We start from the raw sequence: 72,089 nt of genomic DNA on the forward strand, positions 1-72,089 counted from the left end.
AGGTAAGTATTTAGTTTTAAATAGGAATAATTTATTAAAGTATAGTGTAGTGTTAGGTGTAATTGTAACTTAGGTTAGTTTTTAGTTTACAGGTACATTTCTCTTTATTTTAGCTAGGTAGCTATTAAATAGTTAATAACTATTTAATAGCTATTGTACCTAATTAAAATAAATTGAAAGTTACCTGTAAAATAAAAATAAATCCTAAGATAGCTACAATATAATTATTATTTATATTGTAGCTATATTAGGGTTTATTTTAAAAGTAAGTATTTAGTTTTAAATAGGATTAACTTAGTTAATAAGAGAAATATTATTTAGATTTATTTAATTAATATTTAAGTTAGGGGGGCGTTAGGGTTAGAGTTAGACTTAGGTTTAGGGGTTAATAATTTTATTACAGTGGCGGCGGTGTAGTGGGGGGCAGGATAGGGGTTAATAAATTTATTATAGGTGGCGACGGTGTAGGGGGGGCAGGATAGGGGTTAATAAATTTATTATAGGTGGCGACAGTGTAGGGGGGGCAGGATAGGGGTTAATAAATTTAATATAGGTTGCGGCGGGTTCAGGGAGCGGCGGTTTAGGGGTTAAACTATTTATTTAGTTGCAGCGAGGTGCGGGATCAGCAGGATAGGGGTTAATAATTTTATTATAGAGGGCGACGGTATGGGGGGGGCAGGATAGGGGTTACTAGGTATAATGTAGGTGGCAGCGGTGTCCGGGAGCGGCGGTTTAGGGGTTAATACATTTATCACAGTTGCAGCAGGGTCTAGGAGCGGCGGTTTAGGGGTTAATACATTTATAAGAGATGCGGCAGGGACTAGGAGTGGCGATTTAGGGGTTAGTAACTTTATTTAGTTGCGGGGGGCTCCGGTATAGGGATAGAACAGTGCAGTTTAGTGTGAGTGCTTAGTGACAGGCTAGCAATAAAGCTGGGAAAAAGCCGAAGAGCAGCGAGATCGGATGAGTGATAACTCTCACAGTCCGCTGCTCATCACCCCGTACTTGGTGCGCGGCTTTTTGACAGCTTTATTTGATAACTTAGGCGAACGTATTCAGGTCCGCGGCGGCGAAGGTAGGCGAGCTTAGGCGGGCGTATTGGGCCGGCAAAGGCAGGAAAAGTAGACACGTTGATAACTACCCCCCACAGTCGTGATGTTGTCCGAATGAAATCGGATGAATTTGTCCGAAGCCAACTGAGGCCAAGCCTGGAGCGCATTGAATATTGCTCTCAACTCCAGAATATTGATTGGAAGTAGAGACTCCGACCGAGTCCACGCACCCTGAGCCTTCAGACAATTCTAGACTGCACCCCATCCTAGTAGACTGGCGTCCGTTGTCACTATCACCCATGAGGGTCTGCGGAAGCACATCCCTTGGGACAGATGATCCGACGACAACCACCAAAGAAGAGAGTCCCTTGTCTCCTGATCCAAATCTATCTGAGGAGACAAATTTGCATAATCGCCATTCCACTGTCTGAGCATGCTCAGTTGTAGAGGTCTGAGATGAAAACGAGCAAACGGAATGATGTCCATTGCCACCACCATCAATACAATTACCTCCATGCACTGAGCAACTGATGGCCGAGGATTGGACTGAAGGGATCGGCATGTATTCAGAATCTTTAACTTTCTGACTTCTGTCAAAAAGGTTTTCATGGACACAGAGTCTATTAGAGTTCCCAGGAAAGGAACCCTTGTCTGTGGAATTAGTTAACTCTTTTCTAGATTCACCTTCCACCCGTGAGTCCTTAGAAAGGATAGAACAATGTTGGTATGAGACTTTGTCAGCTGATAAGATGATGCCTGGATCAGTATGTCGTCCAGATAAGGCGCCACTGCAATGCCCCGCGGCCTGAGAACCGCCAACAGAGACCCTAGAACCTTCTTAAAGATTCTGGGTGCTGTGGCCAGCCCGAAAGGAAGAGTCACAAACTGAAAATGTTTGTCCAGAAAGGCAAACCTCAGGAGCTGATGATGATCTCTGTGGATAGGAATGTGGAGATATGCATCCTTTAAGTCCAAGGTAGTCATATATTGACCCTCCTGGATCAATGGAAGAATTGTCCAAATAGTCTCCATCTTGAAGGATGGAACTCTGAGAAACTTGTTTAGACTCTTGAGATCTAAAATGGGTTGGAACATTCCCTCTTTTTTGGGAACTACAAAAAGATTTGAGTAAATCCCCTGCCCCTGTTCCTGTATTGGAACAGGACAAATTACTCCCATAGTGGAGAGGTCTTTTACACAACGTAAGAACGCCTCTCTTTTTATCTGATCTACAGACAATCGTGAAAAAAGAAATCTTCCCCTTGGGAAGGAATTTTTGAACTTCAACTGATACCCTTGAGACACAATTTCTAGTGTCCATGGATCCTGAACGTCTCTTATCCAAGCCTGGACAAAGAGAGAAAGTCTGCTTCCTACTAGATCCGGTCCCGGATCGGGGGCCGCTCCTTCATGTTGACTTGGGAGCAGCAGCGGGCTTCTTGGGTTGTTTACCCTTGTTCCAAGCCTGGTTGGGTCTCCAGGTGGGCTTGGCTTGTGCACAATTTCCTTCCTGCTTAGTGGAAGAGGAAGGGGGGATGCCCTTGAAATTATGAAAGGAACGAAAATTACTCTGCCGTCCCCTTTGCTTAGATGATTTGTCTTGTAGGAGCAGATGACCCTTACCTCCCGTGATGTCAGAAATGATCTCCTTCAAGTCAGGCCCGAATAGGACCTTTCCCTTGTAAGGAATAGCCAAGAGCTTAGCTTTCGAGGACACATCCACAGACCAAGATTTTAACCATAAGGCTCTCTGTGCTAATATGGAGAATCCTGAATTCTTAGCCGCCAATTTGGTGATCTGAAAGGCTGCATCCGTAATAAAAGAATTAATTCTATCCTGTATTTCCTCTAAGGAAGTCTCAGTCCTAAGAGACTCTTCTAGAGCATCAAACCAAAAGGCAGCTGCAGTTGTGACTGTTACAATGCAGGCTGTCGGCTGTAACAGGAACCCCTGGTGAACATAAAGTTTTTTGAGAAGACCCTCTAACTTCTTATCCATGGGGTCTTTGAAAGCACAGCTGTCCTCGATAGGGATAATTGTACGCTTAGCCAGGGTAGAGATAGCTCCCTCCACCTTAGGGATCGATTGCCAAGAATCCCGAACGGCATCAGCTATAGGGTACATCTTCTTAAACATAGGGGAAGGAGAGAACGGGATACCCGGTCTTTCCCATTCCCTAGCAATAATTTACAATATTCTCTTCAGAACCGGAAAAACGTCAGAATATGAACAAACCTCCAAATATCTGTCCATCTTACTCAATTTCTCTGGAGGGACCACAATAGAGTCACAGTAGTCCAGTCATGAAAACCTCCCGTAATAACAGACGGAGGTGTTCAAGTTTAAATCTGAAAGACATTACTTCCGAATCTGTCTGAGGAAAGGCGCTCCCTGAATCAGACAGTTCCCCCTCAGACAGGGCCTCCCTACCCCCCAATTCAGAGCCCTGGGAGGGTACATCGGAGATAGCCATCAGAGCATCAGAAGTCGCAGGGACCCCATGGGCCTCTGTCCTGCTGCGTTTACCTTGAAAAACTGGTAACTTAGATAAAACTTCTGAAAGAGTGGATGACATAACTGCAGCCATATCTTGCAGAGTAAATGAAGCAGATGCAGTGGAAGAACCCGGCGTTGCTTGAGCGGGCGTTAAAGGCTGTGACGCTTGGGGAGAAAGTTGCGGCATACCCTGAATTTCCTCAGGCTGAAAACATTCCTTAGAAATATCTTTTTAAAAAAAAATCTTTTCTTTACACTGTAAAGCTCTCTCAATACATGAGGGACAAAGTGTAACTGGGGGTTCCACAATGGCATATAAACACATAGGACATGTGCTTTGTTCAATGTCCTCCATGATATACAGAAAAAAACAATAGCAAGCTTGGACGTTTTAATGATAAAATATTGCTAATCCAAATTAAGGTACTGTGTCTTTAATAGCCACCCTCTGTATTAACGTTCTCTTTTGTATAAATAACTAGACAGAGCTAGGCTTCCTCTTTCATATAGCTACTCTCCCTGTGTCATAGCATTAAGAGAAATTAACACACTGGAAAACTCGTATAGACTTTTGTATAAGAAAAAAACAACCACAGTCACCCTGCCACAGCTCCGCTGCGGCTCTTACCTGCCTCCACACTCTCAACACTAATATCTCTTGTCCGGTGCACCTAAGATCGCTTGCAATGAATGTGACAAGCGGACTTAGGAGCCGTGAGTAAAGTGCTGTCAGCCGGAACCCAGTATAGAAGAAACTGCGTGAAAGCGTGCCAACACCAAGCCCCGCCCATCGTGGGCGAAAACCTAACACCCGGTGAAACACAAACAAGTACCGCCATTTACCGGAGACTATGAAAAGCATATAAAGAAAAAATCCTTCCTTTCCAACTCCCGCATGTCTGAAAAAAAGAGACAATATGTCGGTTCTCATTCTTTGTGACCTTAGTGAGAATCTGCATACTGACATAGGGAAGCCTATAAACCCATAGCCCCTGATATAAAAGGGTAGAGTACAATCAGTTCTGAGATATGCTGCAGAGCCCCAGAAATAAAAGTCTGCACTTACCTCCATGCTGAGGAACAGCATGAGAACTCACAGTGTCAAGAGGTCCACTCTTCCTCCTGAGGTCCTGTGCAGACAGATGGGCCTTAGTTAAACTTCTCTAAGACCATCACAGAAGAGCAGCACAAATATGGGAGGCACAGTGAGGGTAAAACCTCAGAAGTTCCCATAACCATAAGGTTATAATCTCCAGAAGCTGCTCTATAGAACAATAGTACACTTTGGCACCATTTAAAAATAATAAACTCTTGATTGAAGAATCTAAACTAACACCTCACTCTACCTTTTCCTATAACTAACACAGGCAAATAGAATGACTGGGTTGGGGGGGAAGGGAGGAGCTATTTATACAGCTCAGCTGGGCGAAAATCTAACACCCGGTGAAACACAAACAAGTACCGCCATTTACCGGAGACTATGAAAAACATAAAAAGAAAAAATCCTTCCTTTCCAACTCCTGCAATACCCCAGCGTCAGGTTCAATAAAATAAACAGAGAGTTGCCCAATATAAATTGTATGCCACCATAATATCCCAGCATTTCTAACCCATATTTGTTTAATTTAGAAAAAGTTAGAATGTCTGGAAAAAAGAGACAATATGTCGGTTCTCATTCTTTGTGACCTTAGTGAGAATCTGCATACTGACATAGGGAAGACTATAAACCCATAGCCCCTGATATAAAAGGGTAGAGTACAGTCAGTTCTGAGATATGCTGCAGAGCCCCAGAAATAAAAGACTGCATTTACCTCCATGCTGAGGAACAGCATGAGAACTCACAGTGTCAAGAGGTCCACTCTTCCTCCTGAGGTCCTGTGCAGACAGAAGGGCCTTAGTTAAACTTCTCTAAGACCATCACAGAAGAGCAGCACAAATATGGGAGGCGCAGTGAGGGTAAAACCTCACCAGTTCCCATAACCATAAGGTTATAATCTCCAGAAGCTGCTCTATAGAAAAATAGTACACTTTGGCACCATTTAAAAAACTCTTGATTGAAGAATCTAAACTAACACCTCACTTTACCTCTTCCTATCACTAACACAGGCAAAGAGAATGACTGGGATGGGGGGGGGGGTAAGGGAGGAGCTATTCATACAGCTCTGCTGTGGAGCTCTTTGCCTCCTCCTGCTGACCAGGAGGCGGTATCCCATAAGTAAGGATGACATCCGTGGACTCGTCATATCTTGTAAAAGAAAAAGGTTTACCCTCAGAAACATTTCATGCAGCTACCTTCTCAGCAGCTCCCATTAGGGTATTCACCCACCTCCTTGGCAAAGAAATTGATAAAACTGGGCCCAGAAAGCTTGCAATGCCTGCAGACTCTACCTGTGAAAATATCGGCCAGCCATTGATCCAGTGAGGGAGAGAGAAAAGGCACCAAAGGGGGCAAAGCTTAACTCCGGAACAAAATACAGGCCAAAGCTTATAAGTAAAAACACAAAACAAAAAACACTCCTTACATTGAAAATAAGGGAACCCAAGCCACAAAGGGGTAATAGGGTAATGAAATAAGAGGGATTTTGAGACTATATTCCGGAAATTCTGGTGTTAGACACATAGGTAAAGAGTTATAGGTAAAGGCTGTGAACCCCACTATGTGGTACCTATAAAAGCAGAGTACTAAGGATAGTTCCTGGACTGTATTTAGTCTCTGAGTCACTTACCTGAACTGCAGCACCCCTCCACTGTTTCTTACCAGCTTGCTAAGGCCTTTCTCCCTCACAGAATGCTGGTCCAGTAGAGAGCCCATCCAGTGCAAGTAAATATACTGCAGAGGATACTTGTGGATATACCTACAACCCCTCAGGTGGAGGCTAAAGGACAGGGTCACCATGATGCCTGAAAGCAATTATGGCAGAGAGCTTTATCATTGAGGGTACTGACATGCCATAACTGAGGTATTTCTTTACCTCTGCTTCACTCAGAATCTTGGAAAAATTAATTTGAAGTTTTAGCTGAGCAAAGACGGAAGAGGGGGGTCTGGTTCTCAAGTCAGGTCTGAGCTTCCAATAAATGATTAGAGAGAAAATAATAAAATCTTGCTTTCAGAGCACCTCTCTCAACCTCTGTCCTCAGAGGCCAAGAACAGGGAGTAGGGAGAGGAGGTGGGAGAGATTAAAGCTCTTGTAAAGGGTTCTTGACCTAGTGACAGGAAACATATCCCACAGGTTATGGACACCTATAGAGTCTCATCATCTTACAAAAGAAACATTTCTAACATTACCAGATTTTTTCTAAGCTACATACGTTTCATAAAGAGATGCAAACTGCAAAAGACCAATTATATGATGGTTTGCACTTATGTGGGTGTAATGCAAAAAGTTACTTACTAATAACTAAGTAATTCTTGTTGTCATTATAATCTTTATTCCAGTCTCTATGAAATTATATAGGCCCTCTATTATGCATCTTAATTCTAGGAAATCGAGATTTCCAATATTTAGATTGGTTAAGCATACTGATAATGTCCTGAAGTAAAAAATGATCATCAAATATTCTTGCATAGGTTTTAATTCTAATATTTTGCCAATTACTCAGTAAATATTGTAAAGCTGTTCTTTTTATTGATTTCAAAGCCAATCAATTAAACTGTAACTACCCATATGATTTGCAAAGGGGTCATTGGATCGCTAAATAAGGCCAATAAAAAAAAATAAAGTCAAATAAATTTTAAGATCACAAGCACACCAATATACTTTAGTGGTCAAAATCAACTCCAGAATGACCTGTTTCACTTGCATCAACTAAACATTTGATTAAGTCAGTCTATTTGTATACAGAACCCATGTAATGCTTGAATACTGCATGAAATATTGAAGTTACTACTATAACTGGGTACCAGCCAAGACACGTGATGCATAACACATTCCCAGACATATCTGTATTCAGTATCCACTCATCAAGACTGAAAAATGCCACCATCCTTCAATAGTCTGCATGACGATATGCAAACTTTAACAGTGCAACTTGAGACGTTTTGCCCTCTTTGCATTACACAAAAAAATGTAACACAGAATTAAAATATTTGGAGTCATAAAATATCTAAATTCACTGAGTTTCACCTCCCAAGTTGTACACAGCAACTTTCAATATATAGCTTCTCAAGCAAAAGGAACGCAAGATATAGAAAACAAATTAGCATCCCCCCCCCCCCAAAGAAAAAGCATGTATTTTAATCTTATTAAGATAGTGGTTTATTTTTTTATAGTTCTCGGAAAGAGATACTGATCTTTTCATTATCATAAATGCTGAAATCAGCATTTGTTTTGAAGGAAGTTGATATTTGGAAATGGTTAGATTTCTAGTGCTGGCTCTGATTGTTATTCTGTGCTACCCTATGAGTTCCAAGGTCATGGGGAGATCCACCTGCCTTCTGAGTAAAATGAATTCACTTGGCCATGGTGCATGTATAATTTAACATCCTCCTCTCCAGTCCCCTCATGCATTTCTCAAAATATATTTATTACAATAACAAATTGGTTCAAACCTATGAATTATGGATGTAGAACTTAGACTTGTCAATGAAATGTGTACATAAACATACAGAAAATAAGGAAGCAAGCCGCTGGATGCACACTGTATGCCAAAAACTTTGCTTCCTGTCAAAATTATTTGATTGTCTCAATTTACTGTTTAAAAGGGAAAAAAAGAATGTATCTGAATCAAATGAATCAGCCAATGTCACTTAGCATACGGCATAAAGGGTCCTGTTCTGTGTACTGCTTACAAGGACATGTATGGAAAGCAGAAGCACAAAACATTGTTATAAACACATTGCAATACTAACAGGCTCAACCCAAAAAAACAATGGTTTAAAATGATGTGTTATGTCAATCATTGGTTCTGCTTGGATAAATAATATCATTCTTACTAATATTGCACTTTCTTTTATTCAGTGTAGCCAAATAATTTTATTACTGGCATAAATTGTATTTTTTATTAAAAATGTTTTTTTAGACGTTATAGATAACATAATATAAAATTCTGTTTAGGGGAAAAAATGACATATCTGCTCATGTATGTATTTATTTTTTACTATCAAAAAAAGCACTTGAAAATGAAGGAGAACTGCTACATTGAAGTGTGACTTTTCCTACCTGTTGGGTGGATTATTTTCCAGGAGTAGAATAAGGACATTCTCCACTTATTGTATAAAACACTAAGGCCTAGATTTAGAGTTTGGCAGTAGCCGTCAAAACCAGCGTTAGAGGCTCCTAACGCTGGTTTTAGGCTACCGCCGGTATTTGGAGTCAGTCAGGAAAGGGTCTAACGCTCACTTTTCAGCCGCGACTTTTCCATACCGCAGATCCCCTTGCGTCAATTGCGTATCCTATCTTTTCAATGGGATCTTTCTAACTCCGGTATTTAGAGTCGTGGCTGAAGTGAGCTTTAGAAATCTAACGACAAAACTCTAGCCGCAGAAAAAAGTCAGTAGTTAAGAGCTTTCTGGGCTAACGCCGGTTTATAAAGCTCCTAACTACTGTACTCTAAAGTACACTAACACCCATAAACTACCTATGTACCCCTAAACCGAAGTCCCCCCACATCGCCGCCACTCGATTAAATTTTTTTAACCCCTAATCTGCCGACCGCCACCTACGTTATACTTATGTACCCCTAATCTGCTGCCCCTAACACCGCCGACCCCTATATTATATTTATTAACCCCTAACCTGCCCCCCACAATGTCGCCGCCAGCTACCTACAATAATTAACCCCTAATCTGCCGACCGCAAAGCGCCGCTACTTACGTTATCCTTATGTACCCCTAATCTGCTGCCCCTAACATCGCCGACCCCTATATTATATTTATTAACCCCTAACCTGCCCCCCTCAACGTCGCCTCCACCTGCCTACACTTATTAAACCCTAATCTGCCGAGCGGATCTCACCGCTACTATAATAAAGTTATTAACCCCTAATCCGCCTCACTCCCGCCTCAATAACCCTATAATAAATAGTATTAACCCCTAATCTGTCCTCCCTAACATCGCCAACACCTAACTTCAAGTATTAACCCCTAATCTGCCGATCGGAGCTCACCGCTACTCCAATAAATTTTTTAACCCCTAAAGCTAATTTTAACCCTAACACCCCAGTAAGTTAAATATAATTTTATTCTAACGAAATAAATTAACTCTTATTAAATAAATTATTCCTATTTAAAGCTAAATACTTACCTGTAAAATAACCCTAATATAGCTACAACATAAATTATAATTATATTATAGCTATTTTAGGATTAATATTTATTTTACAGGCAACTTTGTATTTATTTTAACCAGGTACAATAGCTATTAAATAGTTAAGAACTATTTAATAGCTAAAATACTTAAAATAATTACAAAATTACCTGTAAAATAAATCCTAACCTAAGTTACAATTAAACCTAACACTACACTATCAATAAATAAATTAAATAAAATACCTACAATTATCTACAATTAAACCTAACACTACACTATCAATAAATTAATTAAATACAATACCTACAATTATCTACAATTAAACCTAACACTACACTATCAATAAATTATTTAAATAAAATATCTACAAATAACTACAATGAAATAAACTAACTAAAGTACAAAAAATAAAAAAGAACTAAGTTACAAAAAATAAAAAAATATTTACAAACATTAGAAAAATATTACAACAATTTTAAACTAATTACACCTACTCTAAGCCCCCTAATAAAATAACAAAGCCCCCCAAAATAAAAAATGCCCTACCCTATTCTAAATTAAAAAAGTTCAAAGCTCTTTTACCTTACCAGCCCTGAACAGGGCCCTTTGCGGGGCATGCCCCAAGAAATTCAGCTCTTTTGCCTGCAAAAAAACACATACAATACCCCCCCCAACATTACAACCCACCACCCACATACCCCTAATCTAACCCAAACCCCCCTTAAATAAACCTAACACTAAGCCCCTGAAGATCTTCCTACCTTATCTTCACCATACCAGGTTCACCGATCGGTCCTCGGAAGTGTTGATCCAAGCCCAAGCGGAGGGCTGAAGAGTGACGTCCATCCTCGGGCTGAAGTCTGGATCCAAGCGGCGGCTGAAGAAATCCATCATCGGGCTGAAGTCGGAAGTCCATCATCGGGATGAAGTCTTCTAGCAAGCCGCATCTTCAATCTTCTTTCTTCTGGAGCGGAGCCATCTTCTTTCCAACCAACGCGGAACATCCTCTTCAACCGACGCCTACTCGCCGAATGATGGTTCCTTTAAATGACGTCATCCAAGATGGCGTCCCTCGAATTCCGATTGGCTGATAGGATTCTATCAGCCAATCGGAATTAAGGTAGGAATATTCTGATTGGCTGATGGAATCAACCAATCAGAATCAAATTCAATCCGATTGGCTGATCCAAACAGCCAATCAGATTGAGCTTGCATTCTATTGGCTGTTCCGATCAGCCAATAGAATGCGAGCTCAATCTGATTGGCTGATTGGATCAGCCAATCGGATTGAACTTGATTCTGATTGGTTGATTCCATCAGCCAATCAGAATATTCCTACCTTAATTCCGATTGGCTGATAGAATCCTATCAGCCAATCGGAATTTGAGGGACGCCATCTTGGATGATGTCATTTAAAGGAACCGTCATTTGGCGAGTAGGCGTCAGTTGAAGAGGATGTTCCGCGTCGGTTGGAAAGAAGATGGCTCCGCTCCGCTCCAGAAGAAAGAAGATTGAAGATGCGGCTTGATAGAAGACTTCATCCCGATGATGGACTTCCGACTTCAGCCCGATGATGGATTTCTTCAGCCGCCGCTTGGATCCAGACTTCAGCCCGAGGATGGACGTCACTCTTCAGCCCCCCGCTTGGGCTTGGATCAACACTTCCGAGGACCGATCGGTGAACCTGGTATGGTGAAGATAAGGTAGGAAGATCTTCAGGGGCTTAGTGTTAGGTTTATTTAAGGGGGGTTTGGGTTAGATTAGGGGTATGTGGGTGGTGGGTTGTAATGTTGGGGGGGTATTGTATGTGTTTATTTGCAGGCAAAAGAGCTGAATTTCTTGGGGCATGCCCCGCAAAGGGCCCTGTTCAGGGCTGGTAAGGTAAAAGAGCTTTGAACTTTTTTAATTTAGAATAGGGTAGGGCATTTTTTATTTTGGGGGGCTTTGTTATTTTATTAGGGGGCTTAGAGTAGGTGTAATTAGTTTAAAATTGTTGTAATATTTTTCTAATGTTTGTAAATATTTTTTTATTTTTTGTAACTTAGTTCTTTTTTATTTTTTGTACTTTAGTTAGTTTATTTCATTGTAGTTATTTGTAGATATTTTATTTAAATAATTTATTGATAGTGTAGTTTTAGGTTTAATTGTAGATAATTGTAGGTATTGTACTTAATTAATTTATTGATAGTGTAGTGTTAGGTTTAATTGTAGAAAATTGTAGGTAGTTTATTTAATTTATTAATTGATAGTGTAGTGTTAGGTTTAATTGTAACTTAGGTTAGGATTTATTTTACAGGTAATTTTGTAATTATTTTAAGTATTTTAGCTATTAAATAGTTCTTAACTATTTAATAGCTATTGTACCTGGTTAAAATAAATACAAAGTTACCTGTAAAATAAATATAAATCCTAAAATAGCTATAATATAATTATAATTTATATTGTAGCTATATTAGGATTTATTTTACAGGTAAGTATTTAGCTTTAAATAGGAATAAGTTATTTAATAAGAGTTAATTTATTTTGTTAGATAAAAATTATATTTAACTTAGGGGGGTGTTAGGGTTAGACTTAGCTTTAGGGGTTAATACATTTATTAGAATAGTGGTGAGCTCCAGTCGGCAGATTAGGGGTTAATGTTTGAAGTTAGGTGTCGGCGATGTTAGGGAGGGCAGATTAGGGGTTAATACTATTTATTATAGGGTTAGTGAGGCAGATTAGGGGTTAATAACTTTATTATAATAGCGGTGCGGTCCGCACGGCAGATTAGGGGTTAATAAGTGTAGGCAGGTGGAGGCGACGTTGTTGGGGGCAGATTAGGGGTTAATAAAAATAATATAGTGGTCGGCGGTGTTAGGGGCAGCAGATTAGGGGTACATAGGGATAATGTAAGTAGCGGCGGTTTACGGAGCGGCAGATTAGGGGTTAAAAAAAAATATGCAGGGGTCAGCGATAGCGGGGGCGGCAGAATAGGGGTTAATAAGTGTAAGGTTAGGGGTGTTTAGACTCGGGGTACATGTTAGAGTGTTAGGTGCAGACGTAGGAAGTGTTTCCCCATAGACAACAATGGGGCTGCGTTAGGAGCTGAACGCTGCTTTTTTGCAGGTGTTAGGTTTTTTTTCAGCTTAAACAGCCCCATTGTTTTCTATGGGGGAATGGTGCACGAGCACGTTTTTTAAGCTGGCCGCGTCCGTAAGCACCGCTGGTATCGAGAGTTGAAGTTGCGTTAAATATGCTCTACGCTCCTTTCTTGGAGCCTAACGCAGCCATTCTGTGAACTCTCAATACCAGCGGTATTTAAAAGGTGCGGCCAGAAAAAAGCCAGTGTTAGCTACGCACCCCTTTGGCCGCAGAACTCTAAATCTAGGCGTAATTTCACAGTTAATATATTTTATTTTTGGTTTTACAAACTAAGGGCTCGTTTCCATTGAGCAGTAAAAAATCGAGCTATAAGCTACAGAAGTTGACGATAGCTAAAAGTATTTTATTGCTCCGTTTTGGTACCAGGTTTCCATTGAAATATTTTGTGCAGTGTGTGCAGTCGCTATTTTCGTGTAGGTGTAAGTTAAAGTTGTGTTAACTCTTTCATTCGATGTTGGTTTTCTTGAAAATCGAGCCATAACAATTTAGTTGCTATGGTAACCCGACCTTACATTATAAAATGTACATCTATCGTCTGCGCTCCCACTTCTAAAGAGAAACAAAAACAAAGATACACTTGTTTTTAATATATATTTTTTACCTATATGCAAATACTATTTTTATTATAATTACATTTTCTACTTTATATGTAATATTTATTGATGCCCTAGGCATGGGTCTAGTTTGACTTTTGCAGATATGTGCTTGCATATATTCTTATATGTAAATACATATTGATATTTCCATAAAAACATAAGTGCAACTATTCCTATAAATATTACATATTACAATTGTGTTCTACATTGAAACACTTGCATTATTTGCATTAAGTTTGCAAAATTCAATGGGAACTAGGCCTTAAAAAGCTAATATTTCCTCTTTTACACCTAGTTGAGCTGGGAGTAATTTCAGTGCAATTTCAATGTATCAACAGCCTTCAACAGGGTATTAATGGTTTGCGCTTTCATTAGAAACCTGCTATAAATTAGTGCTTAACGGCTTTAAATACTTTTTATGGGACGCGAAAATATTTTATGCAGCTGGGGTATAACGTGCCATCGTAACTAGTCGTTACATGAAATTGCTTCCGACAGCATATTTATCGGTTTGCAACCTTGCGCAAACGAAATTACGACTCAATGGAAAGTAGCCCTAATTCTGGCATATTAAACAACCTCATTTCAAAATATGCATATATTCATCTTACTGTACAGCTTATTCCCTGTGATACAGTGCACTAAACAAAACAAAAAAAAAGACTTTTAACTAAACTAAACTAAAAAAAATGTTATTCAATAGCAAATAAATGTTTACAGCAAGAACATAGAGCAACGCTTTATGTGGAGAAAAGGTTCAAGAACTTTGTCAAAACAAGATTTTTATATGTGCATTTGATTGTTGCAAAGCAGCAATGGCACAGTCAGTATACTGTATGTGACCCTCGCTTGGTTCCATTGAGAGTGTGTTTGTAAAATTGGGAGGGTAGGCAGGATGTTCTAATGACTGAAAATATCAGTGTAGCAGAATCCCGTAGGAGAGAACAAAATGGGATGTATGAGAAAAGCTACTCTGTGATTTTTCAGTTTAAACATGTATTTGTATGCAGCAGAAAACAGTTAAAGAAAACAGGCAAAACATTACCATTTCCATTTATTCTGACAGCTACAGAGAGATTACATTTTCAAATAGCCGGATGATTTTGATTTGGAAAAAAAAATCAGTTAAATATTATGTGTATAATGTTCTTTTTCTTGTACGCCCATTTTCTCATGTAAAATGAGTGTCTCTGTAAAATGAGCTGTAATAAACAAGCATTTTTTTAAAAGATTCATTGTAAATATTTTTAATATTAAGCTTTTAATCCATTTTTAAATGTTGAAAATGTAAGTAATGACTTATATGAAAATTAATTATATATTAAAATAAAGTAGCTATTGATATGTAAAACAATATTTTGCTTTATTTTAAAAGAGCCGCATCTGTCAAAAATTATGGCTAATTAGGCTTGCAGATGACTAATTACAATATAATTACATTACAATATTATTATACACATATCACAGGTAATCACATTTGAAACAAAAAAAGCATGCCATTTTAAATTCTTCTATACAACGAATGTAAGGGAAAATAATTAAGATCATTTTAATTATTCTATTAAATCATTTGCATTTCAAAAGAAATGTATTGAATATTATATCATTCTGAAACAAATTAAAATTAATTTTAGTCTGACATTAAAAATTGAGCACATATATGTGTAAAATCCATTAAAAATATTTTAAGGTTTTAATACGTACTCAGTTTTGTGAACAAAAGTGATTTCAATAACGAAAAATAAATGTCCCTAATACTTAGATTTATTAGTATAGACAAATGGAACACATGGAAATAAAAATCAGCTGTATTTGTTTAATTAACTAACAATATAACCTACTATAAATATAGCCCTATGTTTATACCATAGGAACTGTAATAGGAACTGCACCTCACATGCCAAGTTTGTGACTCTGAGATCTCTGTCCCACAGCACTGGTCAATAAATAACTAGGAAGCAATTGTGTTTCTTTGAGTTAGATGAAAAGCCAGCTTCTTGCATGCTCTAGGCTTCTTCAATCCAAAGACTAACAAATTGATTTGAAAATAAAATAAAAGATTAATCATTGGACTTACTCACAAAACAAGACAGGCAAATTAACAGCCAAAAGACAATGTTTTTATATTTTTATAAAAAAAAATTGTTTAAAGAAACAATCCGAAGCTTATATTAGTCAAATATTTATTTTACCCAGTGTTAAAGTGATTATTTCACTAGGTTTTGTTTGCTGCAAATGGATTTATCATAGTAGAGGATAGTGAAGTGTAATAAAGCCTAATAGAATATTGCAGAAATGAAACACTAGAATGTATCATTTTTATTTAGAATTATAAACAATGCTTTGTATAAATTCACTTCTAAAATATTCTACTTGAGCATTACTATAATGTACTAAAAAAAACGAAATCTGTATCAAGATCTAAATATTAATAAAACAATGCGACCTAAGTACTACAATAGTGAAATTGTATGTACCACAATGAATACTAGAAATTGGGCATTATTTAATTAGAACAGGTGGCATGGAAATCAAGTTAGTTGGACCTGTATTGGTATAGAACCATAACTAAAACAGATTTATATGTATAGTATTTTATTTTAAATTTACATGTACGCTTAATTACACCTACAGTAATTCAAATTTTAATTCCAAAAAGATTTTAAAAAATAGGAGCTTTCCACTAATTGTATGTCCTTATTACATCAGTTTTTTTAGGAAGCATTACAGGGAAAAGATCCATGGCCAGAATCTTTGAATACCTTTGGCAATTTACATTATTATCATCTTAATAAGACTTATGGCTCAAATGCAAAATTTGTTACTTTAAGTTCAAGAAAAGTAGCAACTACTAAAATTATTTCAATTGTCTAAACTGCTGAAAAACAAAACTCATACATAAATACATATTGTTTAAAAAATTAATTCTAAAATATATTAATCTCAAAATGTTATGCTGCAATTCTTGTATCTTATTTTTATATAAATTACCTTAATCTATATTATTTATGACAACCTCTAAATATATGTTACCAGTGATGGAAAACTATCACAAATAACACAAAGGGATGTGATCCCTGCAAAGGGCTGGCTACTACCATTAACCATTAAGGGTTAATGCTGGTGGACATGGTGTGCAGTTGTTTTGTTATGTACAATGTAGGATATGCATTTTGTAGGAGGGGAATGGGACATCCTTTGCTGCTCTGCAGAATAGTAAGGGGGGGGCACAGGGAAGACGGCATTTGGCTCACAATGATTTATATTTAATACATATATAATATGAAATCAGGCTTTAGTTGCCTATCTGCTTTCTATAAAACATGTTTTAATTAACAAACTACTTTCAATGTGACACTAACATAATATCTAGTAATACCAAAAAAACATATTAACTATCAACAGCCTGTACTACAAAACCATACAATTTGCATGTAATTTACCATTTACAACCATGTGAACTAGCTAAATGTACAAACAACCTAGATTCATTGTACAATATAACTACAGCTTAAAACGGATTATATTTAAAAAGTGTATTAAATAATTGTCTATACCCCTTAATTAATCCTTGCAAACTGAAGACAAACTGGAATATATTTTATAGGTCTGTACTGTTAAAAGTGAGACATATAAAATACACAGTATTTAAATACATCTTTCCTTATAACAGTATGCCAGATATATTTGCTTGCATGTACACACCACCCATGTTTACATCAGTCATTCATATGATATTCATGCACAAAACTGCACACTGAGAACAGACAGACAAAATATATTGCTGGTTCCTCTTTAGTGTACTCATGATAAAAAACGACTAATGTGTTAAACCCGTTCTTCCTGCAGACGGGTTGAAAAGCAGTGACCAAAGGCAGAAGGAAGCAGGTGGCATCATATCATAATCTACACAATATCCTATAGAAGAGACACAGCTGAAAACGAATTACAAGAATGTTTCACCACTGGGAATGCCACATGCAAGAACTGGTTTTAATATTAACAAATATACTAGGTGCATACAGAATTAAATTACATTAAACTGATGAAGGTTCTTCAAGATTCCAATATTGAAGATGCGTAGCTTTAAAAAAAAAAAACCTGCATGAGTTTTCAGTATTATGGCTGATTTATGTTTATTACTAAGAATATTTAATTACTATATGTATTCACTACAGGACTACAAGCATCTACTTATTGTATTCAATGGTAAGAGACCTATTTTCAAGTTCACTCCCCAGATCCCTAGTTATTACTTGAGAGAGTTCTGCACAGCTGAGCCATGACCACTGTTATAGGAGATAAGATTTTAGACTGCCCTGACCGTATCAACCCACAGCCCCCTTCAGCTAGAATGGAATTTTAATGAAGATATTTCATCCCAGCCAACAATAATGCTACAAATAGATGTGATTTTCCAATCTAAAGTATAATGTTTTCAGTTAGCCTCAATGAAGTTAAAAATGGCCTAGAAAGTCGTAATAATGAAATACAGCATATTAAACCAGATTAGACCTTAAGAAGTGGGGTCCCTCTGTATTTTTTTTTTTTGTTGTTGTATCTGGGGATCTTTTGAACATTTATATGTGAATGATTCTAAATGTAATTTTTATCTTTGTTGATAAATATTACAACTACAGAGATAACACATGGGAAAAATACTGAGGATAATAGTACCTTTTTTTCAAGAACTGTCTGTATTTTATTCTACCACTTGTTAAAAATGTATGAACAAGTATCAAAAGCAAGAGAGAAAATTCAAAGCCTATTGCTAAATCTGCACAGGTAGCTTGTTCGCAATGGGAGCGCATGTAATAATAACTAATTATAGTCACATAACATATAGCCACTTCTTACACACCATTAAAGTGTACATCCCCCTAAATAGCCTAAATCCGCAATCTAAACCACTACCACTTGTACAGCAGGTGACTGAATACCACTTGATTATTTACTTTAACAATTTCTTCCATCAATGTTCATCATATTTATATTTTAAATATGCAATCATTATTTGGCTCCTAGGAAAAGGTTAGTAACTTATAAATAAATGAATGATGATAATTGTGATACAATTCCAAATCCCAGAAGAAATCATTGTGGCCTTTGTTAAAGTTCCCTTATAATTAAATCAAAGTAAAATCTATATTTCAAAGTCTATTAAAAAAAGCAAATAAAATTAGTGTTGGCCCAGCCTCCCAAACACAGATTTCTATTTTTTTTTAGTAAATATTCTGAATATGATCTAATCTATCTAATAAGATAGAGCAAGCTGCAAAATAATTTCATCTGATAACTGTTGGCCCATTTTCTTTTTCTTTAACACAGTAAAGGTTATGCTTAAAAAAATGTAGATGTGATTTTGTTTCTTTTATCTAAAAGTGGACATTTTGAAAACAAATTACAGGTTGTTTTTATGTATACATGTACTTAATAGAGCAACATTTTCTTCCTACACTTAAAGGTGTATGTCCCTCTCCTCCCATAGATGGCTCGTTTCCATTCAGTCGTTAAAAATAGAGCCGTAAGCTACTGTTGCAGACAGATAAAAGTAGTTTAAGGCTCAATTTTAGTTCCAGGTTTTCATTGAAATATTTCGTGCAGTGTGTGCAGTTGCTTGTTTCGTGTAGGTGTAAGTTAACGTTGTGTCAATGCTTATATCAAATTCGAATTTCTAGAAAATCACGCCATAACAAGTTTGTTCCTATGGTAACCCAACCTTACACTATAAAATTTACGTTTAACGCCTGCGCTCCTTATCTGTGATCATCTCTAGATAGAAACAAAAACAAAGATACATTGAATTCATTAAACAAATTAAATTAAATATGTTTTATTTAATGAAACAACATTTATTGATATATGTTATATTTAGTGCTGCCCTAGACATAGAGGCTGATTTACCAAATGTCTGTCGGACCTGATCCGACAGTGCGGATCAGGTCCGACAGACATCGCTGAATACGGAGAGCAATACGCTCTCCGTATTCAGCATTAAGTCTTCAGACCGCTGCTCCATAACTTGTGTTTCTGGCGAGTCTGAAGACTCACTAGAAACACGGGCCCTCAAGCTCCGGATGGAGGTTGATAAATAGGCCTCATAGGCTTAGTTGGAAGTATTGAGATATGTGCTACTTTATATTTTTAAATATAAATACATATTGATATTTAAACATAACTCCAACTAGTCCTACACCTGGGTCAGCATGGTAACAAATAACATAACATTTATAAAGTGAAACACTTTAATATCTTAATGGAAAAGAGGCCACAGAAACCCTTTTCTCCCTCTTTTACACCTAGATGAGTATGCCGAAAAGTTAGACATGGGTTCAGTGGAAACCTGTTGTAATTATTTTCTATGGGGTTTCCGGAAATTGTGTAAAATGCTCCATCGGAAACTGTCAATAAGCGTAACAGCTTCCAAAAGCATTTATTTTGTTTTGAGACCTTGCACAAAACCATTTACGGCTCAATGGAAATTAGATCAGAGATGGTGGAGTTGTCCTTCCCAGCCACTCAACATTACAGAAAGTACAAAGCTGGTGTATTACTTTCAATTTGAATTCAAGAATCATTTATGTAAGATTTTTTTCAGACAAATTTAGCACATATGCTTAGCCGTTTTTATCTAACAAAACTGAATAAAGATGTTTAATTAATACATAGGGGCTTTGTATTTTAGAAGACTTGGTTGTTTAACTACAGTAAAAAACAACAACCCAAGAATGTTATAAAATTCAGTAAAATATGTCATCTATACTCATTATTTATTTTCCTGCATTTTACATCTGAGATTAATACTTTTAATAATAATCTGCTCAGAGAGGCAATGAGTTCTTTTTAGTACTTATGTTATACATAATAATCCTTCCTGTTATGTGACCCAGCAACATGCTACCCAATTATTGCCTAGGTCAGTGCAGGAGTTAATTTACATCGTTACCAGCCACAGCAAAGGAAACAAGCTTTTACAATGCAGTGCTTAATTTCTGATGCTCTCATAAAAAAAATGAATGACTCTTTAACTAATGATATACACTTTATACCGGCTTTCCTAGATGTGTGAGGTTAAAGAGCTTATGGGTAGTGGCTTACGTTTTTTTGTGTGGTGGCGTTGGAGTGGTGTAGGAAGGGTGGGGTCATGGGGACAGTTAGTGCATTTGAGTTGACTGGTTGTGGGAGTGGCTCAGACAGTCCTTAAAAACAAGGGCAAAAAAAGGCTGCAAGCTGCTCAAGCCTTGGCAATCCTGCAGAATGAGGGATGGTTGGGCGGAATGTTAACTTCTAAAAAAAGAAGTGGTTGTCCACATATAAATAATGGCCTTTGGCATATGTAACTTTGAAGTGCACACAGGGGCTTCCATGAGCCTCTACTCAAATAAATGCACACTAATACATGCCAGGTGATCACTATTCCCACATGATCATCTGGCTATTAAAACCTATATAGGGGCTTTATTTTAAAGAGTGGCTTGTGGGCTCTAAAACCAGGAGTCATGTGAGTCTTAAAGCCTGTTAGAACGGAAGTGCCTAAAAACTCCCAGCCTGCAAACGGTAAGGGTAAGTGTAGTTTTTTTGTTTTTTTTTAAATATGTGCTTAACATTATTCCCCCAAGACACTCATTCTTTGAAAGAGCAGGCGATTGTGGGCCTTAAGATTTTTTTAGGACTTAAAGGGACACTAAACCCAAAATGTTTCTTTCATGATTCAGGTAGAGAATACAATTTTAAACAACATTCCAATTTACTTCTATTATATATTTTGCTTCATTCTTTAGATCTCCTTTGTTGGAGAAATAGCAATGCACATGTGTGAGCCAATCACACGAGGCATCTATGACCAGCACCCAATCAGCAGCTACTGAGCATATCTAGATATGATTTTCTGCAAAGAATATCAAGAGAATGAAGCAAATTAGATAATAGAAGTAAATTACAAAGTTATTTAAAATGGCGTGCTCTATCTGAATCATGAATGAAAAAATTTGGGTTTTATGTCCCTTTAAGAATGTTAAGGTTGAGAGGCTTAAATATTTACCCCTATCCTTAAAGGGACAGTCTACTTGAAAAGTTTTATAGCTCAACTGGAGCTTTCTTTTAAGTATATTAGATTTGAATAGGTTGAACTCGATGGACTTCGGTCTTTTTTCAACCTCATGTACTATGTTACTATGTTTAAAAAGATAGATAATCCCTTTATTACCCATTCCCCAGTTTTGCATAACCAACACGGTTATATTAATACACTTTTTACCTCTGTGATTACCTTATATACTGTATAAGCATCTTCAGATTGCTCCCTTATCTCAGGTCTTTTGACAGACATGCATTTTAGCCAATCAGTGCAGACCCTTAAATAACTCCACGGGATTGAGCACAATGTTATCTATATGGCACATGTGAGCTATCAGTGTCGAACTGTGAAAAACTGTCAAAATGCACTGAGATTAGAGGCGGCCTCAAAAGCTTAGAAATCAGTTTATGAGCCTACCTAGGTTTAGTTTTAAACAGAATACCAAGAGAACAAAGCAAATTTGATGATAAAAGAAAATTGGAAAGTTGTTTAAAATTTCATGCCCTATCTGAATCATGAAAGTTTAATTTTGACTTGACTGACACTTTAAGTCCTGTGCAGTTGCCTGGCACTTTTGAATTTCCAGGAAGTGATGATATCACTGGCATCCGAAGCCACTTCACTGCCAGGAATGGGGGTAGGTGCAAGGGATAAGTTCTGAATGAGCCACCCCCCCTGGAATGATGACACATTGTTTTCATGCACACTTAATACAATGTGTAGATGATGACCAGGTGTCCTCATATGCGGTAAAAAGAAAATTATAATTAATTTAAACAGGAATGAATAATGATTCGCTGGAATGAGAAAACAAAGGGAATGGAAAAATATTTATTTATTATGGGTTCTATTTCAGGGTTCAAGGCAACTGGTACAACTCTAATCGTCCACATATATCTAAAAATATTTGATATTTAAGATTTAAAAAAAACAAAACTAAGATGTAATCTAGGTCAGGATTGGAAGTTTAAAAGTAGCAGGTTAAAGAGTATTTTGCACTTAGGGATGCAAATCACTTTTATGTTATGTTGCTATAGAAGAACGTGTCAACCAAGCGTAAACATTTTCTAAACAATGGCCTAGCTTCAATAAAACATTTTGTGAAACTTATATCTTATATTGTGGAATTCATAAAGATGTGTACCTGTCCCTCATCAGTTTAGCAAGTGGCAAGATCAGCTCCATTTAAATCAATGTAGCTGCTTCTTTCTTACCTGGCTCATAGAAAGACTTCCACTGTCAAGAATACAATGATCACAAAAAACATTTTAAAAACCTTATAAAACATAAAAAAATAAAAACAAAAACACCCTCTATAAAACGTTTACATATGCACAAATGTAAACCTGAAAAAGATTCAAGAAAAATAAAACAAACGGAAACAAGACCAAGTCATTAGCTTTGACATAGTGAGACAGAACCACTAGAATAGACACTTCACTAGGGTAAATTGCGTCTTTTTAAAGGGACACTAAACGATGGAAAAAAGTTAGCATAAAGCTCTATATCCATATTTGTTTTTTATATTTGTAATTGGTTTGCGTGTCATATTATTACTGTTTTCTCGATATTCTGCTTAAAAAAATTATTGATTTCCAAACCCACCGTTATAAGATCAATTTTGAAGAACAAATCATTTTCGATAACCTGAGTTATCAAGATGTCCGACTTTGTCTGTACTGCGCATACGCAATCTTTCTTACACGTCATCCTATACGTCAAGTAGCTTGATTTGGGTAAGTGAGGAATCGAAGCGGCAATCTGCGCATGCGCGAATGCCCGTATTGTATTGCGCATGCGCCGGGTGACGGTAAGATGCGATAATGATTTGGGTAAGTGAGGAATCAAAGCTGCTATCTGCGCATGCGCGAATGCCCGTATTGTATTGCGCATGCGCCGGGTGACAGTAAGATGCGATAATGATATGCAGGAAATCGCAGTGTGATTGGAGACTGATTTTTGCATTGAACGCACTATACACAGGGGTTTGGCTTTGATGACGTCTTTTCCAAAATGTAATATAACATTTTATTCTGCTTCTAACACTCGTTTTAATGTCAAAGTGGGTACGTTTTGATAGTTGAGGTCTGTAGATATGTTTGTGATAATTTATTAATAATGAAAAATTCAAAGTTTTGGAATCCTTTAAATCCTGCTTGATGAGTTGCATTTTAGATAAAAAAAATAACCCCGACCAAGCCTCGAGAATGCCACTTTTTTGTGAGATTGCTGAGAAAAATTCTGTTCTATCCAGACTACGTTAACAGAACAAAAGAGACATCTAAATATTTAGCAACATACATTTACAGAACTCACTTTGTTTACAAATTTGTTGTGGTTGTAATTATCGCATATAATTTTATATATATATATATATATATATATATATATATATACACACACAGTATATATATCACATCACATAGTACTAGATGGGCCTTCAATAAAGTATATGTAATTTAGTCAGTTAAGAATTATAAGAGTCTACATCAATCCACCTCAATCAACTTGTAAAAACAATATTTTGATTTGAACAAATTCACGGAGGTGAGATCCATCACTAATGAATGCAGGGTCACTCCAGGTCTGAGCTGAGGAAGCTGCGAGAATGAGCTTAAATATTTACTTCTCCACATATAACTAAACCACCAAGGACTCACACTATTTGGAATGAAAATGTGAAAATAGACAAATAAATTGTGAATGTCTCAAATAAAAATATTATATTCACAGTTCTCTTTAAAATTAACCTTATGGTTATTTGAAGGAGAAGTTATAATTATTGTGCTGACGGCTGTATTTACTGTGAAAGCATTAACATGTAATCAACGTCAAACTGACTTGTACAGTGTTTGGGCAGAGGCCTGAAGCAACAGAATGTATGAATTGCATTTTTAAAGCATAGCAAAAGTGTTAAAAATAAATATTTAAAGTAAAGTAATTCAGGCAAACAAAAAATACATTAAAAATGTGACTCAAAGAGCTATATTATGGAAAAAGAAGATGAAATATTTAATACAATCTAAAGAGATATGATGAACTAATTAATTTGTTAGCAGACCTACCAATGGCAACAAACCAATAATTAAGAGATAAACAAGTAATTGAACAGCAGTACTTAACTGGAGTTTAATAACATGCCCCCATTTTCCCTATAAAATGTCTTGTTCCCAGGTGCATCACTTGGACTCTCATCTTCCAGGCAGGAGTCTCTGTTCTTATTTTTTTGAGTTCTCGGGTGACAACATTAGGCACAGGATATGTATCTCTTACATTAAATGGACCAAGTAAAGCACCAAGGTCAGCACTGTAGACCTTTCAGCTTCTTCATCCATCACATATAGATATGTTCACTCAAAATGAGATACTTAGGGGGCAAATGTACAGGAATATTTGGTTTTGCAGGGATGTATCAAACAATATTTTTGTATCAAATGTCCAAAAAAGTATTTATAATTCATACATTTCCTGATTGTAAAGTGCTTGTTTGTGTTCAGGGTCTTTGTATACTATGATATAGATATTTGTAAACACTTGACATCATGACATTCTTGGTAAAGAAATACAGATGTCCTTCTTGAAAGGGCATATGGTTGAGTAGTTATTAAATTCTCAATTTCATACCTTTGTTCCACATTTGAAAATAACAAAAGCCATGACTGGGAAAAAACAACAATTCACTTTGATTAAAAAAAAAGAAAGAAAAAGGGACATTAAAAGAACGTAGAACGTATCTACATTTTAGTTAATAGCCACAACAGAATAATAAGGTATAAATTAAGGGAGGTCTCTATATCCCTAATTAATGCAGGCAATGATTTTTCTAACCATGATACAACTATTGGCAATAATAAAGCTGATGGTGCTGTATGCACCTGCTACAATGGATTTACACATGAATAAGTGCTTTATACTAAGCTCTAAAAAAAAGTATTTTGGGTGGATAGTCACAAAAGTATGCACCAACTCTTAAAGTTAGCTATTCCCAAAATAAAAGTTAGTCGTCAATTCAGCCTTTACAACCAACTTGCATGCCCTAAGTTCAAGTTGGGCTTTGTTTATAATAAAACAAAAAAACAAAACAAATCCAGCTTTCTTGATATTCCACAACTCAATATTTTTATTAACTATGCTTGAAATAATACACTGTCAAAGATATATCGTATTTGCTCGATTAAAAGACGACCCTGATTATAAGACTACCCCCTAACTGTGGATATTATTGGGGGGAAAAAGAAAGTACCCTGATTTTAAGATGACCTGACCCCCCCTCCCCCCTCAAAAAAAAAGAACAAAGGGTTTTTGCCATAAAGATTGTTGTATCAGTGCAACATCGGTGCAACAACTAACAAACAGATTATCTGTAAAATCTCAGAGGAAAAAACTACTGCAGTCCCCTTTTGCCTCACAAATAGAACCCTCTGTCTCTTCACTTTCACCCTCTTAATCTTAATTCTGAACCCTTCTCTCTGCTGCACCCACAGCTGAGCTGCTCCCCCTCATCATGAATTCCAGTAAGGTGTCACCTCACATTTACTGGTATTACCTGGTAGCTAATCTGCAGCTAGAATGATCCAGTTCGCTAAAGGACCAATCATGTCACTCACTGCAATCACATGGCTTCTATCTGTGATGTGAGTTTGCTGGTCCTTTAGCTGCACAGAATCTAGCTGCTGCTGCTACTACCAGGTGAGCCTGGTTTACTGTAAGGAAGAGACAGGGGCGGGTCAAAGGTAAATCTTGCTGCTTCTGAGCTCTGACTCACTGCATGGTTAATTACAGTTATACTGTAGTGAAGACAGGGGCTGGTGTCCATTCATTATGAATGTGTCCGATTTCAGGCTCGATTATAAAACGACCTTGATTATAAGACGTTGTTGGTTTTTCAGATTTTTAAAAAAAAAAAAAACCAGTCTTATAATCGAGCAAATACGGTATATCTTTGCCAGTAACTATTCTACAAACTCCTAAGCTAACAGGTTTTTATCACTAGCTAGCAACTCAAGGAGCTAAGTCTCATGCCCACATCCAGCAAAAAGCCCTAAGGCTCTGCAGAAAGCAGCGGACAGTTCAGCCTTTAAAGGGCCATAATACCCAAATGTTTAAATACTTGAAAGTGATGCAGTATAGCTGTAAAAAGCTGACTAGAAAATATCACCTGAACATCTCTATGTAAAAAAGAAATATATTTTACCTCAAAATGTTGTCAATAGCCACATCCCATTGTAAAGGACTTCTAAGCATCAAATCAGTATGTCTGTCCCGGGACAGCAGAAGGAGCGAGCTTTCGTGCACACTCATCTTATTTCCCTATTCAGTGTAAGGAAGTTTACAACGAAATCTCATGAGAGTTAAGTCAAATCTCATGAGATCACAGTAAGAGTTCATGACCTCAGCACTGTTGATGATGATTGGCTGCTGTTCATTTCTTCATATATATTTTTTTCTTACCTGCAGCTGAGGAGCAGTTGAGTATAACTTTTTACACAGAACTTACTCTGCTGAGCTGAGGAAATTGTGAGGTAAAATATCTTCCTTTTTTACATAGAGATGCTCAGGTGATATTGTCCTGTCAGCTTTTTACAGTTATACTGCATCAGTTTCAAGTGATTTAGCATATGAGTATTATGTCCCTTTAACATAGCAACACCAAGCTCCAATAAAAACTCCTACTTTGAATAGAAATAATAATGGGATGATGTTAACAAAATTCAAGTTGTATTCTAGTTTACATTCAGATATGGGGCAGGTTATTCAAAGGGCTAATGCCCCTAATGGTTGCAGGCTTGCTCATGTGAGCCTACTACTGATATTTATAAAGCAGCCATTTGAAACACTGCTTTATAAACCTTCTCTGGCAGCTTAGAGTTGGTGGATGAAACTAATTTAGGACTTATCTGACCTGAGTATTTTAAGTCCTGCTGTCACACAATTAGTTGGGGGGGGCAGCTTTGCGCAAGTCAACCGCTTATGCAGTGATAAATACAGGCAGCAAATGCAGCACACAAGTTGTGATTGCTGGAAGAACAGTTTTACTACCTATGTACCTTGTCCTCCTGAAAATTTATAAATCTGGCCCATAGTTTTCAATCAATTTAGTTAATTTGCCAAAAACAGTAATTGAAAGATGTATCTATTGAATCCTGCAGTAAGTTCTGATAAAACTGCTGAACCTATGTTTTTATAAAAACACATATTTTAATGCTCATTTAAGGTCAACCTTTAAAACTGAAACAACGTTTTGGCAAGGTGATCTGACGAACATAGAATTTTATTTAATATAGGGCCTGATTCTATAAAGCTATATTGATTTGTGAGATCCTATAAGAAATCTCACAAGTACTATGAAGCCCCTATCCTAATTCTATATGGGCTGTGGACTCTCCTCATACAGAAGGAAATTAAATTATCAGGTAAGCATAATTTATAACCATTTGTTCCCGAAAATGTTTTAACTTTATGCTCTTGATAAAGGCTTCTTTTAGCCAAAATGCATTGAGCTGTATTTTAAATAAAACCTGATGCTGCACCTGAAGACACCTTTGTGATGATTTTAATAAAAGGCTTATTTTAACTGCAATCTTGTGAGTATAACCAGTTTTTGCACCTACCACATTGTCTGAAATCTGCTACACTATTGTGAGCTCTTTTATTTTAGAAGTGAAAGCAACAAGGTTGACTCAGAGGACGTGGGCAGATTGGTTCCCTGGAGGTGACACAGCGCCGCCACTTTCAACACTTTAAGCATAATTTATGTTTTCCTTCTTAATATGAGTCAACGGTATCATTCCTTACTGTTGAGAAAACTATACCCAAACTCTAGAGGACACTGAATGATAACGGGAGGGGTAAAGAAAAGGCGGACCATAATCTGAAGGGCACCACAGCCTGTAAAATCTTTCTCCCAAAAGCTGCTTCAGCCGAAGCAAAAACATCAAATTTGTAGAATTTTTAAAAAGTATGTAAGGAGGACCAGGTAGCCACCTTACAAATCTGATCTATAGAGGCCTCGTTCTTAAAAGCCCCAGAGGAAGCCACCGCTCTAGTGGAATGAGCCATAATCCTCTGAGGAGCTTTAAGTCCCGCTGATTCGTAAGCTAACCGTATAACGCTCCTCAACCAAAAAGATAAGGAAGTCGAAGAAGCCTTCAGACCCTTACGCTTCGCAGAGTAGATAACAAACAAGGACAAAGTTTGCCTAAAGTCCTTAGTAGCTTAAAGATAAAACTTCAAAGCTCGAACAACATCCAGATTATGAAGTAAACGTTCCTTCACAGAAGAAGGATTAGGACACAAGGAAGGAATCACAATTTCCTGATTGATGTTACGATCAGACACCACCTTAGGAAGAAAACCCAAGCGGGTACGTAGGACAGCCTTATCCATGTGAAACACCAGATAAGATGGCTCACATTGCAAAGCCGCTATTTAAGAAACTCTGCGTGCCGACGTAATAGCCAACAGAAAAAGAACTTTCCAGGACAACAATTTAATGTCAACCGAATGCATAGGCTCACACGGAGTCCGTTGCAAAAACTTAAGAACAAGATTTAAACTCCAAGGAGGAGCGTTAGATCTAAACATAGGTCTGATCCTGATCAGAGCCTTAATGAAGGATTGCACGTCAGGGAGCTCAGCGAGTCGCTTGTGCAGCAAAACAGAAAGGGCTGAAATCTGTCCCCGCAGGGAACTGGCAGAAAGGCCCTTCTCCAGACCCTCCTGGAGAAAGAAAAGAATCCTGGCAGCCTTGACCTTATGCCAGGCGAAACCACATTCTTCACACCAGAACAAGAAAGCTCTTCACACATTATGGTAGATGCGACGAGTAACAGGCTTATGAGCCTGAATGAGAGTGTCAATAACCCTCTCAGAGAAACCTCTCTTGGCTAAGATTATTTTTTTTTTTCATTTTCAAAGTGCTTTATTGAAAATTATGTGAAAAAAATACAAGATACAAAACGACAGCTCGTACTGTGTAACATCACAGCGAACTGCCCAAATATCACAGTTGCAAATTGGTATACAAAATGTACAGTCCGTGCATCTCTTATAAGACGGTTTAAAGTCCAGAGTTCCGGGCAAAGTCTTTTTCTTCGGGGGTAAAGCATCCCCTTAGTGTTGTGATAAAGAACCAACTGGAACTTTTTATAGAAAATACATAAGATTACAATACATTATAAACAAATATGATATGACAATAAAACCAGTCATTGTACATTTAATTGAACTTTTAAATGAGATATGAAAAGAAATGCAAAATATAAAATGCGAGACAGTGACCAGCAACACCATTAGCGAGGAGGGGGTATAATGGAGAAAGGAGGGGAGGGGTGGATGAAGAGGAGGGGCAGAGGGGGAAGAAAAATGCTTTGAACTTCTTGACCAACACAAAAGAGCTAAGCTACACCTGCTGCCTTTAAGTCTTGGCAGCATTCCATCTCACAAGCATCAATTCATGCCGATCCACCCTGTTTTGTAAAAGTGATACCTCTCCAAAGCCAGCATACTTTCTACCTGTGCCTTCCACAGGGCCAGTGTAGGGGTGTCTTGTCATTTCCATCTTTGTGGTATTAGTATTTTAGCGCTATTAACCATAATATATAGCAAAGCTGTCTTAATGTCATCTTTGAGTTTCAGGAGTTTATGCAAGAGTAAGATATTTGGGGATAATTTGGAGTTGGGAATCTAAAGTTTTATTTATATGTGCTATTACGTTTTTCCAGTATGTGTCCAGTTTTGGGCAAAACCACCAGATATGTAGTAAACCCACCGTTTCATCACAAGCATTTGTCACTGGCATGCCTGTAGATTTTTTTTTAATTTTAGGGGGGTTAAGTACTAACGGGACAGAAACTTATAATTCATTTCCTGAACTTGGCTAAGATTTTGATGAACAAAGGGACCTTGTTTCAGCAGATCCCTGCAACAAGGTAACCTCCATGGAGGAGATGATGACATCCCCACCAGGTCTGCAAACCACATCCTTCACGACCACAATGAAGCAATCAGTATCACTGATGCTTGCTCCTTCTTGGTGCGGGCCACTACATGAGGGAGAAGTGGTAATGGTGGAAAAATATAAATTAGGTTGAACCTCCAAGGCACTGCTAATGCATCTATTAACTCCGCCTAAGGGTTTCCTGGACCATGACCCATTTCTGGGTAGCTTGGAATTGAGCCTGGGACGCCATGAGATCTATTTCTGGCGTCCCCCATCTGTCGCAAATCTCCACAAACACCTCGGGATGGAGAGAGCATTCCCCCAGATGAAAGGATTGTCTGCTGAGGAAATCCGCTTCCAATTTGTCCACACCCAGAATGTGGATCGCTGACAGTGAGCTCCTCGTTCCCCCCTGATAGTTAATGTAAGCCACAGAGGTTATGTTGTCTGATTGGAATCTGATAAACTGGGACAAACCCAGAAGAGGCCAAGCCTTCAGAGCATTGAAGATCACTCGAAGTTCCGAAATGTTGATCGGGAGGATTGATTCCTCTCGAGTCCACAGGCCCTGTTCCTTCCTTGCACCCGCAAACAGCTCCACATCCTGATAGACTTGCGCCTGTAGTCACAATCTCCCAGGATGGTCTCAAGAAGGATGTCCCTTGGGACAGGTGATCTGGACAGAGCCACCAAGAGAGTGATTCTCTTGACCGGTTGTCCAGAGAAATCTGGTGAGACAGATCCGAATGATCGCTGGTCCACTGTCTCAGCATGCACAGCTGAAGCGGTCTGAGATGCAATCTGGCAAAAGGAACGATGTCAATGCTGGACACCATGAGACCAATCACCTCCATACACCCAGCCACAGAGGGCCTTAAGGAGGTCTGGAAGGCAAGACAAGCAGGAGTTAGCTTGTGACGACTCTGGTCTGTAAGGAATATCCTCATGGATATGGAGTCTATTATAGAACCCAGGAATTCCACCCTGGTACTTGGAACAAGAGAACTCTTTTCTAAGTTTATCTTCCATCCATGAGATCAAAGAAGAAATAGAAGAGCTTTCGAATGGTCTTCTGCCAGACGAAAGGATGGTGCCTGAACGAGAATATTGTCCAAGTATGGCACTACTGATATACCTCTGGTTCTGGCCACTGCAAGCAGATCCCCCAGAACCTTTGTAAAACTCTTGGAGCAGTAGCTAGACCAAACGGAAGTGCCTTAAACTGGAAGTGCTGGTCCGGAAATGCAAACCTTAGGAACTTGAAGTGTTCTTTGTGTCTTGGAACGTGAAGGTAAGCATCCTGCAGATCTATTGTGGTCATGAACTGTCCTTCCTGAACTAAGGGAAGGATGGACCTTATTGTCTCCATCTTGAACGAGGGGACAGCTAGAAATTTGTTTAAGCACTTGAGGGCCAGAATCGGGTGGAAAGTTCCCTCCTTCTTTGGTACCACAAAAATTATCCCAGACCTCTTAATGCAAGAGGTACCAGTACAATGACTCCCAGGGAGGAGAGATCCTTCATGCACCCCAGAAAGGCTTCTCGTTTTTCTAGCCTTAAAGACAGGTTTGACAAGAGGAATCTGCCCCTGGGTAGATGGGACTTGAAACCTATCCTATATCCCTGAGCGATGACCTCACGGGTCTTGCTCGTCCCCAAATCAAGCGTCCGAAAAGAGCAATAGTCTGCCCCCTACTAGATCCATAGCCAGATCGGGGGCTGCCCCTTCATTCCGACTTTGTCTCGGCAGGCTTCTTGTTTTGCTTGGACTTATTCCAGGACTGAGCTTGCTTCCAAGTCCCCTTGGATTTCTCTGGCTTTGCGGAGGGCTGCTGACGTTGGGATTTATCCGAACGAAAGGAACGAAAATTAGGACCTTGTCCTTTAGGTTTGTTCTTCTTATCCTGCGGTAAAAAGGAACATTTGCCATCTGTAACCATGGAGATAATAGAGTCCAGGCCTGGACCAAATAGAATCTTTCCCTTAAATGGGAGGTAAAGAAGTCTTGACTTCGAAGTCATGTCCTCAGACCAGGACTTCAGCCAGAGTGCCCTGCGGACTTGAACAAAAAAACCTGAAGCCTTAGCATTTAAGCGAATAATCTGCATATTTGTATCACAGATGAAAGAATTAGCCACCGTTAAGGCCTTAATTCTTTCCTGGATGACGTTGAGGGAACCATCTACCTCCATCAACTCAGATATGGAGTCACACCAGTAGGAAGCCACTCCAGCAACCGCAGCAACAGCCGCTGCTAGTTGAAACAAATATCCTGTATGCTGAAACATCTTTCTTAACAGAGTTTCTATCTTCTTATCCATGGGCTCTTTAAAAGACGAACTATCCTCAAGCGGGATAGTAGTACACTTAGCAAGTGTGGAGATAGCGCCATCCACCTTGGGGATGGAACCCACAACTCCAATTGAGAGTCCGGAAACCGGGAATACATTTTTAAAGGAAGAAGGGGAAAATGAAGAACCAATTCATTCCCATTCATTCTTAATAATGTTCGCCATCTTTACAGGAACCGGGAAAGTCTGTGGTACAACCCTGTCCTTGTAGACCATATCTAATTTAGAAATCAAAGGTTCCTCAGGCAATTTAGACTCTGGGACCTCTAAAGCAGCCAAAACTTCCTTTAGCAGAAAGCGTAAATGTTCAATCCTAAATTTAAAGTCTGGTTCCTCCGCAGCTGGAGGCTTAGAGGCAGCAGATTCCGACCCAGAAAGAACATCCTCTGAAGTATCAGAGACGTCTTCATCAGCGGATAATCTTGTATCAGATAAATCCAATAAGCTAGTAGATGACCCCTGGGAAAGATAGCAATATTTGACCTCTAATGCATCAGAATCCTCCATAGCTTGCGCTTACAAAACAGACTATTGAGCTCATAGGATTGAGCTGTGCTAAGTTGAGAAGCAAAATTATTTCAGACGGGCTTAAAGGTCTGAGCTGTGCCGAACGAAGAAAGCTGTCTATCAATTGTCATCTATGTTTCGCTAAGGTGTAAGACCTTTTATTCATGATGTATTGACCGATTCTTAAAGAGACAATATTTGTTAGCAGCCCTATTAGATTGATAACAACCAATAAAGCTAGTTTTATTTTTATATCCTCAGATGTTTGCCTATATTAATTATTGGAATAACGAGGAGTCCCTTATTTTCTCGGCATATTCACCTGTTACCCCCGGAACCGAGTCTGTGTAATTTTAATAGACTATTTCTTACCCAGCATTTCATATGATCACATGGGACACATGCTTCACAAGTCGCTACTAGTTGATTGGAGGGACCCATCACGTGCATCGGAAGCCTCCGTTGATTGACCCGAAGGAGATGGGAGGAGCTCTGAGACGCGTCGCTCCCTAACGATGTCTCCGGAGCAGGTAAGATGCTGTGTCGCAATTCAATAGCATTGGCCAAGTTTCTACAGCACCATACTGGACGGGTTCATAGGATTTAGCTGTGCTGAGTTGAGAAGAAACATTATTTCAGACGGGCTTACAGGTCTGAGCTGTGCCGAACAAAGAAAGCTGTCTATTGATAGTCATCTATGTTTCGCTAAGGGGTAAGACCTTTTATTCATGATATATTGACTGGTTCTTAAAGAGACAATATTTGTTAGCAGCCCTGTTAGATTGATATCAATCAATAAAGCTGGTCTTATTTTTATATCCTCGGATGTTTCCAGGACTTTTTTCTTTTTGCCTAAGACTATTGAGTAATAAGATAAAACGGCACCTTTATACCCCCAATGGCTGGGGCACTCACCACCTCCTATGACCCAGGCCAAAACAGAGAAACTGCTTCTTCTCCGATAAACCGCACGTCAGGAAAGAGGAAACAGTCTGACCAAACCCGGTCACATGGTGTGCAATGCAGGACCGCCCCTGCTATAGGAAAAAGCACACTAAGCCCTTTTGGCCTGCGCAGCTTACAAAAACGAAAGTAAAACCTGTACATTCCAACATCTGCCTGAGCCTCATCTCACAGATTTCGCAGTATAATCATAATAAAATAAATAATGTGATTAATCCCCCTGTTCAATAATCCCCCACTGAAGATATTAACCCTTAATTCCATACAGGGTCACAGTGTGGCTCCTTTTATCTAAAAGGAGCCACACTGTGACCCTATCTTCTTGCGTTATCATATGTGTATAAAAAATTAAACAATCTTACTGGAATCTATGCCGTGGAACAGAAACACAGCCTCTCAAATTTGACAGTCTTGTAGCATCGCTCCTGACATGGACTTGAGTGAAGGAAGCAGGCAATGAAATTCGTCAACACTGATTGCTTAGGAGCTGTTAATACGAGTCTGGATGGGTTTGCAGAAAGACTCTCCCTGCATATCCAGACTCTAAAATTTGTCAATGCTCTCCCTGAGAGGCTGACAAGACTACCTTAAACTCCAGTCCCATTTCGAAGGGCAGATACCCCTCATAGGGAACTACTCCAAATTTTCTGACACTTCTCTACCAACCTCCTGTGACGAAAGGCAAAGAATGACTGGGATATGAGGGAAGTAGGGGGAGTATTTGAGCCTTTGGCTGGGGTGACTTTGCCTCCTCCTGGTGGCCAGGTTCAGTATTCCCAACAGTAAAGAATGATGCCGTGGACTCTCCTCATATTAAGAAGGAAAAGGCTTCATGCCAAAACTGAAATAATACATGTTCATTTCAATTTATAGTGAACAAGATTACACAGTTATGAAAGCTGTGTTTGTTGTTTCTTTCTCTCCCCCTTTCCCCCCCTCCCTCTCTCTCTCCGTCACTATCTCTCTCCCCCCTCATTCTCTTCCCTCCCTCTCTCCTCCACTATCTCTCCCCCCCCCTCCGCTATCTCTCTCCCCTGTTTCTATAATTGAAACCTGTTTTATTGTGTTTTTATTTTGAGGCAAAAGCAGTTAATTAGCTCAGACAGTTGTATGAAGTGTTTTTCTAATTAAAAATCCTCTGTATTCAGATTTAATTGCAGTGTTGGTACTTTGAGATAAAGAAGTTGCTTTCGTGTTGCAGTTTGGGCACTCGGCCTCAAGAAGGTTTGCCATCACTGCTCTGAACTTATCAACTTGCTATAGTTAGAAAGTTAAGGGGGCTTAAAGACTAAGGGCCAGATTACAAGAGGCGAGCACGGATAAGCGCATGTATTAAAAGTTAAAAACATAAATTATGCTTACCTGATAATTTAATTTCCATTGATGGGAGGAGAGTCCACGGCTTCATTCATTACTATTGGGAATTTAGAACCTGGCCACCAGGAGGAAGCAAAGACACCCCAGCCAAAGGCTTAAATACCTCCCCCACTTCCCTCATCCCCCAGTCATTCTGTCGAGGGAACCAGGAACAGTAGGAGAAATATCAGGGTATAAATTGTGCCAGAAGATGAATAAATTTAGGTTTGTCCATCGGAGATACGGGTGGGAGCCGTGGACCTCGATGAAAATTAAATTATCAGGTAAGCATAATTTATGTTTTTCATCTAAAGGGGAGGAGAGTCCACAGCTTCATTCATTACTATTGGGAGCATATACCCAAGCTTTAGAGGACACTGAATGAAACCGGGAGGGTAAAAGGTGGACCTTATTCTGAGGGTACCACAGCCTGCAAAACCTTTCTCCCAAAAACAGCTTCCACAGAAGCAAAAATGTCAAATTTGTAAAACTTTGTAAAAGTGTGTAAGGAGGTAGCCGCCTTACAAATCTGCTCCATAGAGGCCTCATTCTTTAAGGCGAAGTCACAGCTCTAGTTGAATGAGGCGTGATCCTCTGAGGAGGCTTATGTTCCACTGTCTCATAAGCTAAGCAAATCAAGCTCCTCAACCAAAAAGACAAAGAAGTGGCAGAGGCCCTTTGCCCCTTGCACTTCCAAGAATACACCACAAAAAGAGATGTAGACTGTCTGAAATCCTTTGTAGCCTGAAGATAAAACTTCAAGGCGCAAACCACATCCAGGTTATGAAGTAACCTCTCCTTTGAAGAAGAAGGGTTGGGACACAAAGAAGGAACAACTATTTCCTGATTGATGTTACGGTTAGACACAACTTGGGGAGAAACCCCAACCCAGTGTGAAGTACAGCCTTATCCACATGAAACGCCAGATAAGGAAGATCACATTGCAAGGCAGCAAGTTCAGATACTCTGCGTGCCGATGCAATAGCTAACAGGAAGAGAACCTTCCAGGACAGAATCTTAATGTCTATGGAATGCATAGGTTCAAATGGAACCCTCTGCAAAACCTTAAGGACTATGTTTAAGCTCCAAGACAGAAGCCGACTGTCTAAAGACAGGCCTGATTCTAGACAGAGCCTGAACAAAGGATTGGATGTCAGAAAGCTCAGCGAGTCTCCTATGCAACAAGACTGATAAAGCCAAAATCTGTCCCTTTAAGGAACTAGCGGCAAGACCTTTCTCCAAACCATCTTGGAGAAAGGACAGAATCCTGGCTACCTTCACCTTATGCCAAAGATCCATGCTTCTCACACCAGGACAAGTAAGTTCTCCACACCTTATGGTAGATGCAAAGAGTGAGTGACTTCCTTGCCTGAATTAGAGTATCAATCACACTTTCAGAAAAGCCTCTCTTGGCTAAGACTAGGCGTTTAGTTACCACGCAGTCAGCCTCAGATAATCTATATTTTGATGTTGAAAGGGGCCCTGTGACAACAGATCCCTGCGACAGGCTAACCTCCATGGCGGAGAGGATGACATCCCCACCAGATCCGCAAACCATGTCCTCCGCTGCCATGAAGGAGCAATCAGAATGGCCGAGGTTTGCTCCTGTTTGATGCGTGCCACTACACGAGAAGCGATAACTGTGGAAAAATGTAAGCTAGGCTGAATCCCCAAGGAACCGCTAAGGCATCTATCAGCACTGCCTGGGGATCCCTGGACATTGACCCGTATCGAGGTAGCTTGCAATTGAGTCTGGACGCCATGAGATCTATCTCCGGCGTTCCCCATCTGAGACAAATCTCCGTTCCACTGTCTCAATATGCACAATTGAAGCGGTCTGAGATGGAACCTGGCAAATGAAATGACATCTATGCTTGAAACCATGAGACCTATCACCTCCATACATTGAGCCACCGATGGGTTTGTGGAGGACAGTTGTCATGAACTGTCCCTCTTGAACTAGGGGCAGAATAGATCTGATCGTTTCCATTTTGAACGATGGAATACTCAGAAACCTGTTTAAACACTTTAGGTCCAGAATCGGGCGGAATGTGCCCTCCTTCTTTGGAACCACAAAAAGGTTGGAATAGTACCCTAAACCCCTTTCTGCTAGGGGTACTGGTACAATAACCCTGAGAGAGGCGAGATCCCTCACACACTCTAGAAAGGCCTCTCTCTTCTCTGGTCTTGAAGACAGGTTTAACAGGAGGAATCTGCCCTCGGGCAGATGGGATCTGAACCCTATCCTGTAACCCTGGTGGTAACCTCCATGGCGGAGAGGATGACATCCCCACCAGATCCGCAAACCACGTCCTCCGCTGCCATGAAGGAGCCGAATGGCCGAGGTTCGCTCCTGTTTGATGCGTGCCACTACACGAGGTAGAAGTGGTAATGGTGGAAAAATGTAAGCTAGGCTGAATCCCCAAGGAACCGCTAAAGCATCTATCAGCACTGCCTGGGGATCCCTGGACCTCAACCCGTATCGAGGTAGCTTGCAATTGAGTCTGGACGCCATGAGATCTATCTCCGGTGTTCCCCATCTGAGACAAATCTCCACAAACACCTCGGGGTGAAGAGAACATTCCCCCCGGATGGAAGGATTGTCTGCTGAGAAAGTCCGCTTCCCAGTTGTCCACACCTGGAATGTAAATCGCTCCGCCCACTCCAGAATCCGAGACACCTCCCTCATCGCGAGATAGCTCCTCGTACCTCCCTGATGGTTTATGTAGGCCACCGAGGTAATGTTGTCGGTCTGGAATCTGATGAAACTGACCGACCTCAGAGAAGGCCATGCCTTCAGAGCATTGTAAATTGCTCATAGTTCCAGGATGTTGATCAGAAGGAGAGACTCCTCCCTGGACCACTACCCCAAACAGCTCCCCATCCCATCAGACGGGCGTCGGTGGTCACAATCTTCCAGGATGGTCTCAAGAAGGATGTCCCCATGGACAGCTGCTCTGGATGAATCCACCAAGAGAGGGAGTTCCAAGTCCGAGCATCCATGGATATAAGCTTTGATAGATCTGAATGATAGCCATTCCACTGTCTCAACATGCACAATTGAAGCGGTCTGAGATGGAACCTGACGAATGGGATGACATCTATGCTTGAAACCATGAGACCTATCACCTCCATACATTGAGCCACCAATGGGTTTGTGGAGGACAGTTGTCATGAACTGTCCCTCTTGAACTAGGGGCAGAATCGTTTCCATTTTGATTGATGAATACTCAGAAACCTGTTTAAACACTTTAGGTCCAGAATCGGGCGGAATGTGCCCTCCTACTTTGGGACCACAAAAAGGTTGGAATAGTACCCTAAACACCTTTCTGCTAGGGGTACTGGTGCAATAACCCTGAGAAAGGCGAGATCCCTCACACACTCTAGAAAGGCCTCTCTCTTCTCTGGTCTTGAAGACAGGTTTGACAGGAGGAATCTGCCCTCGGGCGAATGGGATCTGAACCCTATCCTGTAACCCTGGGAGACAACTAGAACCCAAGGGTCCTGAACGTCCTGCAACCATGTGTCTGAGAATAGAGATAATCTGCCCCCTACATCATCCGGAGACAGGTCGGGGGCCGCCACTTCATGACGATTTCGTCTCGGCAAGCTTCTTGCTCTGCTTAGACTTGTTCCAAGATTGAGCCGGCTTCTAAGATCCCTTGGATTGGTCCGCTTTCGCGGTGGGTTGCTGGCGCTGGGCCTTGTCTGCAAGAAAGGGACGAAAAGTAGATCCCATAAGCTTAGCCTTCTTATCCTGTGGTAGGAAAACACCCTTGCCTCCCGTGACCGTGGATATGATCAAATCCAATCCTGGACCGAACAGGATTTTTCCCTGAAACGGCAGGGACAACAGCCTCGATTTAGAGGTCATGTCCACAGACCAAGATTTTAGCCACAGAGCCCTGCGCACTAAAACAGACAAACCTGACAACTTAGCATTCAGGTGAATAATTTGCATATTGGCATCACAGAAGAAAGAATTGGCGACCCTCAGCACCTGAATCTTCTCCTGTATCTCGTCGATGGGGGTCTCACCCTCGACCATTTCACACAGGGATTCACACCAATATTTCGCAGCTCCAGCGCCCATCACAACGGCCGCAAATGGCTAAAAAACAAACCCTGTGTGCTGAAACATCTTTCTCAACATGTTTTCTAGCTTTTTATCCATGGGTTCTTTAAATGATGAACTATCCCCAAGGGGAATAGTCGTCCGCTTCGCGAGCGTAGAGATAGCCCATCCACCTTAGGGGTGGTTCCCCACAGCTCAAGCTGAGAGTCCAGAATGGGGAACACTTTTTTAAAAGAAGGGGAGGGGGGCGTGTCCGGGCAGCGGCCATGATCGGTCGCAAATTCAGTGACTGCTAAGAAGATAAGGAAAATCCGCCGATTACCTAACAATAAAGGTCCCATCTAACATTGAGACTGGTACATCTAGTTAGAGAATTTTGTGCTGAACCTGAGGACATAACTTTTATTAATATGACACCAGCAGTTTTCTGATCTGGACCGTTGAAGTTGGAGGCGGCGGCCTACCTGTCAACACCCCCCCCCCCCCCGTATCCCGGGGTAGAGCAGTATTGGCTTTCATACTGCTATTAACTTCTCAAGATTAACCATGGAGGAGACTATGCAGGTTATACAAGAGCTAATGGCTGATTTCGAGCATTCGCTGTGTAAAAAACTCGACCGCCTTATAGGTCACATGGAGCGCACCCACGCTGGAAAGGATGTACCCAACCCTTGCAAAGATATGAATGCAGATCCTACTCATCTACGCAGCGCTACACAATTGGGTCTAATCCCACTCTCAACCGTCTATGAGCTGACGAGCTTCTGTGACGATTCCCTACCTTCTACTCTGGCCCCTACCCGGGGAGGTACGGCCGGCTCTCCGGAGGGGGAGAACGTGCATGCCGTAGCGCTATCAGGGAACATTCTGCCTAGTGAGACGCGCGGCCAGCCAGGAGAGTTCCCCAGGTATGTGGCTGGGTCTTACTATTGTCCGGTATTTGAAACTACTATAGACCAACCTAGGTCGCTAGCGGTGAGAACCCCATATCTGAGTACCGAAGAAGCCGGAATACTCACCTGCGCACTTGGAGAGGTTTGCGGCATACAGGGTTTGAACTATGTTGTGCAGATCTGGCTGCGAATGGAAACTCTGAGTCTGAGTATGCAAGCTGGGCAGTGGGAACTACTCGGAGACTTTAAAGGTAGTCTGTTGGCCGACCTCCCTGTGGAAATAGCTGCCCGATGTGGCATTGGTTAGACTTTGGTATCTCCTCTGCTATCAGGCCTGGGACTGTATCGTCATTGTCAACCTGATCTCCTCATATAAGAATGATGGCCTTGAGGTCTCATGGTACTCCACTCCTGACTTATGTATATATAAATGATGGCCTCCGGGCCTGACAGACTATTTCAAAAGACCTATAAAATTCTTTGGAGTTTGCGCTGCAGGCTCCCTATTATTATATAGCTGTTAGGCAACCTCAATTAGATTTTTGGGTGATATCTATACTGCAAGATGGTGGCTTATTATTGTGGGGTGACTGCAATCTGGGCACTTTTTTAATATGCCATGTACAGTACATTTGTTGATGTCCTAAATGTCTAAGTTAAGTGTACATAGCCATGTAATTTTAATATACTATAACTATGTTTATCATTTCCTAGATAGCTTAAAAGTCCATATGTGCATTTAGTAATAGAGAATTATTGCATTTAACATTCCCTAGGTCACATGAAACTCTTTATTACCTAGAAATAATATTTACACAATGTTTATATATGCACTATAGGTCTTCTATTTACTAGATTACAGAGTTTGTTTTAGTAAGGGTTTGAGGGGACTTATAATTGTTCCATCATCACTTGTCAATATCACCATAGCTACTATATTTACCCCATCACGACACATTCTAAGTACTCCGTAGTAAATACCTGTGACTTAGCCTCATCTAGAGGTTTGCCTCACAAATTTTGGAGAGGGGTACTTGGGCTTGAGAGCCCCTTCTGGATAAGCATATGGGACTGGTAGACATAAATATTTCTATTGATCCAGTACACGCAGGTGGCTTAGGTGCCGCTGAGTGCACTTGGGCCACAGGTTTACATTTTCCATTACTTAACCCTCACGTGCCCCAGAGAAGGGCCTAGACGATAATTGTTATTTGTATATACTGTCCCACTGAATTGATCTGAGGGGGGATAACTGCAAGATGATGTTGTGATGGAGCCATAGTTTTCCACGTTGTTTTGTCATATACATATTTTGGACAAGTATAATAATATTAATTTTCTTGTTGTTTGAATGTTCTGACGTAACTGTATGAAATAAGTGATGTTATATTTTTTATGTATTTGCTAGCAGGTTTTAGTACTTTACTTAACTTCTTCGTAATTTGAGGCTTTACACAGGCCTATAGTAACCTTAAGGGTATTTGGAGGAACTAAACTTAACGCCCTCTCACTGTAATCCTCACCACTTATCCCTTTAATGGAGTATGTGCCCTTTTTATATTTTAGAGGGATGATTCCTACAATATCTGATGGTAAATGATGTGGACTCATAAAGACCTACATGTTCTTGTTCAAAACCCTTCTACAAATATCAGGTCTCAGAATCTACACTTATTGAGTTATTTTCGACTTGTCCAAGCTAACATGTTTATACGTAAAATGAGGTACCACACGTGGCTCCAGGCATATTCTCTCGATGAGAATCTACTGTTGTTCAAGGTTTCTAAGACATGCCTATGTATTATATGTATGAATCCTGCTGTATGTCTATAGGCGTGTTGCCATGAGTCATATCTGATTTTGTTTATGTATGTTCTGAATACCTCAATAAAAATTATTTAAAAAAAAAAAAAAAAAGAAGAAGGGGAAAAGGACAAACCTAATTGCTCCCATTCATTCTTAATAATATTTGCCATCTTAACGGGAACCGGGAAAGTCTGAGGTACTACCCTGTCCTCGTATACCTTGTCAAGCCTAGGAATCACAGTTTCCTCCGGGATCTTAGCTTCTGGAACCTCCAGAGTAGCAAGCATCTGCCGGAGCAGAAAGCACGAATTCTCCATCCTAAACCTATAACCAGGCCGGAGGATTAGATGACGCAGACTCCGACCCAGAAGGGGCCTCCTCCGAAGAGTCGGAGTGGGCTTCGTCATCGTATAGAGCCTCTGGATCTTCCATCGGTGTAGACAAACCCTGGGCCAGGCCGCCATGATACACCCTGCACTTAGCAGAACGTGGTAAGGCAGGGATTACCTTTGAAACCAACGATTTCAGTTGGTCCGCAAAGTCTGATGGCCAATGAATCTTTCCCGAAGGAGTAATGGTTGGACCCCGGGGCGCTGCATGTACAATCGGAGATGAATGTAGGGAACGCACCTCACGGAACGAAGAACCCTCAGAGGTGGACGGCTCAGTAGTACATCCGTTTACATTAAGATGTTGTAACTTTATCAAGGCATGTAGAACATAGTTGAGCAGGCTGATCTACCAGAACCTCCTCACAATAAACACAGGAATGAGACTTTGTTAAAGAGGGAGAGCCCTCTAACGCGTCAGAGTCCTCCATAGCTTGCGCTTTTGATCAGACTATCTAATTTACAAAAAAGGCACCTTTATACTGCCTATGGCTGAAGGACTCACCACCTCCTAGGACCCGGACCACAGAAAACGCTTTTTACGTCTCCTGCACCACAGATCAACAGAGAAGGAGAGATAGGCACACCCAGTCACATGGAGTGCCTGGCAGGACCGCCCCTGTACTAGGGAAAAATGTGCTAAAAATGACCTGCAAGATTCCCGCAAATAACCTGAAAGTTCCACACATTGCCAGAGCCTCATCTTGCCCATAACGCAGCAATGACACAATAAACAATATCATGTATAAACCCCCCATTCAATAATCCCCCTTCCAGGCAAATTAACCCTTGATTCTGTAAAGATAAAGAGGCGCCAAACTGTGACCCTGTCTTTTATGTTATCATTAGTAATAAAAAATGAAACAATCTTACCAGAATCTACGCCGTTGAACAGGAACACGGCCCTTTAAGTGTGACAGGTTAGTAGCCTTGCTCCTGACATGGACTTGAATGTAGAAAGAAGGCAGCGAAACTCATCATTGCTGATTGCTTGTGGAGCTGTTAATATGAGTCAGGATGGTTTTGCAAAAAGACTCTCCCTGCATCTCCGGACTCTAACTTTCACCCAGGCTCTCACTAAGAGGCTGACAGGACTACTTAAAACTCCAGTCCTAATGCGAAGAGTACTACCCTCCATAAGAGACTACTCGGAAACTCCAGCACTTCTCTGCCATCCTCCTGTGACGAAAGGCAAAGAATGACTGGGGGATGAGGGAAGTAGGGGAGGTATTTAAGCTTTTGGCTGGGGTGTCTTTGCCTCCTCCTGGTGGCCAGGTTCTTAATTCCCAATAGTAATAAATGAAGTCGTGGACTCTCCTCCCCTTTAGATGGAAAGTAGAACTTTCAGTCGCAAGCGAAACATGATGCACGCTAGCTTATTCTCCCCTATAGACTCTAATGAAGAAAAAAAATATTACTTATTGCTTGCATGCTAACCTACGAGTTATTAATATTTCACTCTTCACATACAGGAAAATGTTATTTTTATTTTAAATAGATATTCCTATATATTTATATATAATGTATATATCTATTCCTGTATTATCTATCATATAGATATATACTGTAGGTATATATATATATATATATATATATATATATATATATATATATAGGCATAGATATATATATTTTACATTAATATTATCAGATATATATAGAAATATATTTAAAAATAAAAAGTACATTTTTTTCTATGTGAAGAACATTAGAATGTTAGATGCTTCGGTTAGGTTAGTGCACATGAAGAATTAGTTATCTTAAGGTGCGTTATGTAAATATTACATATAAAATATTTAAAAATATTAATAATAAATGTAAATTATTATTATTGATGTACTATAATATTTAAAAAAAAAAAGTAGAATTTATACGTATATTTTACTGTATTTACAATAATTATTAAAGGGAGGTGCATACAATGTATTTAATGCTTCATATCCCTTTATGAATGTAACTAACTATAGTTAGTTACATTCATATAGTTAAGTCTCAGGTATAAAATGTTTAGCAGATAACTCATTCAATCTTTATTTAGGGCAACTTACAATAAAATATAAATGAATTATTAAAATGCACAAATATCATCACTGTTTAGACAAACAGTATAACCCCAGCGCTTAGTGTTTGGACACCTATAGCTCCTTAAAGAGGGTACCTAGCTCGCCCTAAAGAAGTGAATGTTTACAGAGTAGTGAGAGGCGCTCTTTATAATATTCTGTAAACATTTTTACAACACACTCACACCTTACATAGATTTATACAGGCCTTTAAACAAAGTTCACTTGTAATTATCTTTAGCTACATTTTTAAAAAAATAAAGTATTCCAGTTAAAAAGTTAGTTTGACCTTCTTTAAACTTTTTAAATTGGTTTAAACTGACCTTGTACTACTACTATTAAAACTAATTCCAGCCACTCATGGGCTATGATTATTACGCGTGCAACACGTTGGGTTGCACGCGTATTGCAAGTTGAAAGTAAAAAGTTTTTGCACACCTGCTAATCCGAGTATTTTTATTTCAAAATACTTAGAACCCTTATGTGAAGAAGATTGGAATGTGAAATATTTACAGCACAAATAAAGTTAATCACTTAAATATGAATATTGCATAAGTATGATTTTACAGTACATGTTTTAAGCTACATGGCTGCAAAGGGTTCCAATGCGCTTACATATGTCTATATATGTATACATATGCATTTATGTGTTTATATGTGTATATATGTCTGTAAATACATATATCACATATAAATACATATGTACACACATATATATCTATGTCTATATATAAACATACATATACATATTTAGACATGTATATATATCTATATATATATGTGTGTGTGTATCTCTATGTTAAAGGGATACTAACCACAATTTTTTTATTTCATGATTTAGATAGAGCATACAATTTTAAGCAACTTTCTAATTTACTCCTATTGTCAATTTTTCTTTGTTCTCATGTTATCTTGATTTGAAAAAGCAGTAATGAAAGGTTAGTAGCCGGCCCATTTTTAGTTCAGCAAATGGGTAGCGCTTGCTGATTGGTTTGCTACATTTAGCCACAAACGAGCAAGTGCTACCCAGGTGCTGAACAAAAAAATGGGCTGGCTCTAAAGCTTACAGTACTGCTTTTTCAAATCAAGATAGCATGAGAACAAAGAAAAAATGATAATAGGAGTAAATTAGAAAGGTGCTTAAAATCTCATGCTCTATCTGAATCATGAAAGAAAAAAATTGGGTTTAGTATCCCTTTAAAGCCTCTTGCAACCATTTTTTTCCTAACACCTGAGACCTCATATCTTTGAGCCGTTATAACTTGTTATTGCTATTTTTTTAATAATTGTTATTAGATAATGTTATTATGAGTAACTGTACTTTTAAATGTATTTTTAGTGTTTTTTGTGCAACTTTTTAGTCAAGTGTAAAAGTAAACCAGAGCTCTGAAGTTGTGCTATCACAATGCAATTGTGCTTGAGGGAACACATTAATTTCAACTTGTAATTTCACGCTACTTCTGACGTGTGCAAACACCCGCCATAAACCCTTTTTTGCTCCTAATCTAGACCCATGTTGTCTGTTATTTTGTGATGTTGTTCAAAGTCTGTTTATTTTAAAACAAACCATCTTTCTGAAAACAGACTTTTAAAGGACTTGAGTTTGATCAACTTGTGATGACTTTATGTAGCTGACATTTTTTTAAAACAACTGGTTGGACAGTCAGGTATTAGAAAAAAGATCTCACTGTGAACTGACACAATTTTGGAGAAAAATAATTAATTTATTTCTATTTACTATGCAGAGCTCTTCTTTCATTAACAGAAGCTTTGTAACTGTTCTAGGCCACAGACCTACAAACATGTTACATGTTACAAATGTGTAGCTTTACAAGAGTAGTGTGGCATAGGTAAAATGGTGGTTAGACAACCTGGAAACATAGATTAGATAATAGACAAATATAATCAAGCCTGACCAATAAAAAAGGGACACTCAAAGTGAATGTCAACTTTCATTATAAAGTGCCCATTTTAAAAAAAAAAACTATTAAAAACAGGGGCACTTTCATTCATGAAAGTTTACATTGCACCGGATTTTAGAAATACTTACCTTCTTCTCCTACAACACCGGATCATCGATCGTCCCGCCTGCTTCTTCCTGCTGTACTAACATAGCAATGACGAAACCGATTGGAGAGAGCCGGTTTCATCATTGCTGACGAAGTACAGAGGCGCTACAGGTGTGGGATTGGCGATCCGGTGTATCAGGAGAAGAAGGTAAATATTTCATGAATGAAAGTGACCCTGCTTTTAAGTTTTTTTTTTAAAAAAACGGGCACTTTATCATGAAAGTTGACATTCACTTTAAGTAAAAATAAACTATTATGATTCAGATAGAACATGCAGTTTTAAACCCCCAAAAATTCTTTCAATATTCAGATACAGAATACAATTTTAAAAAAGTTGAGCTCGCATTCTGGATTGGAACAGCCAATAGAATACAAGCTCAATCCTATTGGCTGATTGGATCAGCCAATAGGATTGAAACTCAATCCTATTGGCTGATTGCATCAGCCAATAGGATTTTTTCACCTTTAATTCTGATTGGCTGATAGAATTCTATCAGCCAATCGGAATTCAAGGGACGCCATCTTGGATGACGTCACTTAAAGGAACCTTAATTCGAGAAGAGCCATCGTCAGAAGAGGATGCTCCACGCCGGATGTCTTGAAGATGGAGCCGCTCCACGCCGGATGAATGAAGATAGAAGATGCCGTCTGGATGAAGACTTCTGCCCGTCTAGAGGACCACTTCTTGCCGCTTCAATGAAGACTTCTCCTGGCTTCGTTGAGGACTTCTTGCCGCTTGGATGAAGACTTCTCCCGGCTTCGTTGAGGATGGATGTCCGGTCTTAAAAAACTGTAAGTGGATCTTCGGGGGATAGTGTTAGTTTTTTTTTAAGGGTTTATTGGGTGGGTTTTATTTTTAGCTTAGGGTTTGGGTGGAAAAAGAGCTAAATGACCTTTTCAGGGCAATGCCCATACAAATGCCCTTTTCAGAGCAATGGGGAGCTTAGGTTTTTTTAGTTAGGATTTTATTTGGGGGGTTTGGTTGTGTGGGTGGTGGGTTTTACTGTTGGGGGGTTGTTTGTATTTTTTTTTACAGGTAAAAGAGCTGATTTCTTTGGGGCAATGCCCTGTAAAAGGCCCTTTTAAGGGCTATTGGCAGTTTAGTTTAGGCTAGGGTTTTTTTTATTTTGGGGGGGCTTTTTTATTTTCATAGGGCTATTAGATTAGGTGTAATTAGTTTCAATATTTGATCATTTCTTTTTTATTTTGTGTAATTTAGTGTTTGTTTTTTTTGTAATTTAGTTAATTGTATTTAATTAATGTAATTTATTTAATTAGAGTGTAAGGTTAGGTGTTAGTGTAAGACAGGTTAGGTTTTATTTTACAGGTAAATTTGTATTTATTTTAACTAGTTAGTTAGTAAATAGTTAATAACTATTTACTAACTAGTTTACCTAGTTAAAATGAATTAGGGGTTAATAAGTGTAGGTAGGTGGCGGCGATGTCGGAAGCGGCAGATTAGGGGTTAATAAGTGTAATGTAGGTGTCGACGATGTCGGAGGCGGCAGATTAGAGGTTAATAAGTGTAATGTAGGTGTCGGCGATGTCGGAGGTAGCAGCTTAGGGGTATTTAGACTCGGAGATTATGTTAGGGTGTTAGGTTTAAACATAACTTTTCTTTCCCCATAGGAATCAATGGGGCTGCGTTACAGAGCTTTACGCTCCTTTATTGCATTGTTAGTTTTGTTTTCAGCCAGCTCTCCCCACTGATGTCTGTGGGGAAATCGTGCAAGAGCACGTAAAACCAGCTCACCTCAGCTCACCGCAGCGCTGGTATTGGAGTGCGGTATGGAGCTCAATTTTGCTTTACACAGCAATATTGCCTGATAACGCCGGGTTTTTGTAAACCTGTAATACCAGCGCTGTAGGGAGGTAAGCGGTGACAATAACTTGCAAGTTAGTACCGAGCAGCTCTTACCGCAAAACTCGTAATTTAGCCGATAGGTAATAATAGTTTTTTCTATCAATATAATAGTTGTCACTTCAGTAGAATGATGTTCGATAATTTGCATTGCTATTTCAGGACGTGTAGCATAAATTCACTGTATATAAATATATATTACAGAACAAATTAATGATCACAAAAGCAGTTCTTATAGCCATACACAGTATATGTTTACATGGCCTCTTGAAGTCGCATACTTATGTGAAAGACATTTAAACCAAAAACAAACAATAAAGGAGTTGAAATACTACTTTTTCTTTTCTTTAACCATTAAACACTATGAAATATTTTGTATATGATTTATGTGATACATTTTACACCTGAATAGAATCAACTCCAAAACTGATGCATGTAAACTGGAAAAGTTTTGGTTGTAAATATAATCAATAGAAAGTAAAATAAAAGATTAGAGATAAATCACAAAAATCTAGTTAATTGCATTTCAGATATTAATTAGTTTACATTACTGGAAATTAAACACTAACTGATATTTTTTCCCTCAGCAAACACCAACATTTTAAATGTAAAAAATGTAAAGAAATCTCTAAAATGTAATGCAGATCTCAATCTGATTTTCAGACTCAGATCTCCACTATTATCATTTCTCTTGAGATTAAAAACAAGCTGCTTTCTGGATTGCTTCTTTGTCCAAATCCATGTATTTATAACCATCTTAGTTAAAAAAAAAAAAAACAACAAAAAAACACATTTTTTTGTCAAGTTTTTTTAAACTATTGTATTATATATCTTCCACTGCGTTTTATGTTTCCTACATACATAAATTACATAGTCACAAACTATATGTAAAATGAATGGATTTAACAAAAACTGTAGTAAGAATTCGATACATGAAATTATTAGTATTTAAAAAAATCATACATCTACATGGAATGCATTGTTAACAATACATTAGTTTGAAGAAATATTTCTATTTGCTGGAATTTTTTTTTTCTTCACTAAGCTTAATTATTTTACATGAAAAATTTCCACATAAAGAGTGACAGAAAATGAATATACAATACACATTACAAATTAAATAATTAAAACAGTTTAATTATACAATTTAAGTTTAAATATATTCATTATGGATAATATAATTAATCATCTCTGATTTTAAGATGTGTATGAAGTATTTTAAAAACATTTTAACACTCATAACAAATATATATCTATAGCTTGGATGATCATTTTAATTTTGCTCTGTTTGCCTCACATATAAATATGTATGTATGATTTAACATTTTACTATTAATTCTTATCAATACAAGGAAAAAAAATGTTATTAAAAAAATGGCTACTAATATTGTAAGAAAAGATGGCAAGACCAACAGTATACACAGAAATCAAATATAAAGCTAGGTTATATGAGCTCCCGCATGCCTTTCTTATACGCGTCAGATTTGTGCAATTTCTTTATTGGGGGCATGAAGGGCTTGAGGGGAGACAGCAATTGCTGAGAAGCTGAATGGGCATCGTTCTAAAGATCTTTCACTATGATCATGTAGGGTAAATGATTCTTTTATTCCTGATCAACAATAAGACTGACTTTTGTAGGGAATCTCAATTATATTGTTTTAAAATGATGAATTCATATGGAATAGCATTTATTTTGTGTAAATTAAATAGAACCCCTCCCCCCCCCCCACCCACAAAGGACAAAGTATATTTAATGGAGCAAATAGTTTTACATACACATGGTAAAAAAATAAGTTTCAGTGTTTTAGGCTGTTTCATTTCTCAGTACTTACATATTTTATTTATAGAAGTTAAAATCATGTTTGGTTCTACAAATATTCAAATTAGCAAACACTACTAATTCAACAGGTTCTTAACATGTTCTTAACTAACCAGATAAAGAATCAAAATCAAATAAAAATCTATTTTATTTTTTTATTTTTTTGCAGCTTGCACAAAAAAAAAAACACAATTGAAAAAGCCAACCTATAATTTCAGTTTTGACCCTAATTCTGTTATTTTTTTCGTGCGGGGGGTAGGGGGGGGGCAAGGTTTATTAAAAGCTACTCGGTTATAACCCCTGGGCATATAGCAAAGAGAACATAGAAAAGTATTGCATATGCAGTTTAAACCAAATATGTTGTCATTATCTATTTAACAAAGGTCAGATTTTCCTAAAAAAAAAATTAAAGTGCAAAATGGATCCCATATTCACCCATACTTGAATGACCAGTGAGCACTCACCCTCCAGTGTTACCTTGCTAAAACCAGCTCTCTGCTTCCCTGCTTTTATTTCAGAAGCATCTGATCTCCTCTCTGCTTTTAATCGGAAAGGTGTCACTGAGTCACCTGAACCAGATATTCTCTCCCCAAATGTAACAGGTCAGTTCACTTCTATAGAATAATTTCCATTCAAACAATACACGGAAAGCAGTCCACGATTAAACAGCGAACTCCAGGCTTGGGCTGTCAGCCTGACAGCTGGTATAGTTCCAGCTGGGGTTTACTTGTACTTCAATGTATTACAGGGATATTTAAAAAAAAAATATGAGAAACTTATTGCTATTTATCTATAATAGCAAATAAATATTCAAAATGAAAACTGTATTAAGGGATAAAATTAAGCTTTATATTTAGAGAATTTTCTATCTTTATAATATTTAAATTTTTATTTTCTTGTCAAAACCAATTACAATACGTGTTATAAAATGCTGACAAGCATGTCTCAGTGACAACTTTTAAAACTTTATTACGTGACTTTTAAATTTTAGAAAAAATATTTGCGCATACGTGTAATTTGAATATTAACATCCCTTGCCAGTTGTATTTATAAAATACATTTTATATTAAAATGTGATAAAACAGTTTTTCAAATATAAGTTCAATGCACTCTAAAACAAAAGAACAAAAAAAAATGTAAAGATTAGATCATCATTTTTATAAAAACAAAATTGTACTTTGAAGTAATCTTGGTGGAAAAAACATATACTGATAATCACAAACATTTATATACTCATTGATGTTTTTAAATAAAAAACGATACACTATTTTAAAGAAGATCTGATAAAAATCCATGCATAATAATATACTGAAAATAACGTACATTGGTTTAGTATACTATAGAGTGACAGTAATGGCTCAAAAAACAAGAAGCGAGCTCTCACATGCAGGCACACATACACAAATAAAAAAACTGTATGTATGGCTTCATAAGATAATCATACTATAAATAAATCATAAATATATATATATATATATATATATAGGTCACTTGATATAATTTACACACACACACACACATATATATATATATAGATAGATATAAATAGATATATACATACATACAGAACACGAATATAGTATAGTACCGTAAAGCTTACAAAATATCTCTCAATTAACCATTTTCCATAAGATTTAAAACTACAATATTTGCCTGTTTATATTTATATATATGTGTGTGTGTGTGTATATATATATATATATATATATATATATATGGGGGTGTATATATATATATATGTATGTGTGAGTTTGTGTTTCTATGTATATCTGTGTGTGCATGCATGTATATGTTTATAGAGTTATATCATAACGCCATTTTGGAAAATAAAATCATGCTAAACCTTAGAAGTGCATGACATGATTGCCAAACCTTTAACATGCCAATTTTGAGTGGTTTAGAAATTTTTTAAAAAAAGGAGAAAAATTACACAAATTCCTTCGTATTGCGCGACTGCCCTTTTTTTCTGCGAATTCATGCCAATATACACATCCCATTTTCATTGTTTCTTTACTTATATATTTTTTCAGATTTCTTTATTCTGCTTAATAACATTGTTGAATGTGATGTGTACCTTTAAAAGAAAACATTACTACATGGTGTAATTTACGTTTTGCAACCTACCCAGATATAAAGTAGACACACATTTTTTCCCCTGGCATTTATATCAGAGTTTTGTACTCGAGATGGAAAATCTTCCATTTTCAATATCAGCTACAAAATGTTGTGACATTTTGTAGATATGGTTGCACAAAGCTGAATGGCACTAATGCATTTAGTAAATATATTATACCAGCACTGAGGTGAACTTTCACGCCGTCAACTCTAGAAAGATTTGTCTAGTAACCACTAGCAATATATATTTTTATTTTTAACACATGTCAATTCCTAATGTCCACTTTTATGGACCATTAACTTCTACAACCTGTTGTGTTTCTTATTGAATGAAATTTGTGTTCTCATGTACCCGTGAAAGCTTTTTCATTTGCTTCTTCTCAAATGACATCAACAACAGCGGTAACATTCTCTACAACTATTTCCTGACTTGCTTTACTGAAAATGTTTTGCAAGCTTTTTGTGTATGAACTACTGGTCTAACTAGCACTGAAACAGTTAACCAACACATAAATGATAGAAAGCCGAGTTATTGCTTGCCATTTAAACAAGTAGTGAGCAAGCTTCCTGGAGAGATTTTGATATTTCTGAGGTGCATCATATCATCACTAACAAGCATAGGAGCTACATACATCAAGGTCTCTGTTGCTGGCATATCATGTTAATTCTTTTCCCCCTCTCGCTCTCCTCTCAACACGTGACTCAGAGAGAAAGGTCACATCTTCTGTCGCTTCTGCCTGACGGATTCTTAGAGACGCCGTGCACAGAACTAGAGATGGTTTAAGGCAGCTGAGCAATCAGCCATTTTCTCTCCACTTCGTAAACCTCCATTTTGGGCTTGAAGCAAAAGATTAGATTCCTACCAGACTGCATAAACTTAAACCATTTATTACACATTTGCAGTGCATTTTATCCTCAATTCAGTTATTTATTTTACCTAATAGGGGGCATTTTATACAATTATTGACTACAGAACATTGCCTGTTCTAAGTAGCATAAAAGATTGCTAGAAACGTAATATAATATCAGAATGTACACATTTGTGTTTGTTAAATGATATCATTCAGCAAAACATAGTTGATATTTAAGATACCAGTAATGACATTTTTTTTTTAAATTATCAAGAATAAAATAAAAAGACAGAAAACATTGTGCTAGCACGCTAAAATATAATGCCAAAGCTTTGATGTTGAGGTGGAAAGTCATTTATGTTAGTAAGATGCAATTTATATTATACATTATTTATAAAGCGAAAACATTCTCTGCAGAACTATGCAAGAAACTGCACAGCATGAATAGCAGCTCATATTTAACTATAGAATATTTCAAGGCACAAGGTAACTGCTTGTGACAGCTTAGACTCTTCTAAAGATACAGAAAGCAATATCATGATAGACAGAACTTACTCTAATGCTAAATTCACTATGTTGGCTATTGTATGTAAAGTCTACCTTTTTGGGGTTACAGGTAGTTGTTGCTCTAATAACTAATATCTTCAAAACTATCCAAACTGTGTGCATATCCTATAACATACACACAAACACACACATACAAACACACAGTTTTAACAAATGTGATAGATTTCCATATTAAAGGGACAGTCTACCATAGAATTGTTATTGTTTTAAAAGATAGATAATCCCTTTATTACCCATTCCCCAGTTTTGCAAAACCAACACAGTTTTGTTAATATACTTTTTACCTCGGTGATTACCTTGTATCTAGGAACCTTCTTCCAGCCCCCTGATCACATGACTGTGACTGTTTATTATCTATTGTCTTGCATTTAGCATTGTTTTGTGCTAAATCTTAAATAACTCCCTGTGCCTGAACACAGTGTTATCTATATGGCCCATGTGTACTTTCTGTCTCTCTGTGTTGAAAAGAGATTTAAAAAGCCTGTGATAAGAGGCAGCCCTCAAAGGCTTAGAAATTAGCATATGAGTCTACCTATGTTTAGTTTAAACTAAGAATACCAAGAGAAAAAAGCAAATTTGATGATAAAAGTAAATTGGAAAGTTGATTAAAATTAAAAGTCCTATCTGAATAATGAAAGTTTAATTTATACTAGACTGTCCCTTTAAGTACAATACTAAAATTGAGATGGCATCATGGCAGGAATAAAAAAAAACTGTGTTGAAGTTATTGTCTATCACTGCTGTTATAAAACTTTCAGCGCTGTTTATTGGCTCTTGAAAAAAACTCATAATTAAACATTTTTAAAAAATTTGAGTTTTGATATAAAGGTTACTTAACATCAGTTTTAATTCTCAACGTTAAATGCAAAAAACTACATACTAAAAACCTCCAACAAGGATTTTAACCCTTTAGGTAAATAAGGAATGGCTGAACAATGTGGCAGTCATTTTTCCCTCACTTGATTTGCATACAGTGTGTTGTGAGCGAGTTTTGATGTACTCTAATACAATGAAGCAAAGGGGTTAAAAGCACTTGAACCAAAAAGCTTCTCTATATAAGTCACAAACAAAAATGCTTAATCTATTTTAGCTATAAATCCTTTTGTGGGTTTAAGACATTTCAGTGTGTGCTTGAATTAATGACTATTAAAAATAAGAAATAAAGAATATGAACTGCATTAAGTAGGATTTGCTCACAGTTGCCATTGCACATAGCTAAACTCAGTGGCTCCAGCTGCCCACGGCACATAGCTCTGCTACCAATGAGGTGATGCTTGCACCTCTAAACCAATAGCCGTGCGTGCATACAGAACACTGTCAGTTGACACGCACGGCTATTGGCTTAGAGGTGCAAACATCACCTCATTGAAGGAGACCGATGAGTCGTGGGCGGCCGGAGTAGCTGAGTTTAGCTATGTGCAACGGCACAGAAAGGGTGAGTTTAGAACCCTTTTTTAAATATCTGATCATTTAAACTCCACTTTATTTTTAGTGATGGTAAATCCCAGCGTTTGATATACGCTTGGATTTACCATCACTTTTTAAATGTAACTTATATTGCAAAGTTGTAATAAACTGGGGCTACACTTAGATTATGTAAAGAATTTAGACCATCTAACACGCAGATTAAATTTATTCAGAAATGGGTTCTTTATGCAAATTGCTTTCCCTATAGATTTGTTGGCACATGGCAAGTTGAACTGTATGACCTTTTTTTGTTTAGTATTTCTAAGGAACATAATATCATACTGGAAGTTACCAAGGAGCACAGCCTAGCTGACTAATATTGCATGTTTAGGTGTTTCTGAGTTTTGTTTAACAATTAGTATTTTCTGTATGTTTTTGCAACAATATTTTATATGCCACTTAACTATTTTGTAAACTAAATATAAAAATAAATAAATAAAAAAGTAGTGGGAAAAGATTAACCAACCTGTAATCAGAGTTTTTATTGTGCTCTATTTTGAATCCTAGATAATGCCTCCATGTTATTGATTTTCTAGAATATATCTGTTACTAAATGGTTTTGGGTTTGGTATAATGCATAATTTAGAGTAAACAAAGATGCCTGGGTATAAATCTGGAGTGGTGTAGGTAGAATTTGGGGTTTAGTCTTATATTTCATTTTATGCCCTGTTAGGGAATAAGATTTAATTACCCATATGCTTAGTGTCATTAGCACTTACATGCGCACACGATTATGACTTAGCAGATAATCCTGTTTGCAATTAGTAGAACTTCTATAAAAATACATTTTAGATGAATAGTAACAACTTTAGTTTGAATGCGTCATTGGGTGTCAAGGTAAATTAATATTTACAACACACAGAGAGAAGCGCGCTCTTAGGAACACACAACCAGCTCAATAGCTTATTTGCCTGTTCTATGGCGATTTACAACCTGGATGCATCTTATTTTTAACTCAGTAATGCTTCCAACAGATTATAATTTTCCAGTAGTATATCAGTATAATTCTGCCTAATATAGTCAGTACAGCCATGAAATTCCAGGCTATTCCTCTCTGAACAAGGAACACAGCTACCCCAGACCATCATTTCAAACTTCATTGGGCCTCGTCAGTGAGGGGCGGCCAAATTCCTCTAAGTTTATTTAGCAAGGGTAATATTTACTACCTCCATGTATAAAACTGTTTTAATCTAATTAAGAGGATTTTTCACTTTTACCTTGTATTCAACAATGGGTCATTTAATATGTAAAAATAGTACATATTAGTAGAAAACAAGATTCTTATTCAAACACTAGCTAAAGAACATGCTTCTTTCTAAACATAAATCTTTACGTTATAAATTTAGATTTTTGCTCAGATCTGGTTCCTTACTGACAGGTAATCCCAATGGGGTGTTCCTTCCTCACACAGGGAAATAAAGAGCCCATAGAACGGCAAGTTTTGATGCTGTATTTTAGTAACATATTAGTAGACAACTACATTTGTCACAAATAATCTATAATAATTTCTATAAAATGAAAATAATTGGTGCTAAGGGAATACACCTCCAGGGTTTTTATAAGCTATTTAGGTTAAATAAATAAATAAAAACAAGAACAGTGTTTTACTTTTCTAAATATGTATTTGTCTCAGAAAAAACCACCATGGGAATCCTTAAAAATAATATTTTCCAAAGGATGTACAATGACAAGAAGAAAATGTTTGCTTACAACTTTTCCAACACTTATTTTAAGTAGGATTCTGAACCTGATTCAAAGGGCCTACCTGCAGGTTATAGTTCAGCCATAGTAAGGACTCTTCCTGAGATATAAAACAGAGGAAAGGTTACATTGGAGGTGTTAATCATTTTTGGTTGGCCAATAGCTGTTATCAAATATAACACCATTCAGTGACTTTTGGCCAATGCTGTTATTAATAGTTTAATAGTTTTTGGCTTAATTTTCTAGGTTTAAAGGGTCAGAATACCCTCTACAACTATTATTATCTATTATTGTAAAACATTTTGTTAAATTGTCTAAAATACAGTTATTTTAATTACATTAATATATAAGAATTATGCAAGTACCCAGAAATATCATTTTAAGATATATCAAATCCTTAAATGTTATATATATTAAAATAATAAAGAATTCATGATTATATAAATTAGATATCGGTTAAAACCATGAATAAAAATATATGAACTAAACATAGGTGCTTGACACAGATGTAAATTACAAAGTTTATTCATTTATTTTAATTATATTTGCAAGACTATTACAGCTGAGTTGATCACAGGTGAAGGTAGCACATGCAAATCAATTATTTTATACTATTGTGTTATAGCTGCTAAGCAATATACTTTAAGATGCTAATTTTCTTCTAAAAACTTTCAGTGAGAATCTTTACACTAGAAAGATTGTGTAGTACTTTGCAGCTTAGTATTTAAACTAGTAATGTACATCTGGCCAGATATGGCTTGTTTTAACTGATAAACTTTTACGACTGAAAGTGTCAATATTTTTACTCTTTAAATTGTAACTGTAGCTACAGGGACTAATCTCTCAATGTACATACAACAATAGCATTAATGTATAACCATACCAACATTTTATTTGGTTAGTTCAAAACTTCCCCAAGTATACATTCATCTTAACTTGCTTTACAATAAATGAAATGCAAGTGTTATCTTTAAAGTACCACTCAATACAGTAGAATTGAATAATTAACAAGCGCATAATAAAAATACAATGATGTAACACCTACTCTGAATTTCAAATAAGCAGTGGATTTTCTTATGACAATTTTATTTTTTCTCCCATTTTCCAGCCCCCATCCATTCACAGACTAGTATAGTATACCTTGTGAGCTTGTGCACATGCTCAGTAGGATAAGAAAGTATGAATATAAAAATACTATGCAAAATTGGATAATGGGAGTAAATTTTAAAGTGTCTTAAAACTGCATGCTCTATCTGAATAATAAAAGTTTATATTGACTTGAGTGTCCCTTTAACTGAGACACTCTATCAATATGTTCAGCTTGTTTACAAAGAAAAAAAACAATATGTTATACAACCATCACTGTCCACTGATCCAAACAATATTCAAAATCAAAGTATGCCAGCACTGGCAATATACTTAACATTGGCTGACCAACTTAATTTTGTTTCCTAAATGTATACAATTTATTAATTTACCAAATCATTATTGAAATTTTAACATAAAAAGTACCGAAAACTTTTGAGACCATTAACCTAGTATAATTGTTCCCGTATTTCCATGGGAAGTATATAATAATTGGTGGAATGCAAGATAATATTTCATTCGAGTATTTCACGCAAAAAAAATAAAGGAACCCATGAAATATAATCCATTTTAAGTAAATACAGTACAGTATACATTGTGTACTCCTAAGACAAAAACAAAATATTGGGGGCGATGAGATAATTGACCTTATAACTTTGTATGTGAAAAGTACTGCAGAAATAAATGCATTAATAACATAAGTTCAAAACAAAATCTATTATTATTATTATTATTAATAATTAATTAATTAAACCAATAAATATTAATAAATCAAACCAAAAGAGGTAAACCAGGGTGCATCTTCAACTGCGACTTCACAGAAAATTGTCATTTATGTTAAAGTCATTGGAATATTACCATCTCACTAAAAAAGTAATAAAACACCATTTATTGTGAATATTAAGATTAATAGTTGGTGATTAAAACTAAATATAATAAAAATAATATGAAAGTATCAACATCATAAAGCAACCATGAGGGGCAAATACACGGCTGCTGTATAATAGAAAATAGGAAAAAATATTTGTATTTTTGTATTTGTCTTAACCTAGAAGAAAGATTGTATTAATTTCTATAGGCAGAGAAATTTACTAAACAATAACCAACCGAGCTCTTCTTTGTTCTACTTCCCACCCCCACTGCAGCAAGAAAATAAATAGCAAACTGCCTTCACGTGTCATCAAAGGCGCACATCTATCACTGCGGCACGAGAAGAGCATGATCCAATTTAGGAGTGGGTCACAGTATGAAGTCTCCCGTCAGAATGACATCTCTGTGTCTACATGGGCAGGATGAGGCATGGAAGGATAACCACACTAGTTTTGCACTGTCATTTGCAGTGCTATATAAAAGAAAATACATTTGTAAAAATAAATTTCATACAGCGTATATGTGTGTGTGTGTGTGTGTGTTATAATGCATGTATACTGTATTAAAATAAACATAGAATAAAACACACATTACATATACTGATACCTTGTAAATGTTGTAAAAAAAAAATCTAAGAAAAGACTTCTGCTATTTATGATGTTTATTGTTATCTATGCTTCGAAAGACAATATATATATATATATATATATATATATATATATATATATATATATATATATATATATATATATATACATACATACACATACATACATACACACATATATATATATTTTTATATATATATACACACATATATATATATATGTTCTTACATAAACACACACGCTGAATGTATATTTACTGAATATTATTTATAGACTTCTGAAATAAATTAGAATTTTACTAAATCATTAATGTTCATTTATTTATTGGACTTTTCTTTTCTTGATATATTTTACATTACACTATGGGATAGATTACGAGTGAGCGTGAGGAGCATATACATGATTCAAATCCAAACTACAAGTGGTGCGCTGTAAAAATTACCACAATTCTGTTTGCATGTAATTTACGCTCCCCGTATTTGCTATATCCACTCGTATTACAAGATGAAAGTAAATGTGAGTGCTTGAACGCAATCGCATTTACCGCTCAAAGAAATTGTCCGGAGGAAACAGTTGCACTAAGCTACACTATTAAACCTTAAACCACCACACACCCCATCGCAAAGTAACCCACTACACTATTAACCCCTAAACCACCAAAAAAAACATTGCAAAGTAACCCTCTACACTATTACCCCCTAAACCACCACACCCATCATAAAGTCCCCACTACACCATTTACTCCTAAACCACTGCACCCCCATTCCAAAGTAACCCCCTAACCTACTAACCCCTAGGTTGGTCATTGTCATTAAGTGTCTTAGCTCTTTTTCTGAAAAAAAAAGAAGCTACAAACCTCTACAATTAACCCGCCTAAAAAAAAATTCTATCTAAAAAAAAAGTACTCTAAAACAATGCCCTTAAAAGGGCATTTGGAAGGGCATTGCCCTTAAAAAAACATTTAGCTATTTTGCTGCCCAGGAAAAAAACACACTTAAAAAAAACCCTAACAGTAAACCTCGAAGATGGTACTCACCAAAGATGAATCCTGGCGGCGGCACTCCATTTTCATCCTGGCAGATTTTCAAATTCAAATTAGCCCGGATGAAGATAAGAAGATTGCCGCCATCATGAAGATAAGACGATCGCCTCTGGGATGAAGATGGAGTGCCCCCACCCGAATAAATCTTTGGTAAATACCATCTTCGGAGATTAGTGTTTCAAGTTAAATTTCATTTTTATTGAGGGAAAAACAAAAAGAATAACAGCCAGTTACAGATTGACATAGTATGTTCAAAAAGCAAAAAATTCATTATCACAACAGAATTACTAAACACAACAATGAGCAGAATTCATACTATCTATTTTCTATGTCATCGAAACAGATTCAAGTATCGTAATCATTTGGAATAGTCATTACCCATATACAACATCTTTTACAACGTCAGCAATATTGATAAGACATTTCCTAAATACAATAACATATATTCTTAATTAAATAAAATTTCATATAATAAATTTCCCTCAGGTTATCAATAAACACATGACCTAATATTGTGTCAAAAGAACCTTAAAAAAGTCTGTAGACTTGCAAGTTGATTTAAGCAGTTACCAGGTGAGCAAATACATAACTACTTATCAGTAGCATTAGATCGATACCTGTCCACTCACAGAGTGGAGTGGGGGGGTAGGGGATGGGTGGGTAGATGGGCAAGGAGAAGGAAGGGGAGAGGGAGAAAAAAAAAAAAAAGGGGTTATGAAGTATGTCTGTAGTTTTGAATGAAATCTAGCCATTTTTTAGCAAAGCTGAGTTGTTGCTGGGATCCATTATTAACATTGTCCGTCTGTTCAATTATGTATTGTGAATAAAGTATGTTAAATTATTGATTGTTGGTGGTCGGTTAGCCTTCCAGTTTTTCAAGATAAGATATCTGGCGCCCAATATTAAAGTATTAATGAAACTTACATTATGTGTATAGGGAGTAGAATTTACTAGAAAAAAAATATTGTCTGGCAGTAGAGTGATTTGAACAGTTAGCAATCTATTCAACCAAAACTGTACCTGTCTCCAAAATTGCAGGATTCTTGGACATCTCCAAAACATGTGGACCAGGTCAGCTACATCTTGGACACAGAATTGATGATTGGCCATACCATTTATTTATATCTGCAGGGGATATGTATATACGATTTTAAATTTTAAAATGTGATTCGCGCCAGGCAGCGATAGTGTAGCTCGTTCGACCGCTGTTATACTAAGTTTCATCTGGGCAATATCTACTGTTTGGATATCACGAAACCGGAGAGTAGTGTTAGTTTTTTTTTTCCCTAGGCAGCAAACAAGCTAAATGCCCAGCCACATGCCCTTTTCAGAGCACTTTTTAGAGTAGTACTTAGAGTAGTAGATAGACTTTTTATGGGGGTGTGGGGTGGAGGCTTAATTGTAGAGGTTTTGTAGTAAAGACAATGTAGGGCAATGCCATACAAAAAAATTAATTATGCTTATCTGATAAATTACTTTCTTTCTTGGCTGTGAGAGTCTACAAAAACATTCATAACCTATGGGAAATACTTTTCCTGGCAACCAGGAGGAGGCAAAGACACCCCAAACAAAGCATCAAATATCCCTCCCACTTCCCCTACCCTCTCAGTAGGAAAAGTAGAGAGACACTGTCATGGATCAAACCTATTCTTGTCTGCCCCTTTAAATTTTACCTGTGCTCACCTAGGGAGGTTATTTAAACCCTGGACACGCCCTTTACCTTGCTTCAGTATTGTTTGTTACAGACAGGTACTAGCAGCTATACTTGCAGCCACTGCATATCTCCTATCTCCATAAGGAAGATTATCTACCTAAAGCCTTTTTTACTAAAAGTTGGCACATCTCCTAACTTCTATCAAGCAGGATTATTATCCTTCATGTACTTATGTTGTACTACCTTTGTGGATAACACCCACCTGTTCCTGACCCGTAACAATAAGCAAACACTGCCAATTTACAAGGGACTTTCTAAACCGCTTTGCGGTCATAACCGGGAACCAAGAACTCATCTCTACAAACGGATTCTTACAAGGTACTACTCCGGAGCTCTATCCCTCCACCAGGAATACCTCTGAACGATTCCTTTCAGACTTGCTTCCAACACTCAGCGTGATTCACACGCCAACTGCCTGTCAGCTCAGCCGCGCCTCCGCACTCAGCTGATCACAGACGCTGCTGCCGTACATCTCTCACAGCTTCTCTGAGCGTGCAGGATCAGGCCATTACAGCCTCTCACACTGTGGCCCTGTACAGATCTCCAAGCAGATTCTTGGTATTAGCCTGCCAGTCACGAACTCTATCAGATTCCCAAAGTTCCTCTAACATTCTCAATAAGAGTGATACCAGAGCCTAAGGATAAGTAACCAATGTATGACGATCCCACAGTCTATACCTAATTCACATTAACCTGACTCAGAAATACTGTTCAGGTGAAAAGATAACCATAGTAATTACTTCGCCTAAATTAAGAGATACTCTGCAATACAATCATAGTATCTTTATTAAAGGCAAACACTAACAATCTCTGCAGTTGAGATCCACAACCTAGCTTATCATTACAGAATACTGAAGCCTTAATATAGATCCAGCGGAGCTACCCCAATTCGTCTATACACTCTCTCAGAGGGTTGACCAACTCAGTCAAGCACTCAGGGAATTGCAGGTTCAGAATGTGACTCTCACTAATATAATCAGAGATTCTCTGGGCAAACCCTCAACAGCCGATATCCCCCCAGTACCCCAAGTTTCTTTGCCCGAAAAATTCCATGGGGACAGGGCTATGTTTTCACAATTCAAGAATTCCTGCAACCTGCTTTTCAACTTAAAACCTAAAACCTACGCAACTGAACGCGTCAAGGTTTTAACGGTTATATCATTCCTGAGAGGGGAACCACGCAAGTGGGCAGATTCCTTTTTCGAGCAAGACCATCCCATCCTCACTTCCCTGGAAGACTTCTTCAAGGAAATGGCTATTCTCTATCAAGACATCAACACCCAACTCTCAGCTGAGACAAAAATGAGATCCCTCAAACAAGTAAAAAAGCAAGTTGAGGAGTACTTAAGTGAATTTAAACAATACAGTAAAGATACAGAGTGGAGTGATATTGCTCTCCGGAACCAGTACCGCCTGGGTCTAAATGATGCTGTAAAGGACGAACTTGCTCGCACAGAGCTTCCCAAAACCTTAGAAGGGTTAATTACACTCAGCATCCAAATTGATAGAAGGATAAGAGAACGGAAAATGGAAAGACAGGGTTTCGATACCACTTCAAGACCGTCTCCCTCCTATCATAAACCCACCGTCACTCAAACCTCTGAACCTATGGACCTCGGGTTCACAAAAAGACCCCTTCAGCCTGAAGAAAGGAACCGCAGACGCATGAACAATCCATGCATGTATTGTGCTTCCTCAGCTCACTCTGTGAAGGAATGTCCCATCCTCCAAAGACAAAAAAGAAGTAAGTCCTTGAGAGTAACTACATGTTTAACAACTAACATCAAAGATGTAGCTTACTGTTCTCTATCTCTTACCTTACAGTGGGATCATCGCCAGGTACCCAGTGAGGCAATCATCGACTCCGGGGCCCACTCATCATATATTGATTGTGGTTTTCTCACTGTAAATAAAATACCCACTGTATTGAAAGCAACACCCGTCTCTATTCGAGTCATTGATGGTAATACCATTAGTTCCGGTCCTATTACTCACCAAACCATTCCTATCAAAGTGTCCACTTCTACAGCACACACTGAATACATTTCCTTTGATGTTATTTCTTCCCCTATGTTCCCAGTGGTACTCGGGTTACAATGGTTACAGACACACCAACCCACCATTCATTGGGACCGTTTAGAAGTGGATTTCCAGTCAGATTTCTGTAAGAACACCTGTTTCGTACACTCACTCATATGCAGTCTCTCTCCTAATACCCTTCCAGAAGACTACAATGAATTCCAAGATGTTTTCAGTGAAAAGGAAGCAGAAACTCTTCCACCACACCGTCCATACGACTGTCCTATTGAACTATTACCAGGTGCTACCATTCCTTACGGACATATATATTTACTATCCCAACCCGAATTAGACCACTTAAAAAACTACCTATCCGAAAATCTAAGAAAAGGTTTCATACAACCCTCCACCTCTCCAGCTGGGGCTGGCATATTTTTCGTCAGGAACAAAGATCACTCTCTTTGCCCCATAATTGATTATAGAGAGCTTAACAAGCGCACCGTGAAGAACCGATACCCATTACCCTTGATTCCCGAACTCATCGAACGTCTCAGCAAGGCAACCATATACACCAAATTAGATCTGCGTGGAGCGTATAATCTCGTCAGGATCAGGAAAGGGGATGAATGGCTCACCGCCTTCAGAACAAGATATGGGCTCTATGAGTACAAGGTGATGCCGTTCGGGCTTTGCAACGCCCCTGCTACGTTCCAATATCTAATCAACGATGTATTCCGTGATCTTCTTGACATATGTGTCGTTGTATACCTAGACGATATTTTAATATACTCTAGTGACATGACAGAACACAAGAAACATGTTCGATGGGTACTCTCACGGCTCAGACAGCACCGTCTCTTCGCTAAGTTGGAAAAATGCATATTTCATACCTCTGATATCACCTTCCTGGGTTACACCATTTCACCAGCTGGGATCCAGATGGATGACTCCAAAGTTGATACAATTAAAAATTGGCCTGAACCCACTTCCAGGAAAGACATGCAGAGATTCTTGGGGTTCTCAAATTACTATAGGAAGTTTATCAGGAATTATTCAGCTTTGACAAAACCATTAACTATTCTCACCGGGGCTAATACTCCGTTTCTTTGGACAGAACAAACTCAGACCGTTTTTAACCATCTTAAGAATGCTTTTACTAAAGCTCCCATTCTTAAATTCCCAGATCCAAATTCCTACTACATACTCGAAGTTGACGCTTCCGATTATGCACTTGGGTCCATTCTTTCTCAACGGAAAACTCCCGAAGAACCTCTCCACCCAGTGGCTTACTTCTCCAGAGTTATGACCTCAGCTGAATTTAACTATCCTGTTGGTGAAAAGGAGTTGTTAGTCATTAAAGTTTCTTTGGAGCACTGGCGACATCTTCTGGAAGGCACTAAACATCCGATTTTAATCTATACAGACCACAAAAATTTGGAATATCTCCTCACTAACCGTACTTTATCCTCCCGACAGCTGAGATGGAGTTTGTTCCTTTCACGGTTCGATTTCCATATTACCTACAGACCGGGACGTAAGAATGGGAAAGCGGATGCCCTCTCCAGGAAGGATTCCAAACCACCATCCTTCAATGCACCTAGGACTATCATACCTATAGATCAAATCATAGCATTATCACCAACTTATCCCAAAATCCTCAAAAGTCTCCAAAAGGAAGACAGATCCTCTTCCAGATTAGACCTCGTCTTAGGACCTGATGGTCTCTATTACCACCATGGACAAATCTACGTTCCTCCTTTCCTACGTGACAATTTGTTAAAAGAACATCATGACTCCCCATTGGCAGGACATCCAGGAATCAATAAGACCTTAGATCTTCTCACACGTACCTATTGGTGGCCTACTATCAGATCAGATGTGGAAAAATATGTCAAAAGTTGTCACGTTTGCACCACCTCCAAGACTGAAAGGAAACCTCCTTTTGGACTACTGTTACCCTTACAAATACCTGACCGGCCCTGGCAAACCATAGGAATGGACTTTATTGTAGAACTTCCTGTGTCAAACGGTTACAATACCATACTCGTGGTAGTTGATCATCTAACGAAGATGGCTCATTCCACAAGCTACCCACCTCATCTGAACTTGCCATGTTATTCCTAAATAATATCGTAAAGTTACATAGACTTCCACAAGCCATAGTGACAGATAGAGGTTCCCAATTCACCTCTCGCTTTTGGAAACGTTTATGTGACTGCATGCAAGTCGAACTCCGTTTTTCCTCCTCCTTCCACCCACAATCGAATGGCCAAACGGAGAGAATAAACCAATGGCTCGAACAGTATATACGTTCCTACTGTTCCAACCACCAAGATCAGTGGGCAAGCACCCTTGCAATGGCAGAATATGCCTACAACAATTCCAGAAGTTCTACCACACGTAAGACACCATTTTTTGCAAATTATGCATATCATCCTTCCTTTCAGCTTCATCCACAAACCAATTCAAGTTGTCCCAATTTAGATGATCTCACTAAGAACCTCCAGGATCTTTTCGTAGAACTTAAAACTCAGATACATGAAGCTCAAATTCACCAAACTCACTATTATAACCTCCGGCGACGCAAACCACATGATTACAAGATTGGAGATTTAGTTTGGCTGTCAACGAAGAACATCAAACTCAAAACCCCAAGCAAGAAATTTAATGCAGCTTTCATTGGTCCCTATCCTATTACGAAGATAGTAAATCAGAATGCTGTCACCTTGAAATTGCCCCCCAATTCCAGGCTACATCCCACATTCCACGTCTCCCTGTTAAAGCCTTATCATGAAATAAGACAGGCCAGCATCACCTCTCCTCATGAGATCGCACTTGACTCAGAAGAAGAGTACGAAATTGAATCTATACTGGACTCCCGCATCTACCATAGTGTTCTCCAGTATCTGATCTACTGGAAGGGTTTCGCTGACGAAGATGATTCCTGGGAGCCTTCCTCGAATGTTCATGCTCCCAGATTGGTTTCCATGTTTCACAGGAGGAATCCTGATCGTCCGAGGTTTCTAGCTGCGGGGCAGCTACCTTGAGGAGGGGGATATGTCATGGATCAAACCTATTCTTGTCTGCCCCTTTAAATTTTACCTGTGCTCACCTAGGGAGGTTATTTAAACCCTGGACACGCCCTTTACCTTGCTTCAGTATTGTTTGTTACAGACAGGTACTAGCAGATATACTTGCAGCAACTGCATATCTCCTATCTCGCATAACGAAGATTATCTACCTAAAGCCTTTTTTACTAAAAGTTGGCACATCTCCTAACTTCTATCAAGCAGGATTATTATCCTTCATGTACTTATGTTGTACTACCTTTGTGGATAACACCCATCTGTTCCTGACCCGTAACAATAAGCAGACACTGCCAATTTACAAGGGACTTTCTAAACCGCTTTGCGGTCATAACCGGGAACCAAGAACTCATCTTTACAAACGGATTCTTACAAGGTACTACTCCGGAGCTCTATCCCTCCACCAGGAATACCGCTGAACGATTCCTTTCAGACTTGCTTCCAACACTCAGCGTGATTCACACGCCAACTGCCTGTCAGCTCAGCCGCGCCTCCGCACTCAGCTGATCACAGACGCTGCTGCCGTACATCTCTCACAGCTTCTCTGAGCGTGCAGGATCAGGCCATTACAGCCTGTCACACTGTGGCCCTGTACAGATCTCCAAGCAGATTCTTGGTATTAGCCTGCCAGTCACGAACTCTATCAGCTTCCCAAAGTTCCTCTAACATTCTCAATAAGAGTGATACCAGAGCCTAAGGATAAGTAACCAATGTATACCTAATTCCCATTAACCTGACTCAGAAATACTGTTCAGGTGAAAAGATAACCATAGTAATTACTTCGCCTAAATTAAGAGATACTCTGCAATACAATCATAGTATCTTTATTAAAGGCAAACACTAACAATCTCTGCAGTTGTGATCCACAACCTAGCTTATCATTACAGATACAAGGGGTACCGAGGTATCACAAGACTGCCACCACTACATTATTTCTCACTATGGGTTTGTGGACTCTCACTGCTAAGAAAGAAAATAATTTATCAGGTAAGCATAATTTATGTTTTCTTTCTAATAGCAGTGAGAGTCCACAAAAACATTCATAACCTATGGGAAATCAATACCCAAGCTGTGGGATACAAGAATGTTAGGGAGGGGAAGTAGGGCAAGGCAGAACCCTTCACCCAAATTATGCCTCTGCTAAAACAAAAAAAAACATCAAAGCTGTAGAATTTTGCGAAAATGTGCAAGTAAGACCATGTAGCAGCATTGCAAATCTACCCAACTAAAGCCCCATTCTTGAAGACACAAGAAGAGACCCCTCATGAGCCGAATAAACTTTAATTCGGGATGGAGAGTGCTGGTCCAGTTCTGTTTCAGCTTTGCTAATCAGACATCGTAGACAGAAGGAAAGAAAAATAATTGAAGGCTTCTATCCCCTGCACTTAGCAGTAAACCGGACAAACAAGGAAGATGACTGATGAAATCCTTGGTATAGAGAAAGTAACACTTTAACGCTTTGATCACATCCACATTATGCAACAACTTCTCCATTGAAGAGGATCGATTGGACCAAAGAGATGAAAACACAATTTCCTAGTTGATGCTGTTGGTAACAACAACATAGGCAAAAATCCCAGTTGTATCCTCAGAACTGCCCTATCAGAATGGAACGACAAGAAAGGCAGATCACATTGGAGAACAGCCAATTCTGACACTCTGCGATCAGAGGAAATTGGAGACAACTAGATCACTAACAAAGGGAGCAACTTGGTATCCACAGGAAGCATAGACTCAAACAATGCCCGATGAGGAACAATATAAAAACTTCATGTAAGAGCAACAGGATAAAACCCAAGTCTAACTCTAGCAATAGCCTGAACAAACTCAAAGCACCTGGCGAATGATCCCACCGTTGAAAAACAGAACTAAAAGGGCAGGAATCTTAACCTTAAGGGAACTGGCCAATAGGCCTTTTACAAGACCATCTTGAAAAGGATACATCAGATGCCAGAAAAATCCATGCTATTCACACCAATAGAGGAAGACCTCAGACCTTCAGGTAAAGAGGATCTTTTAAAGAATCCTTACTGGGACAAGACAAGCTGTTCCATCTCCATGACATGAGCCTCGGAGTATTTAAGGTTTGATAGAATGGACCCTGCTCTAGGAGGTCCGGTCTCAGAGGCAACTGCCAGGAAGGAGAAGGCGACAGTCTCACTAGGTCTGTATATCAAGTCCTGAGTGGCCACACAGAAGCCAGAAGAATCACTGAAATTCTCTTCTGGAAGATCCGAGTTAACGCCCGTGGCAGCAGACTGATCGGAAGAAATAGATACACTAGAGGAAATGCCAGGGAACCACCAGAGCGACCACAGGCTCCACCTAATGATCTCAATCTAGACCCATATCTCGGAATTCTGGCATTAAGAAGAAAAGCCATCAAGTCCATCTTTGGATACCCCCATATATGGGTGATTACACAGAAAACCTCTTGAACTAGGGACCATGCCCATAAATGGAGAGTCTGTCTGCTCAGAAAGACCGCTCCCAGATCTTGAAATCTACAATGATAACTGACAATAGTATGTCCTTGCCTATTAAGAAAACAAGATACCTTCTGTCAAGAGCTTCTTTGTATCACCCTGATGGTTAAAAGAAGACTAAAGTTGTCTTGTTAGAATCAATATAACGGAACGGAATGCAGATGAGGACCCACCCGAAAGAGTTGAAGATGGCCCTCATTTCCGGAATGTAGATAGGAAGAGTCACCTCACCCGGGTGCCATGTTCCCTGTGTCCTCAGACAACCCCACACAGCACCACATCTGAGTAAATAATTATCTAGGATGGACTAGAAACACATTCTGAAACAGTCACTAGTCGAGAGGACCTCTCGTCTGAGGATCCAGATATATATCCTGAGACAGATCTGAATGGACCCCATTCCAATGTCTGAGCATACCTAACTGTAGAGTTCTCAGATGAAGGCAGGGCAAACAAAATATTATCCAAAGCCAAACCCATAAGACCTACATAATATAACTGCTAAGGTTACAATTTTATACCACACCAGAAGCCAGCAATAGTTGTCACGTCTGTGCCTGGTCTTGACCCTGGGACTCTTGATGCACAGCCTGTATCTCTCTACAAGAGGGAATTATTCTGATGATGTGCTAACTGAACAATCTGGGCTTCTGCATTGAGCCACCAAAAGCCTAGGATAGCATTGAAAAATATGCCAGGCGGAGTGCAAGGAGTATATTATGTAGATAGAATGTAAGGTAATGCCTGTGTAGAGTAACCCTGTGTGAGGGTAAATGCTAAAGGTAAAGCCAGAGTCTAAACCAAAATGTCGGCCAAACAAGGCACCACTGCATTTCCTGTAATATTCCTACAGGAATAAGGGATTCCTAGAGCCTTGACAAAACCCAGAGGAGCCATAGTTAACCAGCTGGAAGAACTATAAAGAGGGAAATGCTTGTCCAGGAAAACCAAACAAAGGCACTGGAACTATATCCGAATCAGAAGATGAAGACAAGATTCCTTCAGAATCCATGGTGCTCATGAATAGGTCCTCCTGCGCTAGAGGAAGAAAAGATATTAACAAGCTTGAAAAGCATATATGGTGCTAGGAAACCCAAGGTAAGGTTATTAGCAGCAAAACAAAAAGAGAGTATCTCAACTGATCCTATCAATATAATACAGCGAATAAATATTGGTATTGTTATTAAAAATCTACCAGAACAACTACTTCTCTATAAAAAATACTGGAAGGACAAGAAATCCTCAGATATGATATGTTGTATACAAGAGTAATAACGGAAAGAATAATACCTGACCATGCCTCATCAAGCATAGATATTGTGAAATAACAGCTAAGAATTGACATCCTGTGTATACCATAGACTACCAGCTACTTTCAATTTCTATATTTTATGCTTAGGTGCTGGTAATGTTAAAAACCCCCATAAAAATGTAATTTCCATGTAAGAAATATGTATATTTAAACACTGGTACTAATGATAAAGTCATGTATCCAAAAAGTATGGGTAAGCATCTCAATGCTGATAATTCACCAGGTATGAGTAAGCATCTGAATGCTGATAATTCACCAAATATGTCTACTGTCCAAGTAAGAAATAAATATGGCTAACCATTAGTACTGCTTAGAGAACACAAATATGTGTGCTTTATATGTAAGCAATAGGTATGGTTAAGCATTGGAATGCTGAAACACTATCAGATTTGTTTATTTCCATATCAAGAATAAATCTGGTTAAGTACTGGAGAGTTGATAAAACATCAGACATGTTTGTTAGT

The sequence above is a fragment of the Bombina bombina genome, chromosome 1 (genome assembly GCF_027579735.1).
Source record: "Bombina bombina isolate aBomBom1 chromosome 1, aBomBom1.pri, whole genome shotgun sequence".
Lineage (NCBI taxonomy): Eukaryota > Metazoa > Chordata > Amphibia > Anura > Bombinatoridae > Bombina > Bombina bombina.